This window comes from Sinohyriopsis cumingii, chromosome 10 (genome assembly GCF_028554795.1).
Source record: "Sinohyriopsis cumingii isolate HCF-2022 chromosome 10, ASM2855479v2, whole genome shotgun sequence".
NCBI lineage: Eukaryota > Metazoa > Mollusca > Bivalvia > Unionida > Unionidae > Sinohyriopsis > Sinohyriopsis cumingii.
In genome coordinates this window covers 107,255,793-107,316,740 of record NC_142970.1, presented here as the reverse complement: position 1 = coordinate 107,316,740, position 60,948 = coordinate 107,255,793, and the positions used below count along the sequence as shown (strand labels likewise).

Genomic DNA, 60,948 nt, shown 5'->3' with positions numbered 1-60,948 from the left:
TATAGAACAGCAACATGTTTATTTGACTTGCTTTGAAATGACTATATTTAGTTCTTATGCTGGAGAAATCACATCGAACCTAGATGATGAACCTGTTGTTTATTGGTTGTCCTGTGACTATACGTCATCCCTAAAAATATACCATTGGCCATTTCACTAAGATATTCATACGCAATTATGTTAGAAGTATTTGTTGGTTTCGAATGTTGCAAAATGCTATAAAATTCTAGAACCAGCGTATTTTTTTTTATTTCTCTTTCTGATTAGTAAGAAAGGTATTTATTATGTTTAAAGTTTAAAACAATGTTAGTATGGAACTATTTTGTGAACAGTCACGTGGCCCAAGTAAACATTGCAGTGATGAGTGCATAAAAGCAATATGGCTGAAATCATCTGATATTTATTGGAGTTTAAAAAGAAGATATTTTCGATTTGTAACTTGACTTATGATATAGCACGTCGCCATGGATGATATTGTAGCTCTGGACGTATGTTTTTCTACTGCGGGAGGAAATGAGAATGACACTTTTCGCATTCCTTACATAACATCTTGGATGGATATTGAAGCTATGGTTTGTTTTTGTTTTGACCTAAACGATGGTAGATTTGTTTACATGGTACTAGGTCACTTATAAAGCAGTTATATACAGCATCTATGATTGAGTTTTCTTGTTGTACTGATATATAAAGGTATCTTAACGTGTGGTTATTAATAAAATATTTTGACAGCTGCTTTTTAAATGACGTCATAACAAACGATATAAGTCGATTAGCAACTCTCACAAATGTCCTTTAGAATCGATCTGTTGGATAAAAACTTCATTCGTCTGAACATTTTAATTGTAAGTCGAAAAATTGTAAATAGAGTATGTTTACTTATTTGTAACAGTTGATTTCCATGTTACCTGGCCCTTCTGGCAGTGGAAAAATGGTCGAGTCGACCTCTGCCGATAGTGTTTTCACCAAGACATTTCTCGTGGTGTCTAAAATTGTTCCTAAATGCAAATGGCGCTGATCTTACATCAGACACGGCTAGCCATATTTTTCTTATCGCTCTAGAGTGTATGTCCATAATATCATTAAGATGTCAAATTTGTCCTAAATGAAAATGGTGCCATACATCCGTATGGCTGTCATAGTTTAGCTATACACAACCCTGATATTTATGTTTTGGGCGTAGGTCTTACTGCCCAAATAACGGTGATGTGTAGCCTGTTCCAATGTTGATTAACGTCGGAACAATATGTCAAGTTTTTTGAATATCTCGCACACTTGGCAGCCAATATTAGCACTTTTATACAAATTTAAGTCTTTTTAGTCAGACTTTACAACTCTAATGTCTTTTTCCTGATAAATTTAAATTCCCACAAGCAAATGGATGTTGTTTTAAAGTTCCAATGACCTACATTTCAGTTGGCTGGAATGTGATGGAAGCCTGGAATAACAAAATCGGTTAAAAGGATAAGAATCTTAAACAAAACAAAGTCATCTAAACACTTTCTTCATAATTAATATATTTTTATTCGTTTTGTTAAAGAAGTATTCTTCAACTTAACCCGATTTTGGCATTCACGGCTTCCATTGCATTCCAGCCAAATGAAATGTAGGACAATGAAACTTGGAAATAGCTTCATTTTCTTGTATGAGAATTTAAATTTATTAGAAAAAAGACAACAAATTATAATAATAATATAATAATAATAATAATGCTTTATTTATAGAGGGTGACTCATTAGTCGAGGACTATTCTCCCTTGAGGCCCTCTTAAGGAGAGTATAACAATGCACATTATATGAAGATGGCAATAATTACTGTTTATTTTAACATGTTTAGTGTTAAAATACTAAATTCCATTATCTGTTAGAAACACATACATGCTCATGATATCTTTTCTTAAATACTCTAATATTTTCAGCAGATTTTACATGTAGTGGAAGCTTATTCCACAGAACTGTACCAGAGTATTGAAAACTCTTTTTAAATTGCTCTGTTCTTGGTTTTGGTATTAGAAGGTTTCCATGTGATATTGATCTCAACTGCTATTGTGCTGAAAAAGGCCTGAATAAGTCTTGAAGATACTCTGGTGCAGTTCCATGTAGACATTTATATAAAAGAACTGCCTTGTGAAAATCTATCCTGTCATATATTGTGAACCATTTGAGTTCTGTAAATAATGCTTTTGAGGGATGATCAATAGATGCATCTAAAATTACACGTGCTGCTCGTTTCTGAAGTTTATAAATCCTGTCAAGCTCAGATTTGGCACAGTTTCCCCATACATTAGAACAATAATCCATTGTTGGAAGAATATATGACTTGTAGTATATACTGCGAGTTTCCATAGGTAAATATTTCTTGATTCTGCTGAGAAGGGCAATTTTGGATGACAGTGTTTTACAAAGCTTATCAATATGGTCATTCCATAATAAATTATTATCTACAGACACACCTACAAGCCTTTCATGTTTGACATTTTCTAATGGATGATTATTTATTGCAAGAGACAGTTTTGGGTTCCCTGATTTGTGTAGCTTTTGTGATGTCCCTAAAATCATACATTTTGTTTTACCTTCAATAATTATCATCCTATTTTGTTGTGCCCATTAATTAAAGTATGACTGAAACATAACTTTAATTTGTAGCAAAGAGTCATTATTGGCTGCCAAGTGTGAGAGATATTCCTGAAAATTTTACTTTCATTACAATGTTAGTTGACATCAAAACACACTACACAGTGCCATTATTCAGGCAGTGGGGACTTTCATTGTAGGACTAGGCTGCCACGGTAGATAATTTAAAAGTCTTATTGCTCAAGTATATCAGTAATGGTTTTTACATTACATTTTAAAAGGAAGAAACTGTCTCGAGTTGCTAGAAAATCTGTTTGGTCAGTAGCTCACCAGTCCCCTTCAGAGTATTGTTTTTAAATTGGTAGTCCTGGAATCATACATGTATTTGCTGTAGGATGAAGATAACCACAATTAAAACATTTAAGCCATGGTGGTAAGTATGTAAAAACCAATGAAGTTTTGTTAATTATAACAATTAAGTAGCTTAAACCACTTCATCAGTCAGAATTCCCAAAGTGGTGTTAGAGCTGCATTGTTTCACATTGACAGTTCATAAAACCATAGCAAGTGGTACAATATTTGACACTGTGACCCAGTTTGTACATCCTGGCCATCAGTCACTTAAAAATCTCACAATTTCTCATCAGACTGAGATTTTACATTATCTTTTCTATGAAACTTCATGCAGTATCAGTATATAGATAACAGAATGGATGCATGATCACTTTTTTGGTTGTAATACTACCAGGGATGGCTTTAAAAAAAAACATCCTCAGAATTTACTTTTATTTAAAGTTGAACTTCTTTATGGAATATTAAATATTTGATGAAACATCCATATCCCATCTGCTTGCTAAATTTTCTGTGAATACATCTTTGTTAACAAACACACAATAGATTTTATTTATAAATTTAAGTTTGAGGAATACATTTTGAGCCTGGATCAAGTAACAGTCCATATGTGATATGAAGGCTTTGATCTTTGTTGTACTAATTTGACATCGATGATCTTATTGTCATGTTAAATTCCTTTTCAGCTGAAAGCCCAGTATGACTGTGACTACATAGAAGTATTCTACCAGGATGATGACAATGACCAGGTGAGTCATAAGCAGGTGACGTTTAATGAAAAGTGTAAATTCAGGGCTGAACAAATTTCTTTGTCAACCTCCAGTCCATGACTAGTGGTTTCAGAAAATTCATTTTCCCCACCTGTATTTTCATTTGTTCAAAACTTTTCAGTTTCTTCCCTAGTGTCAACAAGGTTTATATATTTTAATCGATATTAAAAACAAAAGAAACAGTGTACAACATATTCAATACTTCGGAGGGCTTAATTCTTTAGTTTTTGTTACTGTTAATGTATCTTATATAGTTTCTAGCACGGTAGCATCAATACTTTCATCAGCAAGAATGGCAAGGAATTTACTAGAATTTGGACTGTGCCAAACCTCATCTCCCAGGACTCAGTCAATGGGCATAAAAAGTCCAGTGCTATGAATCTGTTCTTATAATTGGAACGAAGTTTAAGACCATTCTACTCTTGGATTGCAGACATAGTTTCCCTATGAACATTTTTTTCTTCATATTGAGTTTGGGTGTAGGCGATGTTTAAGAGCACTTTAATTTTTGTTGTTTTTCATTTCATGTCATTTGGTTTAAAAATGGCCTTTCCATTTATGATGCCAACCATTATGCTTGGCATAATTGTTATGCTTTTTTTCCATTTACCCTTTTTTGATTCATTTAAAAAAAAGACTTTAAAAAAGTTGTTTTTGTCATTGCTATTATCATCTATTTAATTCCACTCGTATAAATTTGACGATATTTTTAAAAACTGACTGCTGCACAAGAGTACTTTCCTTATTTGCTATTTATAGCAACTGTATATGACCCATTTCCAAGAAAACGTTTCTTCATATATGAACTTTGCCTCAGAGATTAAACATATTGATAAGCTAGCTGTTAGCAGCCCTTATATTTAAAGAAAATGGCACCAGCTGTTTAGCTAAATGCTTTACATTGTGAATTTTGGATGTTGTATGATGGAAAATGTTAGAGCAGATTGATCTTTTAAAACTTCAGAACATGTCAGATCAGAAAAAAGGACAAATTAATATCGATTTACAAACTTTAAAAGAAGAATATGAGAGAAGTGTAATTCAGCACTTTGAGCACATGATCATGCTCCTTGCAGAATTCCAGTTCATCAAAAGTTATACACGTAGACCAGTTAAACTGAGTGCAAAACAGAAATGATTTTTCAGTATTATTTATAATTGTGTTCTTATTCTGATCCATTTGGCGTTTGTGACAAGAATTTTGACAGAACCAGGTTGGTAGCAAAAATAAATATCTTTTTCATATGTGTTGTAATTCTGGCATGTGGTTAGATAACACTTTTTACACCCAAATCATGCTTTTTTGCCACTTATAATAACATTAATTACATTTATGCCTCTTGCGGGACTGGCATGTATGCATTCCTCATGGATACTATTGCATCACATACAAGTCTTCTCCGTGTTGCTCCTACCCTTAGTTGGGTGCATGGCATCACAGAATTATGTTTGAAACACATTTTAGGTAAGCGTCTGTTTTTTTCTTCACTTTTATCTCCATTATCTCATTTCATTTCATATTTAAAACATGATGGTTATCTCATCATATAGTCGCATTTTTTTTTGTGCCAACTTTTCGTGCAATTCTTTATATTTACATTTTTAGAGCTTTTGGTGCCTGTATTACACTTCCAAAATCCTTGATTTTGAGAGGTTGCCATTAAAACTTGAATTTTGAAAAAAATTGTTTTAATGCTTTGAAAGTTCTTGAATGTTTGCCGAAACATATTTATCTGAGGAATACTGAATTTTTGAGCTAAAACTTGTAATTGGCACTCAGTGTATAGCCAAGTGTATGATGACATGGTTTTAAACCCCATACATACAGATGCATGTACATACACATGCGTATAGTTATTCATCAACTTGAGATGTCATTAATTGGCTGGGGGAGGGAATCAGGATCACAAAAGCTTAGCTTAAGATTTTGGTTCAAGTGTTGTCTTTATTGCCTAGAAACCTTCATAGGTTCTGAAAAGGTTGCTTCTGTGTTCTGAATAATTCATGATCATCGGTAATTTCGAATACTGAGGATAAAGACAAGAATTTGACATTTTTGTCATTATCATACTGCCTTCATCACTCAGTGACTAATGGTGTTCACATTAGGTCTATGATATCTGTATTGGTGCCAGATAGTAAAAAGGTTCAGGCCAGAACAATGCTGATATATTAGAACACAATTTACCAGAAATGGGCTGCATGATGGAATTTTCCATTCCAGATGTGACTTCTATTCAACCATACTCATTGCTCATTATTTTCTTTTATAATTATTAATGCTGGCCGCCATGTATAGCCTATTGTGTGCTGAAAATGGCGTTAAACCCTACAACAACAACAACAATCTTTTATAATTTCCCTGTTACTTTTGATTTTGTTAGACTTACAAAAGTTTGTTTTTATGTTGAGTTATGCATTTTCACTTATTCCTTTGTTGTAAAATTTAGTTTCATGTGTCACATTTACTTTTTAATCTGCTTCTCAAAAAGCATTAGACCAGTTGAAATTAAACTTTGCACGATTGTTCCTTGGGACATGTTTTGCGATAATTATGTTTGCTGTGTCTCCCCAAGCAGCAGTGTGGGTTTCATAACAACCATATGGTAAACCTATTTTGAAATTCTTCTCCAAATCAGTAAGTTTCAATCAAACTTAGACATCCTCAATTAAAATTGTGTTTGGGTTGCTCCTCTAGCTACAGCTTGGCTTCCTTAACAGTTATTTTGGAAGATTATTTTCTACTTGCTCAAGAATGAGACAATTTTGATCAACTTAGTTGGAGTGTTTTTAAGACATGGTCCTTCAGAATTATGTCCTTACAGACTCCCCAAGCTGTAGTGTGTCATCCTTAGTAGCTAGCTGGACTATCTATCTATTTTCACCAAAATAATCTGGAATTTCTAGTTACACTACAAAATACTATGGGAAAAACCTCATTTTTTGGACCCGATTTTATTTCTACTCAAAATTTGTGTGTGGTCGGAATCGGATTTTGAGTCCGGAGTTTAGACTTTTTGGTCTTAGATCTAAGGCAGGCCGGTATGAACTGCAAACAGACAGATGAACCTTTGCAAAAAGTAGGATAAGACGGGCATTTTGAATAAAAGTGGTCTTGATACGAAAATAATGGGTCCATTAAGCAAAAAGAAGAAAAAACTCCAACTTTTACCCTTCTGCTCATGTGTGAGTCAAATAGTCAATGAAAAACAATGTTTCTAACACAACTAGGCAGTATGTTATTGGAAGATCACCAGGAAGTTGGTGTTTTAGAATTTATTCAGAACTTTAATTTCAGATGAAAATGACAAAAACTTCCAGGGGATAATGTGTTAAGCATGTTCTACCAAAATGGCATTGTGTGTGGCTCCCCTAGCAGTTGTGCAACCGGATTATTAAACAGGTGGAAAACCTATTTTCGATTTTCTCCTCTGTGATGGAAGAGCCAGGTTTGAGCCGATGCGATTGGATTGTTACATGGGACATGCTTTGTTTAAAAAATATTGTTCTTGGGGCCACTGCCCTAGCAACGGTTTGGCTTTATCAACCGGATGGAAAACCTATTTTTTATTGAGCCACTTTTAATCCAACTTAGTAAGAATTCTTCTTTGAACATGCTTTTTGAGAATTATGTCCCACGTGGTTTCCCAGGTAATGGTTGGGCTTCTGTAGCAACCATTTCTAAAACCTATTTTCAATTTAAGATTGGCTTGGCCAATTATTGATAGAACTTGTTAAGTATGTATCTTAGGACATCCTAAAAAAAACTACATGATTTTTATCATTCATCAAGTATGACCTTTGGTACTGATACAATTTTAAAAAAAACTTGGCATGAAGTGATAACGGTTTCCAAAATTGCTTTTCCAAAATGTATTAGGCAGTCTTAGCTTGCTACAGTGGAGTAACCTCAACATGGCCAAGGCTGTGAATTAATCATATACCTTGGAACGGAGTAACCTCAACATGGCCAAGGCTGTGAATTGATCATATACCTTGGAATGGAGTAACCTCAACACGGCCAAGGCTGTGAATTAATCATATACCTTGGAATGGAGTAACCTTAACATGGTCAAGTCTGTAAATTGATCATATACCTTGGAATGGAGTAACCTCAACATTGTCAAGTCTGTAAATTGATCGTATACCTTGGAATGGAGTAACCTCAACATTGTCAAGTCTGTGAATTGATCATATACCTTGGAATGGAGTAACCTCAACATGGCCAAGGCTGTGAATTGATCATATACCTTGGAATGGAGTAACCTCAACAGGCCAAGTCTGTGACTTGATCATATACCTTGGAATGGAGTAACCTCAACATGGCCAAGGCTGTGAATTAATCATATACCTTGGAATGGAGTAACCTCAACATGGCCAAGTCTCTGAATTGATCATATACCTTGGAATGGAGTAACCTCAACATGGCCAAGTCTGTGAATTAATCATATACCTTGGAATGGAGTAACCTCAACATGGCCAAGTCTGTGAATTAATCATATATCTTGGAATGGAGTAACCTCAACATGGCCAAGTCTGAACTTCAACATGGCCAAGGCTGTGAATTGATCGTATACCTTGGAATGGAGTAACCTCAACATGGCCAAGGCTGTGAATTGATCATATACCTTGGAATGGAGTAACCTCAACATGGCCAAGGCTGTGAATTGATCATATACCTTGGAATGGAGTAACCTCAACATGGCCAAGGCTGTGAATTGATCATTTACCTTGGAATGGAGTAACCTCAACATGGCCAAGGCTGTGAATTGATCATATACCTTGGAATGGAGTAACCTCAACACGGCCAAGGCTGTGAATTAATCATATACCTTGGAATGGAGTAACCTCAGCATGGTCAAGTCTGTAAATTGATCATATACCTTGGAATGGAGTAACCTCAACATGGCCAAGGCTGTGAATTGATCATATACCTTGGAATGGAGTAACCTCAACAGGCCAAGTCTGTGACTTGATCATATACCTTGGAATGGAGTAACCTCAACATGACCAAGGCTGTGAATTAATCATATACCTTGGAATGGAGTAACCTCAACATGGCCAAGTCTCTGAATTGATCATATACCTTGGAATGGAGTAACCTCAACATGGCCAAGTCTGTGAATTAATCATATACCTTGGAATGGAGTAACCTCAACATGGCCAAGTCTGTGAATTAATCATATATCTTGGAATGGAGTAACCTCAACATGGCCAAGTCTGAACTTCAACATGGCCAAGGCTGTGAATTGATCGTATACCTTGGAATGGAGTAACCTCAACATGGCCAAGGCTGTGAATTGATCATGTACCTTGGAATGGAGTAACCTCAACATGGCCAAGGCTGTGAATTGATCATTTACCTTGGAATGGAGTAACCTCAACATGGCCAAGGCTGTGAATTGATCATATACCTTGGAATGGAGTAACCTCAACATGGCCAAGGCTGTGAATTAATCATATACCTTGGAATGGAGTAACCTCAACATGGCCAAGGCTGTGAATTGATCATATACCTTGGAATGGAGTAACCTCAACATGGCCAAGGCTGTGGATTGATCGTATACCTTGGAATGGAGTAACCTCAACATGGCCAAGTCTGTGAATTAATCATATACCTTGGAATGGATCACATAAAACTCTCTTCAAAGACTAAACATGATATGAGTAAACATTTACTTAGTTGTGTTCATCAGGAAATTTGTCTTTTTGTAAGAATAGTAGACCTGTATAAAGTGATCTATTTACATTTCTAAGGAAGGACACTATGTCCTTATATGATGCACAGAAAAGTGAGGCTAAAAATGGAGATCGGTTTTAGCTAATCTAAACTGAATGATGTGACAAAAAATTGTGCGTGAAGAAGATAAGCAGTATTACATGTCTTTCTAGTGTGAAATTTGGTAGTATTGGTATTAAATAAAAAGATTGCTTGATTCGTTTAAATATAATGTTCATGAAGTAATAGTTCTGAGTCAAAGCGTGAAGTACCTTTTACATACATGCAAAATATTCCAGCACAACTTCTAGCCCAGCTGAAGTTTTTTGGTGTGGAGAATATCACCAGTTTTTAATGATTTTGCAGGAAATTATTGTGACGGTGGTTGTTTCAGCCTGAAATACCTGCTTTGTTACTCGATTTGCCTTTAAGACCAATGTTTTGCCAGTTGAGTGATATCAGACCCACATGTGCCTGTTGTTTATTGAAATGAATCACATTCTGAATGTTCTGATGATCTTTACTGGTTTTGCCAGTTGAGTGATATCAGACCTACATGGGCCTGTTGTTTATTGAAATGAATCACATTCTGAATGTTGTGATGATCTTTACTGGTTTTGCCATTTGCTAATTTCAGCATAGCAAATGATGAAGCTTGTTTTACAAAGGTTAACTGGAAAAATTAAAAGCGTTGAAGAAATGTATGGTTACAAAAATTCGGTGACAAGGCTCAGCATCTATGTGATGTCCTTGATGTTCTGTACCATAATACTTTGGTCTGATTTGCTCCGATATATACATGTGTGCCTTAATTTTTCAGATTTGTATAAGCAGTGAAGAAGAATGGTTTGAGGCTCTTCGTGTAAGTACATAGTTCTTTATGTCAACTATTTTTCATGGGGTACAAATTTTTGTGGGGTTGATATTTTTTTAAGAAAGCTACAAACTATAAATATAAATGCCTTAAGAATCAAGATGCAAGTGTTAATAATTTTGTTTACTGCCTTTAATTACTAATGTAAAAGGTTACAAAAAAAAGTAAATGTGTAAAGAAACATGTATGTGACTACCATTGATGCAGGGATTAATCTGCTCCAGTTAAACTATACATTTCCTCATCTCTGCTTAAGAGGATTGTTTATTTGGATTTTTTTCCTTGTCTCAAAGTATGTATTTATGATTTTCAGATGGAATATGACATCACTAGAAAAAAGCAGAGGGTGTAACACATATTACCTAACATCTCACATCTTGTTAGTTTGCTGATGATGTTGATAAAAAAGATTCTTGCATTTTTTACCTTTTAACAACATACAGTGGAACCCCGCTATAACGCGATAATTGTAGTCCAAGAAAATTGGATCACGTTAATATCGGGGTCGCGTTAATGCTGGGTTTTACAGTATTTTACTTCTTTCAGAGAACAACTCATTGGCACATATACATGTATTCAGGTATAATATGTAAGATGAATCGGGTATCAACACCATTTACTATCGTGCTGTCATGGCATCCTGTTCATCTATAATGCATGTAATTCCATTGAAAAATTGCACACATATTTACAGTATTTAATTTTAAAAATCCCTGATCATTGTGTCTGAATTCAACGTCTAATATACAGCATGAACATAGTATCAACACCGTTTACTTGCCATCTGATATTGTACTGTCGGGGCTTGCAATTTATCCATAATACATGTAATTCCATTACCAAAATTGCATACATATTTAAACTATTCAGTAATTTTGTCACTCATCATTACATGTCTGAATTCAATGGGAAAAAATTAACAGCAAAATTAGGTTAAGAAAGGCGAAGCACATGTACGGTTCATTACGTTCCAACTTCCAGGGTCTATGAACGGTGTCTGTACAAATTTCATACTGCTAAAATTTTTCATATGTGTTTGCGTGTACATTTATCCATTGCACATTTCCAATAATTAACGCTTGTATGCCTATTCGTGTGAATGACTACAGCAAGAATAATTAACAATCAATACATGCTCTCAGTATGCATATAACTTTTACTTTCAGATTTTATGAATATAGAAAAAAAAACGTTATACTAATCACTGTGCAAAGTGCAGAGAATGACTTGCGTTTGTGAACTTGCTTTTCCATAATGGTAAAATATTTTTTTATAAAAAATAGGAAATTAATAACAAGTTCATAAACAAACACCATACCCATATAAAACCCGAGAACTAAGTGCAGCAGACCTGCGATGGTCACGAGTCACGTTTATAATTTTTTTTAAAGCCGAACATATGTACAATTTCATACCCTTTCAATTTCTAGATAATGAAGACATTATTTACTGGTCAACTGATTGCGTCTAATAGCACCGCTAAGCCCAGCAAACATCTTGGCAGCTTTCGTTTTTTTTTTTTAATGTTTATTAAATTGTGAGAATTTTTATCAACCACTGCATTGTTTGCTGCTTGGTTGTGTATGCAGTTAAAGAAACACATGTCGGCTATTGTTTGAGCAACGATTGTATACAGAATTAATTGAAGACAATCACAAAGACGACTTACTGGCTTTACTCATGGATCAGTAATAAGTAACATTTCAGATAATGTTTATTTTGTCATAACACTTCAAGAACCTAGTGAAATTATTAAATTTCAGAAGCCAAACCACGATCGTATTAGATTCAAATTTGTACGCGAACTCTTCCTCAAAATGATAATAAACATTTTACTCACACTTTCTCGTACTTTAAAATAAGTATTTTTCTAGGTACGAGAAGAATACTCGTACATGTATTTAAAATTTCAGGAACCACGCCATGATCATATTATATTCGTATTCATAATGATCTCTTCCCAAAAATGAAAAAAAAAAAATTTTGCACAAAGTGCAGAGCTGTGCCACGATCGTATTAAAATTCATATGCGAACTCTTCCCCAAAATGATAATAAACGTTTTGCACACTATTTCTCATACTTAAAAAAAACTGTTCCTTCCTGGTACTAGAAAAATGCACATGTATTTAAAATTTCAGGAACCATGCCACGATCATATTAAAATCGAATTCATACGCGATCTCTTCCCCCATAATGATAATACATTATTATACACTATTTCATGTACTTTGAAGAAGAATTTTTTTTTCATGTGTGAATGAATATATGAAATTTCGAGAGCCGCGTCATATCTAAATTCGCGTTATAGCGGGGTTGCACTGTACTTGTTAACTCATTAATTAACCCCTGTAGGTTTTTGTCATTTTCGTCCGAAATGCGAGTAGGAAACACATTTTGGAGGCTATTTCTGAATACATTCTAATACATCAACTTCCAAGAGATTTCTGGTTAACCTAGTGCCTAGTGTTAGAAACATATTTTTCATTGGCTATTTCGGTCATGCATGAGCAGAAGGGTAAAAGTTGGAGTCTGCCTTAGATCTGAGGCCAGAAAGTCTAAAATGTGGACACAAAATCAGATTTTGACCAGGGGCGAATTTTTGGTGAAAAAAAAATTGGGTCCCAAAAATTGTAGAGCTACATCTGTCTACCTTTCTATAATACCACCCATTTTAGTATATCTTAAATTACCTTGATGCTACAGAGCTTGACAGTAGGCTACTACCTCCTGCTGATGCATATACAAGGCACCAGGGGTTAATGAGTTAACAGAACCTTTAATTAATACAATTTTATTTTAAAGAACTGCAGTTTCAAGCTTACAAGCTACTGCATTGTCTCAGTCATTGTTGATTTTATAAAAGCATTCTGTGTACATGTCTACATTAGGTTCCAATACTGATCTTAGCTTAACAGTTACAAAAGGTAGAGCACCTGTCATCCAGTGCCCATCTGTTAGCACCAAGTTTATCATCACAAATCCTCTTAAGTTGCTTGGAGCATTGTCATGAAACTTCATCCCAAATGTTGCTGCTGAGAAATCCAATATGGCCATCGCAGCAGCAGTCTTGAAGTTAATACTGCTAATCTTCCTGATTGGATGGTTACATCCACATGAGGGTTTCACTAAAAGACTTCTTATGATGTTAAGTTGGTCTTAATAAAAGTGATGCTGATCTGATGTCCAATATGATTGCCACAATAGCAGCCATTTTGTAAACCTCATCACCACTTCTTTCATGGGTTTTTCACCCAAGCAGTATTATACAGTTCAACCTACCGTGGATATATCCCAAGTTAGCCAAGGAGTAAAATGGGTCATTTTTATGCTATTCACACCATTCACAAAAATGGACTTGTCCAGTATCCCAGCATGCATTTAGGTGGAGCTAGTCATGATCAACACGGATATTTTCAGTTACAAATTCATGGTGTTGATTAATATTAGCCAAGCTAGAATGGAAATGGATAAGTATTGTTTGCATGGAGATAGATCAAGTTGGTTTACATTTTCAAAATATTTGAAAATTTTAATTTTTGATGCATATTTTGGTAATATTTTGCCATTATTTAGTCAGATTTAGAAATGGATAAAACTGCAGTGGGTTCCTGAGAAAACTATGTTACGGGCTTGTGATGAGTCAGTGTTAGAATTGGCCTTCTTATATGCTGAGTCAAATTGAAATTAACATGTATCCAATTATTATACAGAGGCCTATCTTGATATCTTTTTCAGCTTGCAAAGAAAACATGCAATGTGCTTCCCCTGATTGTTTACCAGTCAACAGGTCCCAATATTTCTGAGCCAAGGTTGGTTGTACCAGAGAAAACAGGCCTTGAAGGGCTCCTAATGGATACACACAGTCCCTGTGATATAGTTACTGTAGTCAGTGTGCCCACTGAGAAACTGAGAAACATAATAAATGAAGAAGCAATTTTTAGGGAAATGAGGTTAGTATTTATTGACTAAAGCCAAGAAAAGTATAATAAATGTCAGTTTGTACAGTCCTGTTATGGTATTAATCTTGTTTTAGCATCTTTGAGTCAGAAGAGATATCTGTATGTATGTTTTCATTTAGCTGCTAACCAGAGCTCCAGAAATATGATATCTCTGTGGCAGGGAGACTGGTATTCAATCCCATGTTGATCCTTCATTCTCAGGTCAGTCTCCTACAGAAAAACTCCATAATATGTGCATACATGTAACAGGACCTGGGCATCAGGCCAGTAGATTTGCAAATTTTGATCAGTAGAATGGCCTCAAAACCAGTAAATTCTATCAACATTTATGTGTTTTAAAGGGATTCAAAAGTAGTGGGTTATTATTACTTAGTATTTTATTCTCTTCATTTTATAGTAGAACAGAAACTTTGGAATATGAATTAGATTCTAATGGAAAATGGCTTGCAGTAATAATAAATATCAGTATATTGTCAATTAAAGGAAAAAAGAAGAGTTATATATCTCACAGTTCACTGGAAATGTTTTTTAGAAACTCCGCAAGCATATTTAGTTTTCATCACAAGATCACTGACTGGTGACCACTGATGACATTCATTGTGTTTCACACTTAACAGGCAGTCCAGATTTCCCTTGAATCTCTTTGTATTTGATGAAGGAAGGAGAATGTACTTTCTGTATTAGCATTAGAAGTGGCAATGCACGCTCATCCTGCAGACAAGTTTTAACCTCATTTTTCATTAAGCTGGGTGATTACAGCTGCTGACTGCTTTCTTATACTGCTCCAAGCCAAGTTCACCTGAGGAGGAAGCTCCTGAGTTGGACCAAAGATGTACTCCTGAGTTTCCTATTTCTTGACCGTTGGTTATTAGCATCGAGAGAAAGAGCATCTTTAACATGAATTAACAAAAAGATAGATGGGCAGCCTATAAACATTCTCCTAAAAGCATCTTTAAATAGAATAAACAATGCCACGTCTCAGATTACTAACTCGAGTATTTCTGCAGAATAAATGTTTTGTTAGTCTTCCTGTCTTTGTTTTTGCAAAGGTGGAATGATTTTTATTCTAAAACCATCATGAACTATTATTACTTAAATACCTCATAAAACATGCATATAGCCTTAAATTCTCCCATTTACAGCATCAAGGTAATCAATTAACAGTTTTTTATGTACACATTATAGGCTTAAGTCAATTACTCAGCCACACATCATTGCACTGGCATAGCCATTCTCCAGTAGACTAGTTTCTGTGACAAGTACATTACAATAAGGAAAAATGTTTGCTACCTCTGAATCCAAAGCAGTATTTGTTTCTTCTCAGCATGAGGTACTGATCCTGTGTTCCACTTTAGAACCTCTCACAAGTCTCATGCCTTTCCATGCCCCCACCCCCCAACCCCAAGTGAAGATTAAAAAGACAGTGCCAAATCTGGAATGAGAGACAGTTCTAAACAAGAGTTGAAATTGGGCATGCTCTCTCAGATGAAAAGGCTATGTTGTAGAGATTGTTGACAATGGAAGATATAGAAAATTTTCAAGATCCTGTTGGGGTCAGCCTTTAGCTCTGTCCATGAGGCATGATATTCATAAGTCAAACATCACCCTGCTTGTGGATGTGGAGCCATACTTACTCTGTACTCTGTCCATACACTGCAATGTTCTTGTTGGATAGATAGACAGAATGAGCCATAATTGGACCTGTACTGGTGTATAGACATACCACTTGACATCATGGCATTTATCATCCACTATATACTGTTCTAAACATTGACCAACCGGTCCAGCCATACAGTTGTGTGATATAATAATAATGAGGACTTTGTATAGCACCTAATCTTTAGAAGTCTAAGCGCTCTACAACATTAGACAACACCTCTAAGATAAAAAACATATATTGATATGATTACAAAAACAAACACCATGAAATTAGAAAACATTAAATAAAACATGCTGAGAATATTTAAGGTAGGAAACATTATTAGGTCTTTAAGTTTGTTCTTACAGTCGAAATAAGTGAGTTTTGTGAGCACTCCTTGAATGTGATTACTGTGTCTTTGTGTCTAAGTTCAGTGGGCAATTCATTCCACGTTGTTGGGCCCTGGTAATGCAAAAGAACACTGTCCATATGACTTTGTTTTCATAGTGGGAATAATGAGTATACGACTACATTGGTGACAGATTGCTTATCTCAGGCTGGGTGGCTGTCCACCTATTCCAGCATGCTATGGTATCTTGCGCCAAACGTATTGCACAGCAAAACTGATCAGGCAGACCAAACATCATGTGCCATTTTGTAGTGAACTAGCTTCATTCATAGACAGAGATGGTAATTTCAGGGTTTAGTCGGAAATCCAGTTTTTTAATGCAGACCAAATTTCCTTTTTTTGGTAAAACTTCCCCGACATTTGTTTCCCCCTTTTTATATATATATATAATTGGAATATTTGTTCCTGGATGTAATTCAAGAAGGTAACAAGATACCAAGACACAATGTAAAGGAAGTTATGCAGCTTAGAGTAATATCTGACTCACTTTAAAGACATTAATAACATTTTGCAGTTTCTCAGTTCCTGAATACTTGTGAATTTGATATGGCATATTCGTTACCATATGGAATACTATATTCATGTACCCAAGATATACAAGAGGTGGACAAACCCCAGCTAGATGAAGGGGATGAAATGAAATGATTGACTAGTCTTATCTGAAAATGGAATAGGTGGAATTCAGCTTTTCGGGCAGCTATATAAGAAATAGACCATATCGTGCCTCCATCATCATTCCTATCTACAAGGTCAGAGCCTTACTTGATGTAGAGATGATGACGATTATAGTCCATCATTTAGATCATTGCCTCAGTCAGAGCCTTACTTTATGTATAGATGATGACAATTATAGTCCATCATTTAGATCATCGCCTCAGTCAGAGCCTTACTTGATACATAGATGATGACGATTATAGTCCATCATTTAGATCATTGCCTCAGTCAGAGCCTTACTTGATACATAGATAATGACGATTATAGTCCATCATTTAGATCATTGCCTCAGTCAGAGCCTTACTTGATGTATAGATGATGACGATTATAGTCCATCATTTAGATCATCGCCTCAGTCAGAGCCTTACTTGATACATAGATAATGACGATTATAGTCCATCATTTAGATCATTGCCTCAGTCAGAGCCTTACTTGATGTATAGATGATGACGATTATAGTCCATCATTTAGATCATTGCCTCAGTCAGAGCCTTACTTGATGTATAGATGATGATGATTATAGTCCATCATTTAGATCATTGCCTCAGTCAGCAAAGTTTCAGAAATCACCAGGTGTCTCTCTGAAAAATATATCTCTGGTAATCCAAAACCTTTCTTTTTCATGAGTTATTAACTAGCTAGCTTCTTGTCTCATTTGTACAAGTTGCACTCTGATGCATACTGGTTGGAAATACCTACTGTTGACAAGGATGTTTTTGTTATTTGGTGGCCGTAGTGATACCACTGTTCAAAACTTATTTCGTATATGTGATAGTCTTTCACTCAGATTTCAAAGGGTTGGTGTAAGCAGATGTTTCAGTCAAAACCACAGGTAATGTGTCATGGACATCAGAAGCAAGTTAGGGGACGTTTTGCTAAGCATTTTGAAGATCTGGCTTTAGGCTGGTCTTGTACGGATATTTACCATGGCTTGTTTGGTTTTAATTAACACATTTTATCTTATTTATTTCAGATCAGACATGGAAAATTGTGTTCTCAACACAGAAGAGACTGGTGAAGTGTCTCCAAATGATCTCACACGAGATGCAGAGACAGGTGCTGTGATGCCAAAGGTAACTGTTCTTATAGTTTAAATATGTTTATTATTACAAATCTGTAAAAAGTGGTTCTTCCTGAGCAAGCCCACCTCATCTACAGTAAAGATACATGCCTTGTTTACAAATGCCAATTAATTGGCTTATTCATGTTTCTTTACATGTTTGTTAGAAGTTTACTTTTTACATAAAATATATATCATGTATTGTTCTGATATTCTGTGAGTCATTACAGCAACCGCTTGTGTGAGTTCATAGCAGTGTCTAAAGAGAATCCAGCTTTGGACTGGAAAATTCAGGACCAATTTTATGTAAACTGACTGTTTTTACCGGCAAGAGAGTCTGCATAATACCATTCACCTCATGTACATTGCTTGTACCATATCCCAAACATTGCATAGATTTATCATTACACTCCCCGTTGACATATTATTCAAAATCATAAACGTTTGCATGAATAGAGAAAGGTTATGGGGTTAAATAAATCTGCACAAGAATTTAGTTGTTTAATTACTTTCCGTGATTGAAGGCTGGGTTACAGTTCATTTGTTTAATTACTTTCCGTGATTGAAGGCTGGGTTACAGTTCAGTTGTTTAATTACTTTCCGTGATTGAAGGCTGGGTTACAGTTCAGTTGTTTAATTACTTTCCGTGATTGAAGGCTGGGTTCCAGTTCAGTTGTTTATTACTTTCTGTGATTGAAGGCTGGGTTACAGTTCAGTTGTTTAATTACTTTCCATGACTGAAGGCTGGGTTACAGTTCAGTTGTTTAATTACTTCCATGACTGGAGGCTGGGTTACAGTTCAGTTGTTTAATTACTTTCCATGACTGAAGGCTGGGTTACAGTTTAGTTGTTTAATTACTTTCCATGATTGAAGGCTGGGTTACAGTTGTTTAATTACTTTCCATGACTGAAGGCTGGGTTTCAGTTCAGAAAGGGTCAGATCTTGACTGTCTCCTTTGGGATTGGGTTAAATGCACAGGATTATCCATAATGTAATTGCCCCGTTATTTCATGTCAATAATGATAGAATTTGCCGAGTGTAGTGCTAAATTTATACCATCATATGTCATTGAATCACACTCATCAGCACTCCATGCCATATACATGTAGCAAGGTCAGTACTTCATGTTCAGCTGAATGAAATGACATAGAGTATGCACTGTGTGTTGATAATATTCCTCTCAAGTTTGTGTAATACTGACTGAAGTACACCTACCTACACAGGGAAATCTGCAGGTTAGCAGGCTGTCAGGTGAGAACTACACTAAGTTGAGTAATAGAATCATGATTTATGGCCTTTGATGTTGTCACATGTAGCATCTTATTATAGATTTAGAGGTGATCCACAAACTGACCTGGCAGAATCTTGAAGTATAGCTGCAGTAGTAGTTACACATGGTGAAATTCCGGTAGAGGCAGAACAGGTAACAGGCTTTGTTGATTGACAGCACCACCCACCAGGTTGAGTAAAATAAATAATACACTTAATGCAGGTATTACATTGTCATCTTTAACTATTGTAATGTAGTGTGGTCAAGTTTTTGAAAGTCATATGATGTGCAGTTACGTGTGTTGAAATATGACTTTGTGCAGGAGAAGAACATGCCTGTCCAAAACCCAGGACCCACGATAGAAAAGAAAGAAGATAATGATGGCCAGTTCGAGAAAAAGGATCCAGATGGTCCAATTACCTACATGAAATTTGTCACTTACATGACTAAGGTGGGTGTCTTGTCACTTACATGACTAAGGTGGGTGTCTTGTCACTTACATGACTAAAGTGGGTGTCTTTTGGAATTCAGCTCACAATGAACTAACTTTGTAGTGTTTCCAGCAGCCCTAGTTTCTCCCATATTTTTGTCAGACTCCCTGTTTTTCCTGACTTTCTGAAAATGACCCTACTATCGCTTCTTTTTTTCCACATTGAATATAGACTTCAAGAAAGGCCAGATAGCAAGGTAAATTCGAGTATGGTCTCAGATTTTGTCTGAGTGTTTAAGGTTGATGTGCAAAATTTGGTCATCCATTGTGTACTTTGGGTCATAGCACAAAAGAAATGATACATTGTAATTAATTGATTAAACTAATAGAATTGCTAAGATTGTATTATTTTAATTGAGAATAGGTACAAATGTCAAATCTGCTGCCACCAGAACCAACAATTATTTTTTCTTTCTAAATATCAATTACAATTGATGAATTCCATGACCTTTTAAAGATATTTTCAAACAACCTTAATAACCGCACATGTGAGCATGCCCAAATCTCTTCAAACCGTAGTGACTTATATTGCTGGTGAGCAACATAAATTTTACAACTGCATGTTTAAGGGATTAATTTCAAAATGTACTTTGTTAATTTTTTTGTGCAGTTTTGGGAAGAAAAAATAATTTAATTGCTCTGTCTGGTTTCCTCGGAGGAATCATTGCTACATGTTTGTGATTAATGGAATCTAGGTATTTCTGATTAATTACAATGTACAACTTCTACAACCTGGAGTAAAAAACATTGGTGAGTAAGAGCATGCAATTCAAGTTTGCACAGGTAAGTCAGGTAAAGGTTTTGTATTTATTGGGGGCAAATTACATAAATTTAATATGGTTTTTCTTTGAAATATCCCTTTTTTCACCCAACTTTTCCCCAACTTTAAAAAAAAAAAGTAGCCTCACTTTATCCCTACATTTTAACAAAGGGTTGCTGGAAAGACTGAACATATTCTGTAAGCTTGGTGAATTACATTTTTATGGGGAAAGAATCAATAGAGGTGTCATTTTAAATATTTAGCGACAATTCCAAACTGTTTTCATGAAATTCAGGAAAAATCAGATTTTTCTGTAATCAAGTTTTAAGGAGTTTTCTAGATGGACAGAAGTCAAGGAGAGAAAAAGTCACTTCAGGACCAGTACGTTAAACTGGCACCTAGTGCTTTCTTTCTGAATGTTGACAAACAATGTCTGTGACAAGAAACCGTTTGATCAGATGCAAGTAGGTACAGGTGAAAAATTGTTGCAGAGATGAAGAAAGATGCAAGTAATTCAGAAGAAAAATTGACCTCAATAGATCTTAATTGTATAGGTATAGACTCATTGGAAGACAATATTCTTGCATAAAATATTACTTTCATAACCATGTTGTCCATTATGGACAAGCAACCTACATTACAGAAAATTGTCTCTTGGATTCCCAGTAAGCATGCCTATGGGTTGATACCTGTGAACTGGGATCAAACCTAGAACAGCAGGGGTGCAAAGCAAATATTGTGATTTCATTATTTTGCTAAAAATACAAACTTTTATGTGCTCACCTTCACCATAAGGTTGAATGTATCTGTTTATATACCTTGTCTGTCTTGTTTCTGAATCCCACACTACAGCTTGAAATCTAGACCTCTACCAATACTATGATTCATGTATTACTTGAATTTGGGGTTATAATGTTATGGTCACTGACTGTAAGAAGCAAAATGGTTTTCACACCATAATATTAGTTGTGTATCATAGACCTAAACCAAACATTATGGATGGCTTGCACTTGGAATAAGTATTAAAAAACTTATGATTTTGGGGTTATGGGTCACGATAACTGATTGAAACATGAAAAATTATCTTTGCTCAATATCTTGTATGTAATAGACTTGGACTAAACTTTATGGATTGGTTGCAGTGAAATAGAAGGATGTAGATATTGCAGGTCAAAAGGTCAAATGCCAAGGTATACTTTGGCTGAAAATGATAAATGGTTTCAGCTCAAAATGTTGTGCTCCCATCCTTTTATCTCCACAGAAGTTTGTGGATGGCTTATGAAAGAAGACTATAATTTCGGGGTAAAAAAGTTGAAGTTCAAAGTCACTTTGAAAGAAAGAAAGTGTTTTCCAATAATCACATTAGTTCTGGACTACATACATTAATCTTTTGTGCAATGCTTTATATTTACATCTTTAAAACTTTACTTTCAATACGCATATGTAGCCATTATTGTGCTGATTTACCATTAAAGGCCAATACTTCCATGCAAACTTGTTCCAAGTTTATGGAGAGCTTGCACTTAGAGCATGGCAGACACCAATTGATTTTGGCTTCAAAAGGTCAGAGACAGGGTCATTGTGTCTTGCAGAAAAATGGGTTCTGCAGAATGACACGAGTTGTAGAAGTTCCGTGACCAAACTTTGTGGATAGCCTGCATTTAGGATATTATTAATTGGACGTCACTTCACAGAAAGCCTGATAAAAAGACCATGGTTTCTGCTCTGTAAGTTTTGTTGAAGACGTTCTAGACTCGGTGGTCAGTTGTTTACAAAGTCAGCGGTGACATACTATAGTGTATAGAGGACTATTCAGCATGGAACAGGCAGTGTTTTCCTTCACCCTCATTTGTGCTTCAGAGACCCCCCACATTTTTAATTTGACCCCAAGTTTTGATACCAAAGTTTGTTTTTTACTCAGTCTGACCTTCAGTTTTGACACCAAGATTTCTGACTCTCAGTCTTGCACCCCTAGGGGATACACTGAGCAGGCATCTAATGTAGCGTTTGCAGCAAATTTGGACTTTGCAATTATCATAAACCACAAATTTAAAGACTCAATAAACAATGACTTCTGTGAAATTAATTTGACCCATCTCTGCTCTGCAAATTCTTGTACTGATGAAAACCACAAAAATTGAAATGTGGTACATAATATAATGAAATGAAGTGGGTGTTGAAAACATTAATATTTCAATAAACAATAAAGCAGAATTTGCAATTGTGTTCATATCATCTACAGTCGACAAGAGAGAAATAGTATGCTAACCTTTTACTTTAAACTGAAATTATGAAGCAAATTGTTAAGTTTGTTCTGAAAGTTTTATTAATTTTTAAGTGCATGATTAATTGCCATGGTGTAGGTGTGTTGTTTGCTGTCTGTTTTTTACATTTTGATCCATTTGTTCATTGATCATTCCCCTTGATTCATCTTTTCAACAACCATTCACACTTTCATTTCCATTGCATAAACCCAGCAAGAGTAAACCTCTACAAAAATCTTATTATAAATATTTGACTAGTAGTCCTGATGTGCAATTTGTAATTGACATTTTTCCAATTTCAATATTTTGAATGTTGTTTTTTGTTCACCCATCCATCCATTATCTACAATTTTGCTTCCTTAGGAAGATATCTTTATAAAACGTCATAAACATTTTTGACTAGTGGTGTGAATGCAACTTTTTCTTTTCACAGTTTTCTACTTTTAGAATTATTCTTGTTTTTCATCTGTTTATTATTCAGACTTTCATTTTTGGACCACAACTCTTAAAACATTCAATAAATCTTTATGAAACTTGATACATATTAGATTAGTGGTCTAGCTGTTTATTATGGTTCTCCATTTCAAAATTTGTATTAGTATATTTTCTGTACATCCAGCAACCATCATTCAAGCTTTCCTTACCATAACAACCATCATTCAAGCTTTCCTTACCATAGCAACCATCATTCAAGCTTTCCTTACCATAGCAACCAACATTCAAGCTTTCCTTACCATAGCAACCATCATTCAAGCTTTCCTTACCATAGTAGCAAAGCTCACAAACCCTTCCAAGATCCACATGGTCCACATTCTACTAATGGCATATGTATGCCTTTTGCTATTGACATTCTACTAATGGCATATATATGCCTTTCGCTATTGACATTCTACTAATGGCATATATATGCCTTTCGCTATTGACATTCTACTAATGGCATATATATGCCTTTCGCTATTGACATTCTACTAATGGCATATGTATGCCTTTCGCTATTGACATTCTACTAATGGCATATATATGCCATTCGCTATTGACATGCTATTGACATTCTACTAATGGCATATGTATGCCATTTGCTATTGACATTCTACTAATGGCATATGCATGCCTTTCGCTTTTGACATTCTACTAATGGCATATATATGCCTTTCGCTATTGACATTCTACTAATGGCATATATATGCCTTTTGCTATTGACATTCTACTAATGGCATATGCATGCCTTTTGCTATTGACATTCTACTAATGGCATATATATGCCATTTGCTATTGACATTCTACTAATGGCATATATATGCCTTTCGCTATTGACATTCTACTAATGGCATATGCATGCCTTTTGCTATTGACATTCTACTAATGGCATATATATGCCTTTCGCTATTGACATTCTACTAATGGCATATATATGCCATTTGCTATTGACATTCTACTAATGGCATATGCATGCCTTTTGCTATTGACATTCTACTAATGGCATATATATGCCTTTCGCTATTGACATTCTACTAATGGCATATATATGCCTTTCGCTATTGACATTCTACTAATGGCATATGCATGCCTTTTGCTATTGACATTCTACTAATGGCATATATATACCTTTCGCTATTCACCATTCTTCAATTTCAGTATTTGTAACATGTTTTGTACATTTATTTGTCCCTGGTTTCTTTGCACTTTTTCAGACCATCACTCCAAAACCACTTAAAATATTTTGGTGAAAACTAGTTCACATATTAAGTTAATGGTCCATCATAGATGACTTGCACATGGGGCATGGAAGAACTCAATCTTGGAATCAATTGGTCAGGTGTAATGTTCACTGACTGAAAGAAGAAAAATGGTTTCAGTGCAACCATTCGAGACCTCCACCATTTACAGTTATCAAACTCAGTGGATGGTTTGTACATTGGTTTTGGGATCTAAAAGTCAAGAGCTCTGTGAATGAAAAAAGACCGATCATCCCAAAGTAAATTATATTGATTTTATTGGTCACTGTGAGTGAAAGAAGAAAAGTGGTTTGTTGAAGGACTTGAAAATTTGATAAAATGAACATTTATTGATTTATATGATAAAAAATAGAAGTCCACTTCACATTGAGAAAAAATGTTTATGCATAATAAGGTTGGTGTCTTCAGACTTATTTTGGAGGGCTTGTTCTGGAGAAGGTCTCTTGATTTGGGAGTCAAAAGGTCAAAGTTTAGGGTCATTGCTTAAAGAGAAAGAGTTTTGCAGAAGAACTTTTGACCAGACCTTGTATATGGCTTGCATTTAAAGATGTGAAGAAACCTATAAATTCTGGGACCTAAAGGTCAGAAGTCTTTGTTTTGGTAAGATTAATTGAAAATAATCAATTCTGCTTATTATGCATTGTTGAAGATGCCATACCTTGATGAAAGGTCAGTGATAAGATAAAAAGATTAGGGTCATTGAGACCCCTTTGGTCTATAATTTCCCTCTGAACCAAACTGTACCAGTGCTTACATGAAGGACTATCACACATAATGTGCCATTTACATAGCTCTTTATCACTTGCCTCATCTGAGCAATGTCATAAGATACTGACTTTGAAAATCTTTTTTACAGCTGAAAAGAGACTTGCACCAGGATATTGTACGTGATGTGACTAAAAAGACAGTACGCCATGTCCTAAAGGGACTAGATGGCGCTGTTATTGAGTCCATCCATGGCACAAAGGGAATCCCGTTGACCTCAGCCTTGGAGAAAGGAAATACCCCTTCGGCCTTGTTACACCGTAAGTTACCTCCCTTTCTGACTTCAGAGTGTTGTGTTTTTCTTTATTATGAAGGACATAATTTAAGGTAGTTTTATTATCCCCACACAAATGACGTTAGGAGAGGATATAATGTTTTGCTCATTCATGTGTTTGCAGTCTTCGTGATTAATATTGTAAGCAGTTGTGCCAGTAAACTTCCTGAATGTACTGGCCCAAAATAAAATTCAATGATCAGCAAAAAAGTCAAAATAATAAGCTTACTGTTGTATCTTCTCATAATAAACTTAGTCTGACTTTAACCAAATATATATTATGTTAAAATATAAGTAAAGCATTGTATTTTACTTATTCCTAGAGTAAAAGAATTCATCAGTTAAAACCTTTCTTCTGACATCTCCGTTTTGCAATAAGATCTTCATCTATTTTAGAACCACTTCCATCTGACTCTGCTTAAGTCTTGTTCTGTGACCTAAATTTGATGCTCAAATGTCTTGTTATTTCATCTATTTGTTTAAGTTTCAGTACATTATAACCTATTTAACCAATACATGTGCTACTTTGCATGTGGACACATGTGAAAAGGACAGGTCACTGTGATATACCTCATTTGTATGCATAAATTATGTTTGTACTTTGTTCTGTTGTGTATTCTGTGTGTGATTCTTTTGATGAAGGCTTTGTGTTTATGAGTGGGATCAATCTATTCTGACTGCTGTTCATACTGCTTTTTCAATTTTGCTACATTTATGTTTTTACAAATTTGAGATGAAAATACAAGTGTTAGATAATGTATTTTTTATTCAGCTGTGTATGCCCATGAAGGAGTGATTTGTGATAACTGCAACAAGACCATTATCGGAGCTAGGTATAAATGTGGGTAAGTAATGGTAACTCTCTTGTATGTTTGAAATATAGTTGTCACAGAATGAAAGTTGTGTGTTGTTTTTCTTGGACCACAGATTTTGTTCCATTGGTTGTAGCTGCATTCTCTAGCAAAAAGTACTAACTTAATATAATGGCATGACACGATTAAGTACCTCTTAAAATGAGGAACAATGAAGCAAACACTCTAAATTTATATGTCAAGAGAATCAATGTACCTACTGGGCAGATGAGATAACAAACAAAAAATGTAGCTCTAATATCTAGTATGTTGCTGATCATAAACAATTACATAATTGGCAATAAGATTACTGTGGCATTTGCAAGTACGCACACCCATTATTAATTCCATAGTTTGCAAAACCAAGTGTTGAGCACATGATTTCGTTGGCCCAGTGTCACTTCCAGATGATTAGTGCCAGTCCTAAAGTCTGTTCAAAAAGTACAATAGACCAAATGAAAAATTGAACCACTGATACAAACATAATGCATGTTTATGAAAGCAAGTCCAATTTTCAATACCTCATCGTCAAGTGCAACCATTTTTACGATACAGCACATGGATGTTTTTTTATTAAAAAAACAAGAAAAACTAAATAATCTGCATTGGATGATCTGAATTAATGGGAGGATTGTGGTGGAGAGACAACACATTTAGTTAATTATTAGCAGCAAAGAACATACATAGTTTTCTTTAAACTCACCATTCAGATGAAACGATGTAATCAAAGAAAACAATAATTGGGTAGTAATAAGTTACTTTTCAGTCTTGTTTAGGACATAACTTTTAAATATGTTTATTTTTTTTAGATACAAATGTGGAAAGGAGCTATTTAACATAAAATTTTCTGCTTATGTCAGTGTGGCTGGACAATTTTGTACCATGAACACATTTCTGGTGTCAGCTTTTCAGTGTTAGTCTTAAGTATTTCAGTACTATACTATGTTGTGGATTATTGTGATATATCATCAGATTACTTTGGTTTGGGTTTTTTATGTCCCTTTACCAAAGCCATGGCCTATTATGTTCCAATAAATCTGTACAAACTATTGATCTTAACAGGAACTGTCTTGATTATGACTTGTGTGAGGAGTGTGAAGCTTTGAATGGCATTCATGATGAGGATCATGTCTTCATCAAGATTCGCAGACCCTGCAAACGACCCGGCATCAAAGATGGGGTAAGAAGAACCCTTCTGAAGCACATCATTTACAGACCACGGGAAAAACGGGAGACTAAAGCAGAAACACTTGAGAAACATCAGATTCAGGTGGATGACCCTATCCAGTTCAGTTTCGAAAGGTAAGGTTCTAAATACCTGGTCTTAAGGCCAGGTGTACTGACAGCCTTGTTTGCTTTGTGGTTGTCAATTATTGCTTGTTTCCGCTCTGGGCTCTGTATTTCAGATCCAGTTTCAATCAACGCTGGAAGTTATGTTATTAAAATCTTGGATGAGCTCAATATTGTGTGAGATCTATGAGGTGATCATGCACCTAAGTGGCTAAAATTAACACTTTGGAGGCCATATTTCTGAGCCGATTTTTATCAAACTTGCAATGTGAGCTTGTATCTGCAGTATCTTGGAATGGTTCAATAATAAATGAGAACCACTCATTAATAAGTTAATTTTGCTTCTAATTGGCTGAGCTTGTTACCACTCAAAAAGCCTAATTTCTGATCCGATTTTAATCAGATTTGGAATGTATGCTTAGACTTGGATCATTTTGATCATGGATGGGTTCATTAATGAGCACAACCTGTGCATACTAAGATGATGATGCATCTGTTACCCCAGTGATCAGTTTTTTTTCCAACTTGAAATATAAGCTGGAGGATCTTAGATGGGTTCAGTTATAAGCATTATCCATTCATATTATTGAGATATCTCAATTATAAGCATTATCCATTCATATTATTGAGATATCTCAATTATAAGCATCATCCATCCATATTATTGAGATATCTCCATTATAAGCATTATCCATTCATATTATTGAGATATCTCAATTATAAGCATTATCCATCCATATTATTGAGATATCTCAATTATAAGCATTATCCATTCATATTATTGAGATATTTCAATTATAAGCATTATCCATCCATATTATTGAGATATCTCACGGGCTGACCTTGTCAGAGAATTGCTCAAAATTTGTATGAATTGATGCATTTTGGAAAGCAGTGATGCACGAAAATGTTTGCAAATTCATTTTTCCTCATATAAAATGTACACTGTACAGTATTCAGTTTTTATTTAACTGTTAACTCTTTCATCAGTCAGTAACTACAATGGAAAGACTGCCATTCAACACTAAGCAACCTTCAAAATATTTAATAAATGTAGGCAACATTTTCATCAACTTAAAACCATTTTATTTCTTGTGGTAAAAATGTATGTCACCATTGTAAAGCAGACAAATTCAGTTCTGTGAAATTATGCTCATAAACAAGTGCAATCTCACACAGTTGATTATACAGGTAAATCAAATGATGTAAATTTCATTTATTCAATTCAAAACTGTTAAATGAAACAGGTCACATGCATTTTGGAACAGAGATGTCCATGAGATAATACCCATGAACTGGAAAATTCTACAAATCAAGCATAAAGAACAGTTGCCCAACTTGTCGAAGATGGCAAAGCTATTTCCCCCCATGAGATAGCAAACTGTGAAAGAGGGTTCTGGGCGCAGAATGCTGTTCATACAGATAAGGAACAGATTAGACTCTGAAACAGTAAACAGATTAATGCTTACACCTATTATACAACTAGACTGGGATTCATTAGAGGATTTTGATTCCAGAAGAACCCAAATATAGTGGAACATGAACAAAGAAACCTGTATTTAAGTGTGATGTTAATTTTGAACTTGGGCCATTTCCTTCACACAGACACCTCACCCCTTTTTTTTCTCTGCTGGCCATTTTTTTGATGACCGATGGGAAGATCATCCCTTTAGATAAAATCAGGGCAGCATCTCTGAGTTCGATAATGAGCAAGATCCCTGCATATTAATGACAAAAGCTTTCATCTGATTGGCTGAGCTATATTTCTGATCAGATTGTTATCTGACTTGGAATATGTGCTTAGAAGTCTCAGGTGCAGGGGGTCACGGATGCAAACCCCCCCCCCAGACAAGTCATACCAAAGACTTATAAAAATGGTACTAACAGCTGCCTCGCTAAGCACTCAGCATTAAAAGACTAGTCTTAGGACAGGTCGGTTTGGTGTTGGAATAATGTGACTGGGTGTTGCATCATGCTACATATCTGCAGCATGATGCACCAGTGCTAGAAATCGCTGTCAACTGCCACACTGAAAACATTGTAGCATTATGACTGATTTTTTTTTAGATCTACGTTCAAAATCCAAATCACACAACCACACATATATGCTTATTGCTATTAATGGCTTAGCTGTGTGCAAGGTCTTTATTATCAAACCTACACTGTTTCAATGATCTTTTAACTCATTCGGCCCCAGAGGATTTTGTCGTTTTTGCCTGAAATGTGCGTAGGAAAGACATTTGGGGAGCTATTTCTGAATACATCATAAAACAGTGGTTTTCAACAGATTTTCCATGAGAATAATGCCTAGTTGTATTAGAAACATCATTTTCCATTGGTTATTTTGCTTGCGCATGAGCAGAAGGGTAAAAGTTGGAGTTTTTTTTTTTTTTGCTTAATGGACCCATCATTTTTGTATGGAGACCGCAATTTAGTCCAAATGCCTACCTTATCCTAGTTTTTGCAAAGGTTCACATGTCTGTGTGCAGTTAAGACTGGTATGCCTTAGATCTGCGGCCAAAAGGTCTAAAATCCGGACCCAAAATCGCATTCCGATCTCGATCAAATTTTGGGTGGAAAAAAAACGGGTCCAAAAAATGAGGTTTTTCTCTCTGTATTTTGTAGTGCAACTAGAACTTCCAGATTATTTGATATCATTTTAGAGCTATATCTGTCTGCTTTCTTTTAATACCACCCACGTTGGTGTATCTTAAATGGCCTTGATGCTGCAGAGCTTTGAAGTAGGGTACAGCCTCATCACGCCTACAGACGGGATCAAAGCCGAATCGGTTAATAATTGGTAGCAGAGTTTCCATTGTATATCAGAGAGGATATCAACCATTTGAAATTAGGAAGCACTTTTATCTGTTAGGGCTATGAACGATGCATAAATTGCAATTTTTGCATGATATGGCTACTTCCAGTTTCTTTTTTTTCGGTTTTAAAGTGTTTGTTTGACAGTATGGTTCATGTTCTCTGACATTATTTTAATTTCTTTCTGCAGCAGGCTCCAGGAGAAGTTGGCCCGCAAGCAGGAGAAGTTGATAAGAAGGGAAGAAAAAAAGAGGGAGAAGTATAGAAAGAAAGAGGAGAAAATGAAGAGACGTTTTGAGGGACAGATGGACTGTCCTCTCAAACGTGAAAGATTGGAGGGCAATGACTTGTCGCAGCAGAGATCCTCACCTGTCACCTATGATTTTTACAGGTAAATATTGTTTAGTTCTGGGAGTAAAATATATTCCTTTGAACCAGTCAATATATTCAATCCATGGATAAAAATAAAACAAATATAGCCAGATATTTCTGTGCCTCTTAGTTTTGTCGTATATTACATTTGTTGCCATGGCCCTGGATGGCCGAATGGTCTAAAGTAATCATCTTACAGATCACTGACATCTCACCACTGAATGTGTAGGTCTAAAGTAATCAGCTTACAGATCACTGACATCTCACCAGACTGTGTAGGTCTAAAGTAATCAGCTTACAGATCACTAACATCTCACCACTGACTGTAGGTTCAAGTCAGGCTTGGCCATTGTGGGTATGTGAGTAAGTTTGATGGTAGCTTCCTGTGGGTTGATGGTTCTTCCTCTGCCAAATATACTGGCTGCCATGTATAGTTAACTGGTTAAAATAACCTCATTTGACAGCTACTTCCAAAATGATCCTAAAATACATTTTAGTTTCACTTGAGACACAAAGTTGATCCAATGTGTAATAAATTAAGACATTGAAAGAATCGTTACTCAAGGTAAATAAAGGGATCAAAATATGAAAGTTAGTGTATGCCCTCTTGTTTTACAATTTGGAAAAAAACACCTGTCCTAGGCTAGTACCTTAGAAAATTTTACTTCTGACTGAAAGTGAATATTCTAGTTTATCATGTCATGGAATTTGATCAGACTTGTTATATTTTTTGTGGATTGACTTATTGCTCATGGAAAACACACACACATACCATTTCTCCAAGACTCTTTTCCTCTAGTCAGTGACATAATGCTAACACAGTAATCATGGATTTTAGCTCCTCCCTCTCTTTCTCTCTCACACCTGTCCAGAAGATAGAGAAAATATTGTTTGGTATAATTATTAAAAAATTTATGTTGCAGAGTATTGATGGGAGCACAGTTCCTTGGAGATATCAGCATCCCAGATGGCACCACTGTACAACCAGGAACCAAGCTCCTGAAAACTTGGAAAATGAAAAACAATGGTGATGGTCCATGGACAGAATCAACCAAGGTGTGGCTTGTTCGGAGTATCTTGATTCTCCAATTTCTTATTTAAGTATGGTTTTCATTTGGTAACTGGCAGTTAAAATTAAAGCTGATATAGTCTGGTTCAAATGCTAAATTGATCTGCACCATGAGGATAACAGACAGTTGGACTGGAGGTCGTGACTGTCGAGTCAAACACCTTGCCAGATTTCCAACATGGAAACAATTCTATTTGATTTCTTGGAAGAAGTATCTTAAAGCAATAGCAAGAAAAATAATGAAATAAATATGGAGCTTATGGACTGATGTAGCACTAGGAACATTTGGCATGACCTCCATTGTGACTGCTTTAGATCTTTATAACATTGATTGAAGTAGAGTTTGGGTCTGGTTTAAGCAGTCTGAGTAGAATTACTAATAGCATAAAGTTCACGTGCAAACATGATGCCAATGATTTCCCAACATGCTTTGTGAACACAAATTTCCTTTATGTGATATCTTTGAAAGAGACTTAACTTAGGTTGGAGGTGCGTGCCGAATCAGGTATGTGAATTTGAATCTGTAAAGATGCATAACTCTGACCCTGATCTGGTTAGATTTTGGAGTGGTTAGCTCTCTTGAATTAGTTCAACATTTGTGACAGTATATAATTCAATAGAAAATGGTATTGAACAGTAATTGCTTAGTTATTTTCTCAGAATATGTTACATGAATTTCTTAATGATTTCAATTTTAATAGAAAAAGAGAAGAAAAGGCTTGAAGCTTTCAAGTCGGATAACATGTATTTAGAAGCATATTGGTGTTTGCTTTCAGTCCTGAATCATGGCTATCCATATCTTGCAGTTCATGTGGATCGCAATGTACCATATTTTTCAAATCCTCTAAGCCATTAGTACTCTTAATACTTTGATTCAGGAAGGTCTGATGGGAATTTGTATATGCAAATGGTCTGGGTAATTAGTGTCAGGATAATAGGTCTTCTTCTGTATTCATGTATGTAATGCATCTCATTTTCAGCTGAGGCATCTGTGGGGAAATATTCCAGCTGTTAAAACTGAAGTGGATGTCCCCCATCTGAAGCCTGGAGATGAAGGCCAGATCACAGTGGAGCTCATTGCCCCAGATGATCAAGGTTAGTTCCTTTGCCTACAGAGTGAAGCTTAAGGAAACCGGTCATCAGTGGGAATACATTTTTGCGAGCTTTGATATGCGGCTGAAACACTAGACATTCCAATGACATACCTCTCATGTAAGATAAAACCACATTTTGCCACTACAGTTTACTGTGAATACAGAGATGGGTGCCACTTTTCTGGATGTTATGGCATTATTGGTGTTTAACAATGTTGTCATCAACAATGTTATGGTTTTGTGTTGAGATTGTTAGCCAAAAGGCTGATCATGCATTGTCTGTCATCTATCCTGCATTGTCCAACAATTTACTGTTTTCAGCTTATTAAATACACTCAGGATTCATTTTAATCAAAATTTGCAAAGAGCACACTGGAATGAAAGTCTTACAGTTTGTACAAATTTCACCAACCCAGATTACTTGGTAAATAACCCTATTATTTGACTTTTAGACAGATATAAAGCAGGTATGTGAAGCCAGTCCCACTTGTAAATAACCCTATTATTTGACTTTTAGACAGATATAAAGCAGGTATGTGAAGCCAGTCCCACTTGTGTTTCTTGTTGAAAGTCATACATCAACTCAAACATTGAGACAAAATTGTCATATGCCTGAAGTTCATAAATGATATGCCTTGATTCTACATGTTTTGCTTTAATCATCATAATGTGAGATATTATGTTTTACAAAACATTGTTTAAATTACCAGATTTGTCCTCAGAATTAAGACCACTTTTTTATCACCCCCACCACCACCCCAGACTGTGGTAGGTGCATGCAGTGTTGCCCTCATCTTTATTTGTGTCCAACATATTTTGGGTGTTAAGTTTGTATTTAGGTCATTTCCGGTCTAGTCCATCCAGTCATTGGAATTGGAAAGTTATAATTTATTTCCAAAAATAAGGAAGATTGAAATAGGTATCCAACAAAACATCCAACTTCTTTGGATGTAGAACTGGCCAAATATATCATACGGCATGTTGTAGAGATGAGCGATATGACTGAAAAATTGTTAAAGCTACATTACAAATCCAAACCACACATACACCAACACAAGTCAAAACAAAAGAGCCAATACAAATCAAAACAAAAGATCAAACACAAATAGAACAAAAGAGCCAGTACAAATCAAAACAAAAGATCAAACACAAATAGAACAAAAGAGCCAGTACAAATCAAAACAAAAGATGTCTGTACAAATCAAAACAAAAGAACCAATACAAATATTAAGATCATGTTTTATCTGGGGCCAGTTTAGTTTAGTTACATTTTCCATTTGATTCAGAAATTCCAACGTTAAATTAAAAATCAGTCGCACAGTTATATCAAAAAATAAGAAAGTACATCATGTTCTTTCTGTAACCAAGGATTTGGCATGAGGATGGCTATTGAGATGGAGGATACTGGACAAGCTAGAGGAAACAACTAAGCTGGAATGGATGACCACTAATCCTTGCACGTACCTGCCCTGTTATCAAACCTTCCACTGTGGAGGTGCAAGTTTGCCTCTACTGACTTATCTTAGTCCCTTGTTAGTTTTAAATAGCTGCAATTTTTAGTGTACCATTTAATTCTTATCTGTGGAGTTTTATGATATTTGTATTTAATTCTTATCTTTAGAATTTTATGATATTTTTCCCTTTAAATATTATGGGCAGTAGTAGTAGCACATCAGAGGATAAATACAGGTTTGATCACTCAGACATTTAAATATCATGGTGTTTGCATAGGTTTACTATGGGAACTGTATTAGTACCATTAGTATACGAAGGAAAATTACTTGTGAACTTTTGCCTGATTGTCATGCATGACTGCCATTCATAACTGTTTATGAAATGAGAGAACCCTGTTGCGAGTGCTTCAGTAAAACTGTTGTGTGTACAATCAGATAGTGGGTCTTGTTTTTCTGTAAACCTTGGCTAAACTAGGTATTGAAACATTTTTTTGTAGCTGCGTAGGTAGCAGAGAAAACTGTTTGCCTCTTATTGTTGTGAACAACATGATTTTGTGTGGCATTCAGCTACTAGAACAGCTTGTTGTGCACGGCCTTGAGGAGAAAATGGCTTGGTCTGTGGAATAGCTGTGTAGTATTTTGCACTATTTCTCTCAGACTGCAGAACTACATAACAGTTGGACCAGAGTTTGGAAACCTCAATTGCACTTCTGTGGAACCCTGTGTAGTTATCTTCTTGTATTTGCTGTTTGATCTTTCAAAATGGTAGTTGGCCAAAAAGTATATTATCTAGGTCTTAATTCAGCTGGATGCAAGCTCTACTTCAGGGCATATATTTGTTACCTTGACAAAATATGTATCGACTTCATTGAGGTCTGCACACAGTGGCATAGTAATGTACCAGTCACTTGAAATTTTTTAATTGGCTATGCCATAAGTTGTTAAATAATACACATTAGCAATTGAAAGGAAAGTAAACTTGTTCTTTGATTGTAGGAACGTACCAGAGCCATTGGAAGATGACTGAGCATGGCATGCAGTTTGGTCATCGAATATGGTGTTCCATTGAGGTTCAGCCAAAGGAAATCCTGGAACCAAATGGCAAGGACAAACTGAAAGTTGTTGAAGATTATCTGACTGCAGAACACAACATGGAAGAGGTAAGTTAGTGTTATCCATTGGCTGTTTTAGGTGGGTGTAACATCTTGCCCTGCCTTGATTCTACCCTGCCCTCTCTGGGTTGTACCCGAGCCTCCATAGCATTTCCCTTTCTGAAATTTTAGGAGGTTTAACACCCGCATATGGTAAATTTAAGTTGGGCATTTTGGGAATCAACCTGGTGTCATAAACCTCTGTTGTTCATTTGCATTTTAAGTATCTTAAATGCACCAGTGGAGTACAGAATTATGCCCATATTGATAGAGAGGTGTCCGAAGAATATACTTTATGGTGCTGTTATGTATATTTAATTTGCATTGTTTGTTGTGGGTTTTTTTATTCACTATGTGCTGTGGGTGATCAAAAATTGTGTCTTGTAGCTGACCTTGTTCAAAATCAAGTCATTTGTGTATCTAACCACAATCATTGTTTGTTTTGTTTTTTTAATTCTATATAAAGCTTTTACATAACTAACGTTTTCTCGGAGTATGGGTTTAATATTTGGATCATTATCAATGGAAGTAAACAGTTTTATATTGGTCTGAGTCAAGGACATTGTGTTTGCCACATTCTAAATTACAATTTTACTAACAGATTTTATCTTGTAACCATTTGGAATCTTCTAGAATGAAATTTTCCATCTTCAGAAAATGCTAATTGTGACCTTGATCAGATTGAGGAGTATAAAATCTTGTTCACTGGAAAAATTATTTATTCATGCGATAACATCTGGGCAGTAATCATTTATATTGTTATATTCAGATTTTTATTTGGGTGAAAAAAATTTTTTTCACTGGAAATACAAATTGCTTTTTGTAAGTATCCTTGGAAAGAGACATTAACTGGTAATTATAGTGAATTCAAACAAGGAAACCTTGGATTACATTATTTTGATTCAACAAAAGACAGCACATCTCCATTACAGGCCATCACAGGCACATCAACACTTTCAGCATTGGTTTTTTATTTAATACCACTAAGTTTATTCAGAATCTTATTCATTAGGATTTGTGTTAGTACTTCTAGGAATAATTGGGATTTAATTTGTAATACCATAAGTTATTTTACCTTTTCACTTAGCATTCTAGGGAAATAAATTATTTGTTGAATTTGACAAATTTAATATATAAAATGTTATAAGCTGTTTCTGTGATGTGACTAGTTTTTTTTGTGGTTTTAACCTGCTTTTCAAGGTCAGAGGGTGATAGTTTGTTCCTTTGAAATATGGTTTGTGAACAGGATTCCTAAAATGCACCGTGATAAAGTTTTCATGGTTCCAGAAGCATGTGTGTTTTTGTGAGACAAAAGTTTTGCCCTGTGACCATGAAAATTAAAGATTCGCTCTGTCATTTGTAAGAAAATTCCATTTATTCGACCAGGATAGATTTTCATTTTTTGACTCACTTCTTGATGCTGTTGTTTTTTTAGGTAAATGCTATTTTAGTTATCATATTTGTGTACTTAAGCATATCTACTTCTTTGGGTGTTTGCTTGGGGGTATATTTATTTGGTCATCTATCTCTCTGTCTGCCTTTAGAAGCTTGTTAGATAAATTGCACACACAAAACATTAAAACGTAGACAAGACAAATGGAATTTTCCTGCATGTTTTCACCCATATGTAACTTACCAAATTAAATTTTCAAGTCAATTACCACAGCTTTAAAATTTGTTTTACACATTTTTGAACTAGTTGGACTTGACTAAGCAGAAACACAAGTGATATTTGTTTTAATATGTAGATTGAAGAAATCAATTTTCAAACCTTCATAACGATTTAAGACAAAACAAATCAAACTTTTAAAAATCTTTTTCATTTGTTTTTAGTTTGGGCACATGTTTTTTCAAATATAATTGAGTTTTAGTAATGTTGAAAGTAACAAATTAGTGCTTATTTGCATGGGTATATGTATTTACCAGCAACCTGTAACATGACAAAATTTTAAAATCGGCTGACAGCAGCATAGTCAATACAGATTTTAACAGAAAGTGGAAAATATTTAGTAGGTCAACTTTATCTTGGTAAGAGTGGAGAATTTATTTTCTTTTACTAGATGCTAGGCTATAAATTGCTCTTATTTTTCGTTCTCTTTGCTGCAGAAAACTGATGTTGATGCTGAAAAGCCATCTGAGATCATCATAAGAAATGAAAAAGTGCCTGTCCTACTAAGGGAGGCAACAACCCAAAGGCAGGCAAGTCAGAAAGGGGAGGCAATTGAAATGAACAAAAAGGAAGGAGAGGAGGGTGAAGAGGAAGTTGGTATGAAAGAGGTAAATGACTGATTTGATTTTGTTAACCTTGGTTGAGTAGACGTCACACTGCATCTTATTTCAGGTCTTCAGAGAGTTACTGAATGAAAATTAGAGAAATGTTAATAATGATAATAAAAACAATAATTTATATTTATTTGAAGATGTAACACAGTTAGCTGACAACTAATCTGCCTTGAGGCCCTCATAATCATGAAATGGCACAAATCTTGGGCACTGTTAAGTGGAAAGTGATGTTCACTATGAACTCCTTAAGCAGATTTGTTTGGAGTTTTTCAGTACAGGTTATACAATGGCAAGGCAGTTAGATTAAATTGCCCTACCTAGGGACACTCCATGGTTGCTGATCTTGGCTGACCCCAACTGCACCCTTCTAGTTGCAAGAGCAGCATGTTGACTACCATCAAGGATCTTCAAAGAATTTGACAACTGTTTGTCTTGTCCTTGTGAGTAATGTTAGTTCGGATTGAATTTCCTGAGAAGTTGACAACTATTCCACTGAAAAATACTGATATGTTTGATTATTTAGTGTTTCAGAAAATTACAGAAGTACTATTTTTCATTCAGGCTTTAGCTTCTGTTTCAACTTTAGAAATTGTCCTTTATTATCTAGTACTTTATTTTATAACCTGCTCTTTTATAACATTGTTCTTTTGATTTATTACTAAATCATGCATTTGTGTATAGTTGTATATGTTCCTGTAATTGGTGAAGTGTATTATTAATTCATCCTGTTTGTGAATCTGTGCATTATTACTAAATCATGCATTTGTGTATAGTTGTATATGTTCATGTATTTGGTGAAGTGTATTATTAATTGATCCAGTTTGTGAATCTGTGCATTAGCTTTAACTTTTATGGATGATATGAATTTGTTTCTCCCTCATCTTTATTTACTAACTTTTTTAATAGCTTGTACTTGGAGTAAGAAGGATAATTATCAGTTTGGGGTCAAAGAGTTAAAGGTCAATGTCATTAACTTGAAAGAAAAATGGTTTCATTGTCAAATACATTACCTGATCACATTACATTAGGATAACTTTCTCTACTACCTCTGAGTCCATCCCTTCTTGAAAGATGTCTGTATATTGTATAGAGAAATGGAAGTGGGTTTCATAGGTAAAAGAGAAACCATACTAGTATAATGTAATCAGTAAGTCTTCTCAAAGAAACATAATTTGCTTTCAAAATTTGCTTTTTGCATGGTAACACGAATTTTATATCATATACCTGAACCATACATTGCACATGGTTTGTATTTCTATAAGGAAGAAACCTATTGATTTGGAGGTCAAATGTCAAGGTTACTGTGGCTGAAAGAAACAAAATTTGTTTCTGCATAATAGCATTATTTCTAGATCACTCAGCTGAAACAGACTGTGGATTTCTTGCAATTGGAGTAAGGAAGAAGCCTATTGAATTGGGTTAAAATGAAAGAGGTCAAGGTCACTTTGACTGAAGGAAGAAAAATGTTTAATTAAAAACCAATAGTTTTTCACAAGATACCTTCAGCAGAGTTTGTGGATGACTCGTAGGTTGGGTAAATAAGTAGAGAATTTTGTGTGGTCTAAAAAGAAAAGTCAAGAGTGTTCTTTCTTCTCCTGGGTCTTAATATAATGCCAAAGAGCAAAACTAACAAGTTTTGTATAATTGAAAAATATAATTTATTTCCAAAAATACAAAATGAGAGAATTAAAAATAACTTACAGTATGGTGAATAAATTCCAAAAATCCTAAAACTTTCAATTCCAGTAGTTCTGAATAGTCAAAACAGGTTCCAGATGTGTTCTGAATGATGTCACTATTGTACTGATGTGTCAAGTGTGCAGGAGAAATGATTGATACAGTTCCAAAATGTATTTTAACAAATTCGCAGTACTTCCATACAGCTATTTATCCAAATGTCTTTGAATCAATTCACAGTAATTCCATACTGCTATTATGTATCCAGATAGTCTTTTAAATGAATGTTGGAGACCTGCAATTTCGATGAATGATTATATTAAATATATGAAAATATACTCTCATATAACTCTTCCAAGACCAGCATTATTTACTAAGAATGCCCAATTCTAAGTACTTATTTTCTTGAATATTATGTTAACATGCATTAGCAAGAATACAGTATGAGGTTTTCAGTGAATCTTCTTAGCATTTCAGACTCTTGTCAGTAAGCAGGTCAGCTTTGCTTCTCACATTAGAACTCCCGTCCTTGTCAGATCACATGTTTACTTGCAATAACGGTATGAATCAAAGTTGAATTGCATGAATGAAACTTACATTGTATTCAGAGCTGTGTAAAGTCTGTGCAAACAAACAGTAATTCATGCCCTCAGCTTTCATCTTTAGCTCTTCTTAATTCATCTAAATAGTTACACAAGTAGCACCTGACAGTTTTAGCCACCGAGTTTTATCATAAATTGATATATATAAATTTACTGATAATCTTGGCAACTTCCACTTATCATTTCTTTCCTTTAGACAAAAGAGGAGACAGCAGATAAACTCGAGCAAGATTTGACAACGGCAGTTGCAGCTATAGCACAGCTGCACTTACAGGAAGGGGAGGAGAAGATAGAGACAGAGCCGGAGTATGAGATGCTGACATTACAAGCTCATATTCCTCTCGTATCTCAAACAGCTACTCCCAATAATACTCCAAGAGGTAATGCCAGAATTTTAAGGAACCTGTAGATGTAACACTTTTTGGTTGGTTCATTGTCAGAATTTTCAGTAGTAAAATCCACTATATTCTGCCAGTGACCTGTCATCTTAACTGACATCCCGCCAAGGAGAATTGCTACTTTTAAGCAGCATTTTCAAGAGTGTTTGTTTGACTCTGGATAAAAGTCTTGTTTTCGAGAATAATAATGTTAGTTTTACAGTCTCTGATGACATTTGCACAGTAAGACCACCATTTTTCTCCTCCAGTCCTTGAATATACAACTTTTATGCCATGATTTTAAGACCAGAATATATTTTAATATCATCAGATTATGTTGCATTCCTGCGTAAAGAAGGTTTAATAACTGATTATCTAGGATTCTCTAAGTCATTTATTTCATTTCCCTAAAAGCTAATGAATTTATTTCATCTTCTCTTCTCTTCATTTAAATGGAATATATGTCATTGTTTTTATTATTATTATTTTTATTATTATTATTATTATCAGACAGTCAATGAAATAAGGTACTAGAAATGACTGGGTTTTTTTAGGAGTATCAAGTTCTTGTGGATTCAGTCAATTCAACTTTCTAATGGCACCCAAAAATTAACAATTTGATTAGTTTTTAGCCTGTATATTGTGTAACAATTTGTTTTAAGTTGTCAAAAATTTAGTATACTAGCTAAAATAAAAACAAGGGTAAGCTTGTATTAATTTCAGAATAAAATTGAATTGTTTCCAGATGTTTTCACCTTTTTGATTCAAAGTGGAAGAGATAAAGAATCAATTGGATAAAAAGTAATGAATGTTAAAGGTTAAATGAATGCAAGAATAATGAAACCTTTTGTTTTTGTATTTTAGTGGTAACGCCCCCTATGTCACCAACTCCTGAGCAGGAAGAAGAAGATGATGAAGATTCGGAAGTGCGCCCAATTTCAAAGAGCAGCAGCGTTGAAGTGGTGTCAGCTCAGGACTGTGTAGAAGACGTTCAACAAGACCTACATCAGTATGTGGAAAGTCACATGGCCAGTCTGACCGGCCTAAAGCCAGGTATCAGACTTGTTAGAGGCTGTAGACCCATCTTGAGATTCTTATAATTTATGTCTCAGTTCACTGGATCAAAGGTCATTGTGGGTAAAAAAAACATTAAGTTCTGCATCGTATTTATTCATATTAAGAGATTCATAAAAGTACAAATTGGCATGATCTTTGATATAGTTTAAGAACAATTTTTTATATAAAAATTATGCTTTATTAAGGTATGCAGTGATTAGAATCCCATAGTGATTGCCTAAGTTAATGGGATTAAAGAGGGCATCTGGAGTTCTCAGCTTACAAATGGAGGGTCCTGGAGCTGTTAGAGCTGTCTGCTGCTGCAATTTTATTAAAGTGTTTGTGGAGGACTTGACAAAAATAAAAGCTATGTACAGTTCGGGGTATTGATTTTTGTGGGCAGTATCCTTTTCTGCAAAGATGCTGCATTCTAGAGCTCTGTTCATTTATTAGGCATTTCACCTCTGTCAAAGAATTGCTTGAGAATGGAATATCATACTTGGTTAAGTATCTGTCTTAATATGAGTGTGGTCATGACATTAAAATCCTACAAGTTTGTTGTTGCCATGTATAAAGAAAACCCTGAAATTTATTATCCCTTTTAAATATCAGATGAGGTGATCTTAACAGAGATGATGACTAATGGATGTGACATAGTATCGGTCAAATCATGAAAACTCGGGTTGAATTGGCAGGGTCAGCTGATTATGGGATCAGTGATGCTTGAAATAGTCACATACATACTGTGTTAGGTTCTTCAAAGTTGTTGATGATCAATCAGCTTTCATTGTTTGTATTGCCAGCTGCAGACAGGTGCCTAAAATTAGAGATTCTACTGTGGAAACAACTGATAGACATGTCACATCTGTGATGATAAGTATGTTTGAGTTATGCATGTGGGAATCTTTTAGTGGAAACAACTGATACACATGTCACATCTGTGATGATAAGTATGTTTGAGTTATGCTTGTGGGAATCTTTTAGTGGAAAACTTATCAAGAATCTGTCAGCAAGCATTTTAAGAGAAACTTGAGTAACAGATTCAGATTTTGTGAATAAGAGAAAAGCCAGGGAACCTTCTAGATTGGCAGTGTTTTTTTATATTTACCCTCAGTGACCTCTAACCTTTGGACCTTTGCATGATACTTTTTTGGTACAAAATGTAATCTGAAATTCATTCCACTTAAGATCTGACAATATTTTGTGAAACAGTGTGCTCATGATGTTAAATTTTCAAAGATAATGTATCAGTAAAGACTTTCTGTATCATTTTGTAGACATTGATTTGTTTGTTTTTTTGACATTTAAGTAAATATAGTGATCAGGCATGAAATTGGTACACCTTTAAGAGTAAACATTATAAACTTTGCTCCAAAATCATTTGTTAGTTCTACTTCATTGAAGATTTCCAGACTCTGAGACATAGAATCAAAACAGTAATATAACCAGAATTCTCATTAATTGCTTTTGACATGTTGCATCTTAAAAACTGTTGACGTTTCTCTGTAATTTTATGAATTAAGGCCAAGAGTAGTCTTTTGAAAATGGAAACACTCGCAGAACAAAATGATGTTGTAGGGGAGTTTTTTGCCTGGAGGGATTTCAATACCACAGTGAATATGGCATAGTGAATATTCTTTGTTTTTAAATATTGTTTAATTACAAAGAATAGTAGCAAACTTTATGCCATACTAATTTTGGTGACAACATATTCAGTGCTTTATTCATGTCAATTTTAATGTTAAGGGAGACAACTCAAATATGTGTAAATAATTAGATCTGATAATTGTCTTGGCTATTGTTGTACTGATGGTAGTACTTGAAATAGTAGTAGCAAACCATCATTCAGAGAAATGACAATTTTTTAATAATTCTTAAAATGTAAATATGAGTTCTCAAGTGACATAAAGAAGAGCAAATGCTGAAAAATATTATAAAGCTTATTTAGAACGTCATGCAGGATTGACGGGACGAAGAATTGCAATATCTCCTGAAATCTTACTCAAATTAGTATCACTACCATGTCAAAAATTTGTCTTATATAAGTCTCAGTCTTTAAAGTTTTAAAGAATCAAAGACAAAAAAATAACATCCTGAAACTGCTAAATGCAACTGAATTTTGTGCAGTTTTTTTTCTTTCTCCAATTGAAAATAAGAAAATACTCCCAGGAAAATACTGTGAATTTTAAGTTTCTTCTTTTTTCTATTTTGTATGTTGTTTATTTTTTATTACATGAACTTTCCATGTTCTTTATTTCTTAAGATGTGAAGTTGGAAATTTAAAAATGTGGCTGATTAATTGTTATGGATGCAGACCTTCAGGGATATATATGTGAAGAATTAAAAAGTTGTCCACATTAGTTCTTGAACTCAATTTCTAATCTTCTATTCAGAAATTGATCTGGAATCCCTGAACACAGACTCTAGCTACGAGCTTGACTACGATACCAGCTTGAGTGAGGATGACTACATTATTGTGCCCTTGGATCTTCCTGATTGCTTTGATCCCAACAAACCCCTTTCTAGGTCCATACAGCTGAGGGAAGACCAGGGGGAGCTGGACAGCAATCACAATACCATCTTTTCAGGTAATTTGTTCTTGTTGGATACTAGTCTAGATTACCTGTCTATAAAAAGGGAACATGTTCAGTTGGTCCCATATACAGTCACATCTGTAATAGAACTTATTTTGTTATAGACAGGTGGTCTTTATTGGAAGATTGTCACTATTGCAAATTGGACTATATTTTAATTAGAATACAAGGAATAAAGAAAAGCTGTAAGATTCACCCTAAAGATAGGTCCAAGACAAGTTCAGTCTTGGATGTAAGAAGTGAAATAGGATGCTTTGAGTTAGATGCAATCTGTGTTGACTGTAGAAATACAGCTAGATGTAGCGCAAGAACACCAGGAAAGGTTAACATAAAATTGAACCTAATGTCATTTTCTTATTTTCTCTGCAGGACATGGCAGAGATTTGTCTGTGGATGAGATTCTGACAGCATCTGGTTCTCTGTCCACCCCTCCCCTGAATCCCACTGTGGCTATTTCAAGCTTGTCTGTAAAATCTGATAGTGTCTCCTCACAGTTATCTTCTTCTGCTGAGGGTGCCACTGGTCTTGCTACTCTTAAGTTTGAGCGAGCTTTTTTATCTGGCCGAATGGAGACATCAAGCTTATCCCAGGATTATTCAAGTGCTGGTTCGCAATCTCAGTTTGATGAGCAACCGGGAGCAGTTAGCTCCCCTGAAAGCCCACAAGGTGGCACTGCAGTTACAAATGTGTCTGCTGCTGCAGCAGCTGGTGCATCAGCTGATATAAATGTTCCAGTAGAGAATTCTGACCTTGGTACTTCGGCAGAAAATGGAGATCAACAGGTTCAAAAGGAGAAATCATCTGACCCATTGAGAGAAGACGTCAAAATGAAGGACATCAAAGGGGAAAGGCAGACAGAAGATAAAGCACCATTGGTAGACCCACATTCACAACCTTCTAATATTCAGTTCAAAAAGTCAGGCACAAGTGGAAGTGGCAACCATCTTAATGGATCCTCAAGGTTAGTAAGCAGCCATTGATTTCATAAAATAATGGAGGAAGAACTTTTATGAACCCTTTTTGGCCTCACTGTTATGTAGTAACAGTAATGAAAGTGAAAAACAAATGATTTTCGACCGCTCTGGTGGCCTAGTGGTTAGAGCATCTGCCTCGGATGCGGAGGTCGTGGGTTCAATCCCTAGCCAAGTCATACCAGAGACTTACAAAAATAATACTAAGAGCTGCCTCGCTTGGCGCTAGCGTTAGTATTAGGTTGGGCTAGTATCAGGATAATGTGACATGGTGGGACATCTGCAGCGTGATGCCCCAGTGCTAGACATCACTATAAACTGTTACACTATAGACATCATAGCAATATGACTGAAATGTTTTTAAGCTACGTTAAAAATCCAAATCACACACACACTAATGATTTTCCTGCTGTGTATACTTTCTTACAAGTTGAATTCAGCTGCAAATGACATGGACTCTGATTTGTTATTGCATAGAGTTTAGGCAGATCAGGATCTGTTTTATGTGTTCTACTGATTACTTCTAACAAACTGCAGAGACTTAGATGGGTCTGTGTAGTTTGCAGTTGGACTCAACTTACAAGTGAGTAAATATGGTAAATGATTTTGTTTGCAGTTGGCAGCAGGTTTCAATTTTGATGAGTTGGTCCTCACAGATATGGCTTGTTAAATAAAAATGTTTGTCTGTCAGTGTTGAGTTATCAGACAGCTTTTCTTAATGGTAGTGAGCATCAACTCAAAAATCAAAATGTCATTAGGTATTAACAGTGGAAAACCTCATTTTGCATCAAAATTTGCAACAAAAAAAGTGGGGGACATGGTATTCTTATTATTGTATGTTTTCATTAACCCTTTCCTTTCCACATTTTAACATTAGAATTGTTTGTGATAAATGGATGAAACTTTGTATACTAATACATCATCATTAAAAGATGTCTACCACATTTGAGGTCCTGTATGTAAGGTCAGAATTGCATTTGAATATGTTTCAGTCACATTTTCCCATTTTGATGTATAGCCTCAGAGCTGTTTAAGATAAATCGATATAAAAAATTTGTATACTAACATATCATCACAAGTGGTTCTGTTACGTTCTTAAAAAGGTAAATAATGAATTAGTGTTCTAATTAATTGCAGCTGAGCTATCACAAGGTCAAGGCCTCTTATACATTCCATCCCCCCTTTTCTGTACTTTTATGATAATGATGTTAAGACAGAGTTTTAAAACCTCTTTACTTTCCATGTATGCCCAGTACCTACACAGCTCTGTCACGACAGTCACAGATTTCATGTTTGAATATGTTGTTGGGTGGGGGATAGAACTTAATACCTTGTTTGCATTTGAAGTTCCAAAAAGATTACAGTAGATAAGTGTGGCTATATTATACCTCTTTACTCATTTTATAGGATAGATCTTGATCCTTACTTTGCTGATGGTCGTGGATGCCTAACTAGGTACTTGAGAAATTCCATTTCTTCTAGTGCTCTGAACTGTTGTTGTGCTTTTGTTACATAATGCCTGTTAGATATATGGGTGATGCTATTCGTAGCTCATTGTATCCCATTATCTTTAAAATGTGTGCATTCTAAACCGAGTGGGCTTTTACTGTATACCAAAATATTTCTGTATCCTCTATTGGCTGAGTGGTTAACGTATTAAACTGCATCTGAAAGGGTATGTGTTTGAATCCTGCCATTGGATCAGCGTAGACTGGTTAATTTGATCTGACCTTGGGCTTGGCACTTTATTTCAAATGCCTTGGCACTAAATAACCAACTGGTGTTGCTGTGCTAGACACACCAAACCAAACCTGCATCGGTAGACACAGATTTCATTTATATTTATTGTCGTAGATATCATTTCTCTTATTTTTGTTGTTCGTTTTAATTGGTATCTAAATTGTGTGATGTTAGAGAAGGGTGTCCTATTTTATTACTGGTCAATCCTTTCTCATTCAGTCGTAATATCCATAATTTTGTAGGAACCGTGATATTCACAGAAATCGGTTCCCCACAACTAAAGGTGAATTCAGAGAAGAAAGACTTAATCATTTTTCATAAGCTACAGGCAACAGTATAGACTGTTTGTTATTTAGATTCTTTGAAAACCATGTAACATGTTATAGCTTTTTTTAGGAAGATGTCCCATAGAACTTGTGTTATGACGCCTTCATCAAAACATCACCATCAAAGCTTTTGTAGATTGTTCTCATTTTTGCTTTACATTTTTAATTGCTATATTCTTGTGATGGTTCTTTCTGCCTGCAGCAGCTTTAAATGGAACACATTATGACATACATTAGAACTTAATTTATCATCTCAGAAAGCATGAAAAATGTTCAGGTAAATGGTAATTTTGGATGAATGTGTTAACCTGTATATTTTTGGGACACACTTTAGTCCTGGCACTTTTTTACTAGTTTAAAGAAACTGGCAATTTTGATGAAATTGAGATAGAAGAGGTTCTGCTCTGCAATTACATTATTTTGCTCTTCGCTTTACTGTCAACTCTTGTTACAATGACAAATTTTCAATTCCAGTTATTTTAGCTACTGTAACAAATCTGTTCTTGTAATAACTGGGGCTTTAAATTAGAACTGTTGTCACCCTTGCCTTGAGGTTACCTGGTCAGTATATACAAATGAGAAGTATAAATCAGTATTTCTGATATTATCATTATTCCTAATCTTGTACATATTTCCTGGGGAGTTGCACTATTTCATTGTACCATACTCACAACTGAAAGGGTATGGGGTCAAACCATACCATTTGACCAACAAAGGTCAGCTATCATGGTGTGTCTTGGGAAAGGCACTTCATTCTTTACTTTACAGTTTAGACTTTTTGTGTTGCTGTGCCTTAAAGCACCAAACAAAACCAATCCAAAACAGTTTCCTGCGTGTAAATCTGATTTGGGGAAAATATGTTTTCATTCTTCTTCTGACACATACTCTGTAGAAGTCAAATCCCAAGGACTGGCTGTGTCACTGTAAAGAACAGTTAAGGAAATTTCAATGTTTTTTTTTTGGTGGAAATTCCTTTCCAAATCAAAAGCTGAATATGTCAAACTTAAGTTTTTTTGGTGGAAATTCCTTTCCAAATCAAAAGCTGAATATGTCAAACTTACAGTTGAATAGTAATGTTCCCGTCAGTTTTTTGTTAGAACTGTGATACTGTTGTTATAACAAGATTTGATTATATTTTTTGTGGCAATGATGGTGAATTAACATTTATTTACTGGGTACTAGTTTGTTTTGATTTCATACTTCACTCAAACCATAATTGTTAAATGCTTAGTGAATAATGATTCATCTATAAAGACATTAGGACCTTCATCCACAAGTACCAAACTGAATATAACTGTTTTCAGAAATCTGTGAAATTGATCCCAATGCAAGCAAATGAAATGACCACATGAAATAGTATATATGTTACTGATTGCCACATGAAATAGTATGTATGTATGTATGTTACTGATTGCCACATGAAATAGTATGTATGTTACATATTGCCACATGAAATAGATGTATGTTACTGATTGCCACATGAAATAGTATGTATGTTACATATTGCTACATGAAATAGATGTATGTTACTGATTGCCACATGAAATAGTATGTATGTTACATATTGCCACATGAAATAGTATGTATATTACTGATTGCCACATGAAATAGTATGTATGTTACATATTGCCACATGAAATAGTATGTATGTTACTGATTGCCACATGAAATAGTATGTATATTACTGGTTGCCACATGAAATTGTATGTATGTTACTGATTGCCACATGAAATAGTATTTGTTACAGATTGCAATTTAAATTAGTATTATGTTACTGATTGCCACATGAAATTGTATGTTACTGATTGCCACATGAAATAATATTATGTTACTGATTGCCACATAAAATAGTATATAAGTTACTGATTGCTACATGAAATAGTATGTATGTTACTGATTGCCACATGAAATAGTATGTATGTTACTGATTGCCACATGAAATAATATTATGTTACTGATTGCCACATTAAATAGTATTTATGTTACTGTTTGCCACATGAAATAGTATATATGTTACTGATTGCCACATGAAATAGTATTTATGTTACAGATTGCAATTTAAATTAGTATTATGTTTCTAATTGCCACATAAAATTGCATGTATGTTACTGATTGCCACATAAAATCATGTGTATGTTACTGATTGCCACATAAAATTGTATATAAGTTACTGATTGCCAATTGAAATTGTACAATACTGATTGCCATATACAGTTGTATGTATGTTAGTGATTCCCACATGAACTAGTATGTTACTAATTGGTACATTACATAGTATGTATGTTGCTGATGTGGTAGTTTTGTGTAAGAGTTGTATTCACCGTGGTTTCAGTGAATAGATGGGCAGTGATAGTAATATAAAAATAAGAATTTGTGATGGAAAGTTATCATCATTTGTTTTATTCATGCTTTCAATGAGGTCCATCAAATCTCTTAAGTTAGATGTGAATTATTTTCTACCTATTAAAAGAATTATTACTTCTGGTTTTTACATAAATTTGTAAATTATTATTTTTGGCTTTTGCATAATATTGTAATATATAAGCTGCATCCATAGTTTGTTAAAAACTTTGTGACATGTTTGTTGATGTTCATAATTTGATAAAATCCAATTTCTTCACAGTCCGACTGACATCGCTAATCACTTAGTGAACTCAGCAGTTACTGCTGCCTCAAGAGCCGCAGGTCAGGCCTATTCCACTGCTAAAGCTGTATTTTACACATGGCAGGCCAAAACTGTAAGTATCACTTTAAATTGACCAGTGAACAAACTGGAAATACTCTTCAGTAAATTAAATCATCATTGTATTTCTTCAGACTGGGTGTTTTTATTTATTTTTAGTTCAGATTAAGTGTGAACTTTAATCATTGCAAGACTACACTAATTAGGCTCAATTAGTTTACATGATGAAGAACTGATTGAAGTTTCTTTAATTTTATATTATGTCACATGAGGAAAAAACCTTGGATATGGGGTAGAGCATACATGTTTTGATACAAGTCTCTATTTCTAAGTTTGCTTCAGTATTTTTGTAGCTTATAATTATTAAAATGATTATTCATTCAGCATGTATTTATGAGCAATTTTATATATTTATTTTGTTGTAAATAGGTTTATTTTCATACTCAGTTTTTGCGGACTCCGAAGAATCAATCCATTTTCTACATCAGGACAATGTAAATGTAACAATAACTGAAATTGAACTTGGCTGATAAATTTCCTCATTTATTGATGAAAAAGATATAAATACTGTATGAAGCTAGGTTTCTTTTTGAATTTCATTTCTTTTAAAAGTTGGAATGAGTCGACACAAGAGATGCTGCCAGGGTGCAAGATTTCTGATTCAAACAAAATTTGTATGAATTAGCACACTTAGAAAGCAGTAATGCATGAGAATTCCTGCAAGTCAGTTTCAGGTTGCACATATGAAAATGGACCACTCTGGTTGTTTAGTGATTAGAGCATAGGCCTCAGAAGCAGGAGGTCATGGGTTCAAACCCCGGATGAGTCATACCAAAGACTTACAAAAAAATGTTACTAACGGCTGCCTTGCTAGGGGTTCAGCATTAAGAGGTCAGTGTTAGGACTGGTCAACCTTGTATCAGGATAATGTGACTGTCTGCAGCATGATGCACCAGTGCTAGACATCGCTATAAACTGCCAAATTAAAATGCAGACAATTTTGATGCAGAGTGCTCTTTTCATTTCTTTTCTTGTCACAATTTAGCCCTGCAGGACTATGTACAACAAAACTGTATAGTCCTCATAAAGCCCTGCAGGACTATGTACAACAAAACTGTATAGTCCTCATAAAGCCCTGCAGGACTATGTACAACAAAACTGTATAGTCCTCATAAAGCCCTGCAGGACTATGTACAACAAAACTGTATAGTCCTCATAAAGTTTGCAATAAATCAAATAAATAAGAATCTAAATATGAAATGAAAAAGTAAAGATATGTATTTGATCAAAATAGTTCTGTTTGAACAAGTAGGCTACGGCATTAATGGACTTAACATCCTAATACATAATTATGGAAAAGTATATCCGGCATAGTCAGTAGAATGCTATTTCAAGAAAGTTGATACAGATTCAGATATGTAATGACCCAACCAATTTCAAAACAACTGACATCATTATCACAATAATAACTGGAAATAATGGTTACACATCACAGATACAGAGCCTTTTTGGAGAAGAACCTTCAGTATAATAGGCATTTGGAAATAAGGAATCCTTTTCTCCTTGTCTTGTGAACCAACAGTGTGCTCTGATTTTACAGCTGTAATAAACTAAATGCACTCCAAAAGTTTGTTTGAGAATACACCTCGGCCCTTATTTCTCCTTGGATTTTTTTTATGGTGCTGAACATATTTATTGAGATAAGAGATTAGATTATAATTAGTTTTCTTTCAAATTCTATATATAGATATTTTCTAAGGTTGATATTTTATAATGTTTTTCTTCAGGCTGACATTGTTAACCCTGATACACCCATATCTGTAGATGTTTTTTCATCTGCATAGGTTCTGATTTTAGGTCTATATGAAAGGGCAGTTGTGTTTTGTAAAGATGTTCTAGCTGTATTTTTTTTATGCACAGGGTGAGTGGAAACCTTCAAATTCTAACTTCAAACCACCAAGCTCTAATGGAAAACCTCAAGACCCACCATGCAAGTCACCAAATGATGAGTCTAAGCTTCCAAATGACGAGTCTAAGCCTCCAGTAGATGAGTCTAAACCTCCAAAAGATGAAGGGAAACCTCCAAAGGATCAGTGGAAACCTTCATTCTGGATGGCTCCAAAGGATGAATGGAAACCTCCAAATGATGAGTGGAAACCCCCAAAGGATGAGTGGAAACCTACAAAAGCTGAGTGGAAACTCCAGCAGGAAGTGTGGAAACCTCCAAAAGATGAATGGAAACCACCAACTGCAAAATGGACACCTCGAAAAGAGACAGCAGTTTCCACTCCTAGAGAGCCAGGACCAATGGGAATCCTGATGGAAATGGGTTTCTTTAACCGTGAACAAAATCGAAGTTTGTTGCAGAAACATGAAAACAATGTGCAGGCTGTAATACAGGAACTTCTGCAGAGTTCAGATCAAAACTGGATGAACAAAAGGCACTAGGGTGCTTCCACAGTGTTGTTGAAAAGGTTTCACAAAGATTAAACATTTTACTAAAGCTGAATTTAGTGAATAACTTTTGCATTCTTCTATCCCTACTTTTAAAAAATGTTGGAGACATTCATCTGTCCATTTAATATACTAACCATCATGAAGAGGTTATTTGCATTTGAGTGCATCCTTTTTAGTAATTCATGCAATTTTAATGAAACATCCTGTTCTTTGATCCTATGAATTTGCTTAGGCCGCCTGGTTCATCAATCTTTTGTGCTTTGTGAGCAGTTTAAACATGAAGTCTGCCTTGTCTGAACTAGTTTCAGATAAAGGTTGGCTGCTACATTGTTGAATCTATTCATTCCTGTACAAAGGTTTTGTAGGTTGGAGGAGTAGATATGCTAGAAGAGACAGTATTTGGTTCAGCTACAAAATGTAATACAGTTATGTGATTGTGCCCTAATTTTCGTCGGATTTTCCCTCTTTTTCCAACTTTTTAAATAGCTCTGCTTTATCACTGCTCATTCACATCAAAGTGCTTGAAGACCTGGTGATATCTATTGTATGAATTATTCAAATGTCTTTTTTGTGTTTGTGTGTTATAGTTCTTGCTCTGGTATAATGTTTCTTAATAAAATTAATTCATCCCATTTCTATTGCCTTAATTTCTTCTCACATACATACAAACATTTCAAGATATCAAAGTTATAAAGACCAAGACATCTGACTGTCCAGATGTGTTTCAAATTAAATTTACTATAATGTTCTTCAGTTGTATCAAAAGAATGAGTAATTTTCAATATGTGATAAATACAGTCATAAAAGAAAATATTCACAAAGTTCGTCATTTACTTGTCTAGGCTAAAAATGAAGTTTATTAAACAAGTTTAATTTGTAATAAGCACTTTTGGTAGATCCTCTTTTGTTTTTGTTTTTTGTTTTCTTATGAATTTTACTGATATAAAATAATGTTAGTGGAGAAGAATTCTGGAGAAAAATGGATTTATGTACCATGTCATTGAACTGGGGACCTCTGTTTTTATCAGGACTTTGTGTACTTGTTTGCATGCTTATATTTTACAATTTTGTATATGCAAATTTTGTTTTGAATTTTGTGGAAAAATAAATCTTCAGATTTATGTATGTTTTGGGGTAGAAAGTAACTTTAAAAAATTTTAAAAAACACTTGGTAATCTGAGACAAATTATATCTAAAACAACTTTTATTTGAAGCTCTGTAATGAAGAAAAACAATACATGACAGTGGTTAAACATCTAATAGAAATAATGGTCCTGTGTCGAAAAGATGAAAAAGTTGCTAATTGAAATGAATTCCTAGTTTTAACAGGCATGGTTTCAAACAATCTACCCCATATTCGACTACGTAAAATATAATCATGATCATCAATGCAGAAGACAACAGCTAAGCTGTTGTTGCAGTCCTTGTTATGTAGAAGATTTTGAATGAAATCAAATCTCAGAATTACTCTGAATAATGTTAATTTAGCATTGTTAAAGCTTCAGGAGTTTTGAGATGTATTTATTGTTAAAATATAATGATAGTGAGGTGGATACTATTTTGTTAAGATACTTTTCTCTGTACACGGTATTTATCATAAACCCGGCATGCACCTGTCCCAGTCTTAAGTTTGATCCTTAGGATATGAGGTCAGTATGTGTTGGACAAGTATATTATGTCAGCATGGACAAGTTCATTAATTCAACAAAGACAAGTTTCCATGACTTTGTGTTGAATGTACATAGCAGGCATTTCTTGTGTCATTAAATGTGTGGTTTGAAAAAGCTTAATGTTGATTCCTTTGTTTGGGTATAAATCCTTTACTATTTACAAATGTAACAATTCTTATCTGCTTGTTTTAATTATGTTTTCAGTTAGTTTTATTTAGAAAAAAAATGTACTATGAATGGTATTTGTATATTTCATGTCGGGGAGAGAGGGCACATAGAGGCAAAGGAAAAGAGGAGGGATGTAGGGAGAGAGAGAAATAAAGAAACAGGTCTTTCATTATGAACGAGTAATTATGTCATTATAGGTCTATTTAAAATATTTATGTGTCCATTTATTGTACATTTAATGACATGTCCATACTGCATATAATTTTTTCTTTGTTTTGATAAATGGTAAAATGACTATTGTATTTTATTTTTTTCATTATGTTGAGAAATGGTAGAATATAATTTTTTTTACTTTAATCCTAGTTTGTAGAGTATTTTAGTTTCATAGTTTGAAAATTAAGATTATTGTAACGTAATTTTGAGAGTATTGTTTTCTGTTTAGTTATTAATACCAGTATATAAAACTAGTCTTGAATTACATTTAACATTTCAAACTAATGCACTGTATTTATATCTGATTTTTTTTCTTCACAAATTACATTTAACATTTCAAACTAATACAGTGTATTTATGTCTGATTTTTTTTCTCCACATAGATATTGTGAGGAAACACATTCTTTTGTAAATACTCGAAATATTTTTAAAGCTGTGGGTGAAAGTTATGTGTTGTTTCTATTCCTCAAAATGTATTTCAATGCCAAGCATATTGTTTTCTTGTCCATTTGTACATCATGTGCATGCCCATCCCTTTTCATTTTAATGCAGTACACAAAATATTTTATATTTAGACGCATAAAATATAACATGGCCAAGTTTGTAAGTAAAGGAACTATAGTAGCTAATTGGGTAGAACATTGGACTTTTCATACAAGAGTTGCGGATACCCACCCAGGGTAGCCAGAGTTGGCTGTCCTTTGCAAAGGCACATAGCTCCCATTACTTCAGCATTATATACTCACTAATATGTTTCAAGTAAAACCACTGTAAACAAAAACAAACATTGTCCTAAGTAGACGACTTTGATTAAATGTTCAGATCATTACACAAGTTTTCCATTCTTGATTTTGAACTTTATGGATAGAAATGTAGGTGAATACCATCTTAGCACAGTTCAGCCCAAACCATATGAGGTAGATGAGTGAGATTTTATTTGTATTGATATAGCTGATTAGGTTTTCTGGCCATTATTGCACATTCTCAATTTTGTCACATTTATAACTTTTTTGGACTCTTTGGTTTATTTTTAAGAAAACCATAACAGCATGATTACAACCGCAGGGACTGTATTCTTGATATTAGTTTTGAACAGGCTGGAATGTACTCATCCTATTTGACTTGCTTCAGTGAGTCCTTTGACATATTTTCAGTGACATTTGTTACTAAATAAATCAGTTTCAAAGAAATTAACACAGAAATAAAAGATTTTTCATTCCTTCCGCATCCTTTTGGATTTTGAACAGTTCAGGTAGTTGAAGAAAATAAATATGTAGGCTGTTTATGTCAATAAAGACATAATTTTAGCTCAAAATGGTCATTATAAGATATGATTTTGTTTTCGAGATAGATTTGATAGTCGTGCACATGTATGAACCAGAACTAGTTGATTCGAAAACAGACAAAAACGTGTAGAGCAGTCCCTGCTTATTTGTACTGCTCTTCCTGTATCAATACAGCATGCACGGTTACTGCTGAAACTTTGTGATAGATTGTATTTAATGGAAAGGGACTGAGTGAATTTCAGCCAAAAAATATAAGAATAAAAAATGGGGTAGACAGATAAAATTTTGATAAGTCATATTTCTGTTTTATTTACACAACCTAATTAGAATCCAATTCATTACACCCATTCGTCTGTTTGTTACACCTTTCTTAGCTGTTTGTACTGAGGCACCTTTTTAAGAGCAAAAAAGCAGCAACTTGTTAGCACAGTTTCAAAGACACAGCAGATTGGCCAAAACAAATTGCTATGCATGTTATTTATATGTGACCTGATTTGAATTTTGGACTCCTGTAGCACGTTTTCAAATCTTTCAACATGTTTCAAACTTCTGGGTGGACTTGGTACTTTTTTGAAACAGTCCACTGACATTATACATTGTGGGCATGCACATTTTGCAAACACAGTTTAAATTTAATGTTCTTGTGTTGCAATCAGAGAATGCTGTCACTGAAATGCCAGGTATTTAATTCCTTTTTGAATTGTTTGTCACATACAGGATTGGTTGTTATATCTGTACAGTAATGTCTGAATGCAACTTAATGTTAATCCACTCTCAAAGTCTCTGTAATTTAATAATTAGTGATAATGTGTTTTTTGTTTCCTTAAATTTCATATCTTCAGGATGGAATGATGCATAAAACATTAATGAAACAAATATAAAAAGTTGAAATGTAGAGTTTATACTTGAAATCACTAACAACTCAGTTTCATTACATTTGGTCCTGAAGTGAGAAAGGAATTAAAATTTACTGGTCTTGAAAGAGCATTCTTGATATCTTTGAGAGAGTAAGACTTGCAGTGCCGACAATAATGTTTTTGTGCTAGCTTTTGTACAAGAATTTGTATTTTTAGTTTGGTACCATAGCAAAAGCTTATGATGATTATAAATCATAGAGTGCAATTATTTGCTGCTTTCTTTTATGACTCTAAGACTGTATTTGTTAAAGCTCACATATTGAATAAAATAAAGATATAAAACGGAATTAGCTGTACTTGTAGCTTTATTTTCCCATTTTAAAGCTGAATTACAGGTTGTACATCTCTGTGTTCAAACAGTTAAGTGTATTTTATCATGCATAACTCAGATTTACTGTAATCAGTGCATTTCTCAGTCTGTTTTGTTCTCAACACTTGTGCTGAGGGATGAATTGTTTTCAGTGTGACGCAAAGAGATCATATCCGTTTTCCACAACAAAAGGCATGTGTTGCCAGTTTCTGGCAGGTTGTAAGTCCTGAAGTTTTGTCAAGAGTATTTTGTGGGCTTTATCATTTTCTTTCACAAGACCGTTATTGTGACTTGAACAATTATGTAAGAATTTTTAATCTCTGTCATTTTAAATTTACATCCTATCACCCTGAGTTCAAAGCAGTATGAAAAATCTTGTTAAAATATGACCTCATGTCACTGATGTAATTTACATCCCATCTCCCTCTGAGATCAAAAAGATATGAAACACCTTGTTAAAATGTTATGTCACTACTGTGGTAATGTAATGTCGTCATTGAATGTTATAATGTAATGTCATGTCATCAATTGCCAGAATATAATGACATGTCATTGACATCATAATGTCATGTCATTGAATGTCATAATGTAATGACATGTCATTGACATAATGTAATGTCATGTCATTGAATGGCATAATATAAAGACATGTCATAGACATCATAATGTCATTTCAAGCTGAGAAGCATTGATGTGAGAAAAAATTACTACCTGAAATTCAGTTTCAACCTATTCCAACAGGTGTACCCATCCAATTTTAAAAAATTCACCAAATTGAAAATGGTAACTGCAAACCAAGATGACACAAGAGCACTTATTTTGAGCATATAAATGAATTTCAGTTTGTGGTAGAAGAAGAATTTGTAGCAGATTACAGCAAACATGGATATTCCTGTGTGAATCTGCCAATTTTTGCCAGTCATTATGGGTAGGTTTTGCAAAGCATTGTGGGTAAAACTGATAGTGTTAATCTTTTGCTAGTTCACCTCCTTTATCAATGAAAGTAGTAATATACCTAGTAGATGATGTTGAGATTCAAGTAAATAAGCTGGACCTGTTACTGAATGTGCAATATATAATAGGTCTTATTCCTACTCAACTGTGTTGGAAGATTAGTTTGTGTAAATTTCACTATCGTGTTTATGCATCCCAGGTTCCCATTCACACCTGAGTTCCTGATCATGGATTGTCTGAGGTATCAATTTAGGGCCAACGTCAAGAAACAACTTTAAGTAAATACTTTTGGACAATTAAAGTGAATGGTGAAGAAGCAATAGAAGCAGAAAATGCCTCACTCCATTGCACCTTGTGCAGCACTTTCCTTCTCCTCACTGCTGAAGCCTGATAATAGTCCTTTATTACAAAATAATAATTAATTGTATTATTATTATTATCCCCATGATTTAGCAGGTGGATAACATTATCCCCATTTGCGTGTCCATTACCATATTTCCTGTGGCTATGTGAGAAAGTTTGCCAGTAGCTTCTCGTGGGTCGGTGGATTATTCCGGGGTTTTCCTGGGTTCTTCCTCCACCATTAATACTGACCACCAAGTATAGCCTATCGTATGCTAAAAAATGGCGTTAAACCCTTCAATAACAACAATAACAACCATATTTCCTAAACTGCTCTGTAGAAATTCACATAACGTTTTAGTTATGTTGACCTTTGGGAAGCCATCTGTAACACTTCGGCAATTCTTTGGAGGGATAAAGGTTAGCTGAGTACAAATTTAATTGCAATTACATTTCTGATTATTGTCTGACTGAACTTAATAAAAAGCAGTCATAGCACGAGATAGAACATATATGTGACAGACTGTAGATTGTGGCCCACAGTGATTAATATAGGGAAAAGAGCATCGTGATTCATGAGAATGAGCCATGGCAGTTGTTGTAGTCTGTTATTGTTATTGTTGTTGTTGTTATTATTATTATTATTATTATTAAGATATTTATCTACTTAAATAGGTACTCTACCAAGTAAACAAATAACATGTCTGAATTGTGTATATGTAAATACATGTAAGCGTGCATCCAACCATACAAGACACTACAAATGTTATGGTATGGTTTGTCAAAATTCTGAAAAGATAATGAATATTCCAAATTGTCCTAGGTGGGTAAATTGCTGTTGGTCTAAAAGCTGCCATTATCTTTGAAATCAAACCAGAAATTTGAAATCAAACCGGAAATTTTAAATATTGCAATATTTAATCTCTTGATTAAATAGTGCAACACGAAATACAAGTCTTTCAAACTACTTTCTAGTGACATATGTTACAATGTCACAGCCAGTAGCTTCTCGTGGGTCGGTGGTTCTTCCCAGGGTTTTCCAGGGTTCTTCCTCCACCAATTATACTGGCCGCCGTGTATAGCCTATCTTGTGCTGAAAAATGGCATTAAACCCTACAACAACAACAACAATGTCACAGCTAGAACAGACATTTTTTTCATGGTACTGGCATTGTTTTAATTTGTCATTGCACTCACTTTTGCATTGTATTTTTCCGAACAAAAGTTGCAAAGTTACTGTCTACATTCTTCGTAACTTCTGTTTGAAAAATTGGAAATTTAGGTATAAAAAAGGGGGACTGCATTTCTACAAGAAAGCTGCAGATTTTAACACTTGAACCTGTATCTTAATTTTAAATTTCTTATATAATTATTAATTAATTGATAATATTAAATATTTTAGTTTAAAAATTATAGTTTCTAAAATTGATTTTACTATACCAACCTATGTGTGGCATGGTTATGGTTTTTATTATTGTTATGCTGTTGCTGTTGTTGTTCCTAGTTGAAAAAATTATAGTGGTACCCCGTTTAATCCTTGGTCTAATGGTAAAATATTAATAAGAAAATTTAAAAAATTTGTGGGGGGAAAAAAGTCTTAAGCATACATTAATGAATAATCATGAAACATGACTCTTGCCTTGTGTAGAAAAAAAACCCCACCTGTTACACCTGAGTGAATACCATTAGATTTTTATTATCTATTGTAGTTTTATCAATTGTATTGTTATCAGAATTACTATTAATACCTTTTTTCAATATCAGGTAACAACAACAATTTGATGTTAATGCTGGTGATAATTCATGGGAAAACAAACAAATATTGTAAATAAGATATATTTATAAAGTTGATGCTTACCAAGGAGTATTTAAAAAACAAAATAAAATTTATGTTTATTTACTATGTAAGTAATGTTAAGTAGCAAGATTTATCCCCAGAAAGACACAAAAAGTTGTTTTAAGACCTCCTTATGCTGAAATTTAGGGAAAATTAAAAGAATATATCTTTTTCACATTGAAAAACTTGGTCTTTATGTGTCATCTGATTTTGTGCAAATGTATTTCATCTCCAGAATTTGTTGTGAAAAAATAAATTTCTTAGTAAGGAACACAAAACAAGCAAAGAAGGGGACATACAAATAAAGCAAGATAAGATAGTTTTTGGACATTCTGATGAAGTATCTATCGGAATCAAGAAAAGTATATGGCTTCAATGTCTATTGTCTTGGAATAAATTGTTCTCATGCCGAAATATTATCTAGCATAGCATGTATCAATTCATACAAAGTCGGAAATGGATATAAAAAACGTGTTTCAGATCTTAAATTTTTATTACATTTTGTGAACCAAGTATACCAGCAAATTTTTTTAAATTTCAAATTATTTAAATTAATTAAATTTGATACCATATAAATTTTACCTGGGAGCTTTAGGTTACCAGGAAGTCAAAAGTACAGTCACAAGGGTGACTATAGGTATACATTGATAAACATCACCTAGTACCTTGGCCTCTTATGGTGATCCACACTCTTGTACTAGGCTATAGTAAAGATGGAAATCAAGAAAAAAGCCATAGGAATTAACTCGTGAATTGGTTCCCAG

General features: G+C 34.6%; 1 protein-coding gene across 4 annotated transcripts; it reads left to right on the top strand.

Annotated features, from left to right (window-relative positions):
• Positions 1-343: 343 nt before the first annotated feature.
• On the top strand, positions 344-57,028 carry LOC149790791 (uncharacterized). Of its 4 annotated transcripts, none has more exons than XM_089972853.1 (20): positions 344-572; positions 3,608-3,670; positions 10,231-10,272; positions 14,021-14,235; positions 17,980-18,079; positions 19,660-19,788; positions 25,444-25,612; positions 26,399-26,471; positions 27,540-27,779; positions 30,775-30,972; positions 31,877-32,009; positions 33,003-33,117; positions 35,567-35,730; positions 37,828-37,998; positions 40,480-40,663; positions 41,525-41,713; positions 44,110-44,304; positions 44,680-45,271; positions 49,971-50,085; positions 51,951-57,028. In XM_089972853.1, exons 1-20 carry the CDS (start codon positions 465-467, stop codon positions 52,476-52,478), a joined length of 3,723 nt encoding a protein of 1,240 aa, XP_089828979.1. In that variant the 5' UTR covers positions 344-464; the 3' UTR covers positions 52,479-57,028. The 4 variants fall into 4 exon arrangements, with proteins under 4 accessions (XP_089828979.1, XP_089828978.1, XP_089828980.1 ...); XM_089972852.1 differs by having other exon boundaries at positions 30,772-30,972; XM_089972854.1 differs by lacking the exon at positions 19,660-19,788 and having other exon boundaries at positions 30,772-30,972.
• The last annotated feature ends 3,920 nt before the right edge of the window (positions 57,029-60,948 follow it).

Excerpts from the sequence above, each read along its gene's own strand:
- LOC149790791 (XM_089972852.1), top strand. The coding sequence starts at position 465 with ATGGATGATATTGTAGCTCTGGACGTATGTTTTTCTACTGCGGGAGGA. Across the intron at positions 3,671-10,230 it reads AGGATGATGACAATGACCAG|ATTTGTATAAGCAGTGAAGA; the intron begins GTGAGTCATAAG and ends TTAATTTTTCAG. Across the intron at positions 37,999-40,479 it reads AGGAAGTTGGTATGAAAGAG|ACAAAAGAGGAGACAGCAGA; the intron begins GTAAATGACTGA and ends TCTTTCCTTTAG.